Source organism: Centroberyx gerrardi, chromosome 7, assembly GCF_048128805.1.
Source record: "Centroberyx gerrardi isolate f3 chromosome 7, fCenGer3.hap1.cur.20231027, whole genome shotgun sequence".
Classification (NCBI taxonomy): domain Eukaryota; kingdom Metazoa; phylum Chordata; class Actinopteri; order Beryciformes; family Berycidae; genus Centroberyx; species Centroberyx gerrardi.
In genome coordinates this window covers 20,532,356-20,589,136 of record NC_136003.1, presented here as the reverse complement: position 1 = coordinate 20,589,136, position 56,781 = coordinate 20,532,356, and the positions used below count along the sequence as shown (strand labels likewise).

The window sequence follows — 56,781 nt, the reverse complement described above, 5'->3', positions numbered from 1 at the left end:
ATGTTACTGACTCATTCAGTAACATTACACACACCCTTTAACTCTCTCCTCATATCGAAACAGTAAATCTAGCTGGAGAGGAACCATGTCATCATTGTCATGCCATCAAAAATTCACGTTTGAAATGGTCAAATTATAGTATTTCTAGTGGAAGGAGCTGGTTTGAGCTAATCGACCTTATTATATTAGCCTCCTTTACTTCCTATCCTAGGGATAGTGATGAGCTGAATTTATTGAGCAGTGGACTCTCTCCATGGTGCTGATTTCATTCAGAGTTGGTTTATTTTTCGTTCCTCCCACCCAGTTCCCTCTTATAATTTGACGATGAGCTGATCTCATGAAATACTGCAGCAATACACGATTGTGTGGACTAGTAGTGCTCATAATTTGGCATCGCAGCTCGGTCCATTGCCATTCACAATAGCGTGGGCGCTTGTAATTGTGAACAATCTGATGACAGTCAGATATTGGACAACATTTGTTAAGGTCGCTGAGTCAGCGCTACACACAGCTCACCCACCCACATCCTTCTAGTCTGCCCATAAATGGTTGGAGTCCTTGAAGAGGGAGTCAGTTGCTTACGTTTAAAAACATAACAGACACAATGCACAGGTAATAATAAGACATGTTTATTTCTCAAGATAATACAGTACGGTTGTCAATACAAAAAACAAAATATGAATGCACTGGTCCAGCCAGATGCTACAGAGTATAACTCCTTACATGATAAGATATTGCAGCATACTACTGCAATGTGTTTATCGAGAAGCCCCGCAATTCATTGAATCTGACACTTCTCGGGTCTGTTGTGTTTGGTGCTTGATCCAAGCACCAGCCGCAGGTCGCTGGTGAAGCTCGGGCGGCGCGCCAGAGGATCCACTGCGGCACAGGGCGCAGCGAGCCCCGGCGCACGGCTCCCTCTCCTGCCTCGCTGCCCGGTGCACAGCGACTGGTAGGTGAGGATGGATATGGTTTGGTGCTGTGACGGACTGGTCTGGTCGGGCAGCCCGCCCAGTGTGGCGAGGGCTCTGAACATACCCTCCAGTCCGGTGTCCTCCTTGGCCGAGGTTTCGAAGATTGCAGCATCCTCACCGAGGATTTCCCTCATCTCTATGCGGCTGACGACTCTCTGCGCATCCAAGTCCACTTTGTTCCCGCACATCACAATGGGCACTCTCGCCGTGTCTTTTAATTTCAGCAACTTTGTCTTGGCAGCTTTGATCTCGTCCCGCAGCTCGCAGGCCTCCTTGAACGACTCTCCGTCATCCACACTGAACACAAGCAGGAAGATGTCACCTGGAGAAACAAGGAGCGGACACTTAGATTATTGCCAGTTAAATGTTAAAGTCTTATCAATTGTCCTTGCTACGGAAAACAATACTTCTATATTGCCATGATATTCTTTTAGGTAGCCTATTTATCTGTGGTCAATTGTGAGTGTATAGTGACCCTAATCGTATTTAATGATATTTTTAACTGCTATGGAATCACTAATATTCCTATAACATTAATACAGACTTACAGTGTGTCTGATATTCAATAGTGAGTTTACAGTGGCCTTATCGTAATTTTTTTTGTCTCCTAATATTTCTAGGCTAAATGGACATTTCTAGGAACATAGCCTAGTTTTGCTATTATATTTGTAGCCTATATATCCTTTTAAATTTTATTATAGGCCTAGTATACAGTAGTTGTTAATCGTGAGTGCTCACCTGTCAGTATGGATAACCTCCGTTTAGCAGGGAAGTTCCTCTCCGTTGCTGCGTCGAGGAGATCCACCTGGTATGCCTCCCCTCCTATGTGGTACAGCTTTCTGTGGAAGTCCTCGGCTGTGGGTTCATAGCGCTCTTCAAAATCCCTACCCAGGAACCGCCGGAGGATGTTGGTTTTACCCACTTTCGGTGCGCCGAGCACAACTATTCTCTGACAGTTCCTTGGCTTGGTGAGACCCAGCTCCAGCAGGTCCACGGAGCCCTTGAGGATTCGCTCAGGTGATGCGTGCCGACTGCCGGTGCTTGAGGATCGACCCCTCTTATCCTGCTGTCTCCACCGGCCTCTGACCGTTTTGATGATGCCCATGCCTGCCTTGGATATATTTGAGACTTTAATGCTGGGGTTGGACGGGTGCTGGGGGATTGTGGCATGGGCTGTGTTCGGCAGAATTGGGTGCGTAATGCGTAATTGGTGATGCCCGGTGCAGGAGTTGAACGTTTCGGGGATGCCATCAACGGAAAGGTAAAACTTCTCAGTTGCGTTCATCTCCATGTTCTCTAAAGCGTCTCCAGGCACCAAGAGGCTATCTCACCAGCCCGACTGCTTCCCCATGTGTGCACCGAAACAGAGCCGTGTGGCCGCTCTTTATACACCCACATCGAGCGCAGTTGCTGCGTCACCAAGTCTCATCTGGAGAACACACTCCTTTTATAGAAATATGAGAGCCCCCCACCACCAACACAATATTCTCTTCTTTTTGTTAGGTTTGTTTGATAACCATACTGTGCTTTTCCATTGCTATGGCAATCTAAAGGATTGAGCTGCAGACATCTCAAAGCTGGGAACAGTATGTTTCCATTGTCTGTACTATCCAGTATAATACTTTACAAAATCACACGAATCAGACATAAATTATTCTATTCGGTATTTTTTTCTGAGACAAGCCTTCACAAAACAGAATCCATTTTCCCTTACTGATTTGGACAAAACCTCAATCACTCACTATACTGTATCTGTCACTTTTCTGATTTGGTATAATAACCTATTTTCAGAGCCTTTGTTATTTCTATATGTAGATGACAGGGCATCCCTGTTTCCTGTCTCATTAGGGATGGATGGATGGATGAGTTGATGGATAGATGGGTTGAGTGTCCAGACAATTGCCCACATCCCTGTAGTCATGGACACTGGGTTGTGAAATGTATCAGCGCTCATCTAAATGTGCTCGTTCTGTTCTGTTGTGGTGCTGTCATAGAGACTTCAGTGTGGGTTCACTCAGACAGAAATTTATTTTATTATGTATCCAATTATATTTTAAAGTAATTTCTGTGTTCATATTTGCCTCACGTTGCAGGGGGCTCTTCAACCATCACTGGAAACACTTGACACAACTGAGACAACTGTGCATTTGGGATTTTGTTATTCATAAAGCCGTTATGAGTAGTTCTTGCTGCATTACAAACCCCATTGCGCTCCACAGTGATCACGACCGGTGTGCTGTTACGAGTGTCAGTGTAAAGATTGAAGAAACAGCTCACCGTCTGCTCTATGAATCACGAGGCGTGATGATGAGTCCTCTACTGCACCACCAGCTACAAATTCTGATTTTATTTCTGTCTCTCTCCACCACACAACCACTGTACAAAGACATATTCAAAATGATATGTGTGATATGCTCTTATAAGATTTGCTGGGAACATCAGTTGTTCAGGGAATAACTCATAATCTTTATCTTTAGGGTGAAGAGCAATATTGGCATTCACATGCAGTACCAATACGCAGATATTTCATTTCATAAAGTGAACAACAGATCCACAGACATGTGAAGGAGAAGGACATATCTTCCATGAATACAGAAAACATGAAAACTGAATACTGACTCTTCCTTGGATACCAACCAGTAGCAACAAGTACTTTGAGGAGGAGGAACATGCTACATAACTAGGTCCTGCTCTCTATTGAACCATCTCCATTCCTTTTCACATTCCAAGGACACTCTGAATGAAACAGCTCACATAATAGATCCTTTCTGTAAAAAGCCCATAACCTGAAGCACAGGCTGGATTTGCCCTCATATAGAAAGGAAAAGCTTATTGCCATGGAGACAGAATTCTTATTTCAGCATCTACAACTCAGTGCTGCCCAGGAACACAGTTACAGCTAAAACCTCTCCTCACATTTTGTGATGGAAAAGATTTTAGATTAGTCATAGAATATTTGGTGGGTTGCAAAAAATGTTTTCCCCTAAAATTTATGAAAAGCTGTTGATGCGAGAATGACAGTATTTGGCACAAAACTGTGTTAAAAGTATTTTTTGGTATTTTTTATTTGCATTTTTGCAATTTTAATATATGTGCTTTGTAAATATTGGAGCAAAACACACCTGTATTTTTATGCCTTCTATCAATGTGTACCATTTTCAGAACAAATATATGTGTATAAATCCATAATGAAATTGAAAATCTTGTTTTTGAGTATCTATAACTAACTTAAAATAAGGCAGTGATACAAAATATAACCTTTGTGGAACTGTCATAGGCCAGTGCACAAGGAATTGCCCCAGTATTGTTGTTATAGTCAAATAGGAACCCAGGAAACATTTACTGTAGATTTTTGCCCTGTGGTTCACTTTATTTGTGTAGTATATTAACATTGCCTTAGTGTAGTCTAACATAGGGGAATGATTTTGTGCTATATAGAACCTCTGGTCTTTCCATATAGCAACACTACTACACACTACTACTAGATCCAAATGGTTCATTAATGCTGTTAATTGAAAAACATTCAACTATAATTTACAGATTATGGTGGAGATTTAACAGTGTGAGTGCTGGTGAGATAAAGCCAGGTCATCTGCAGCCAACTGGATTCCAGAGGCAGATTCATGCATCACTCCAACACTGTACTGAGGAATTGAGTTTGGTTAGTCGGAATTAAGAACTGCTTCTGAAGAACCCTGTAAGTATTTAGAACCAATCCTGGTTCTTTGTGGAACTATTTCATCACCAGGGAGAATCATTAATGGTTCCATGCAGTAGAATAAGAAGCCATGTGTTGTTCTCTTTAGTGCCACTTATGAACTACAAAACCATTGAACTATCTGGTTCTGTATGGAACTGCAGGGAGTTATATGGATCTTCAAACACTTAGTGATTGTCCTGTGAAGCGCCATTTTTTTTTTTTTTAGAACAAATCTCTGAAAATAAATAAAATAAGCTATTTTAGAGTGTGTGAACTGATTTCAGAGGATAGCTTTTGCCAGGACTTTCAAATCCATTAATAATATGAAGTTGGATGATACCGTTGTCAGTGGGGGAGTCTGGTGATTTCAAGCCACTGCAGTGCTCAGCATCACAGGAGCAGCAGGATGAGATGAGGATGAACGCACAACCTCACCTACCAAACAAAACCACTAGAGGGCAGCACAGAGATACAGATTGTAAACAGTGAAGTAAGAGAGGGGACAGAAAGTGACCAAAGGATTTTACTTATCTACAGATGTTGCATGATACAGCAACATACCTACACTAAAAAGTTGGTGAAAAAAAAAAAACTCTCTCTCTCTCTATCTGTCTGTCAGTCTCTCTCTGTCTTTCCCTCTCTCTCTCTCTCCCTCCCTCTCTCTCTCTCTCTCTCTCTCTCGCCCTCCCAAGGAATCTGATTTCCTCTGCCTGTGATGTCACTGCCATGCAGTAGTAGGCTGGTGTTATTTATCAGCCCTCTCTCTCCTCCCCCTCTGTTTTCCCAGACCTTGCCAGCATGTCCCCCTGCAATGACCTCAGCGGGCCTTTGTTGGGAAACAAAGAACGTTCAGGAGTCTGTTTTCAGGAGAAATAAAGACATAGGGTGGCAAGACAGAGAGGAGGAGGCCTGGAGCAAACCTATGAGATATATGAGGTTAAACTCAACCAACCATATCAGCGAGAGAGTGATAGGAGAGAAAAACAGGGAGTTGCAACAAGCGGACTGTACTCCCACAGACAGGAAAACACATTACAAACTTGTTTAAACTATGCATGAGTTTTTGGAGAGATATTTTTTAAGACTCGCGTCCCTTGTTTCACATTCGCCTGTTGATTTTCTGTGGTTTCTTTACACTTTGCTTGCTCTATTGTTGACTCCAGGAGACATGCCTTTGTTGCTTCAAGGTGGAGCTGGTATTTCCTGAATATCCTGCTCACTCAACCAGGCCAGCCACGAGATCCACTGCTCTCTTAGGCTGAGTCTCTTTGAGCTGGGGAATGCATGCTTTTTCACTCATGATATGACTCTTCGATATTGTCAAAAAGATCAAATGTATCACTCGCCTGCCTACTATACCCTCCCCACATGTGTAGTTGGCTTGAGATTAGGCTACTTTGAGCAAAATACACTTGATTGAATCCAACCCCAGGTAAGACCTAAAAAGATTTAGGTCTTGCATAATGCATAAGGATGTGACATCAGACAACATTCCATTAGTGGTAATGAATAAGTAAAGAGCAAGGCATAGCAGAGACTGAATGATGAAGCATGCTGAAGAGGAAATGTGGTGCTTTGTGGAATCCCTCTGGGATGACAAGCTCTGCCGTGGGCTACATCACTATCTTGTCTCACTCTATTAGCTGCAGTTATTATCAACATGGCCTGTTCAGAACCACTGTAATATTCCTAGAACATCCCTATAGGGAATTATAGTGTGTCTGTGGTAAGCTACTCAGTGAGTTTATTGTGACCTTTTTGTACTTCATAGTATTTTTTTATATCCCATGGGTAAACTATACTCCTATAGGATTATGTATAGTTTTTGTAGGTATTTTTATATAGATATTCTATTGTTTATAGTGATATTTGCATAGTGCCCTTCTAAAATTGAATACAGGATTACTGTTGTTCTTTTGGATGTGAACATAATAAGGTTGATAGTATAGAATTAGTAGATTTATCCCAAATTGTTTCCATGAAATGTAGCACGAACAATGTGGCTCCACCAACACCAAATAACATTTTATGCTGAACAAAAATATAAATGCAACATGTAAAGTTTTGGTCCCATGTCTCATGAGCTAAAATATAATATCCCATATAATTGCATTTTTGTTCAGTATATTTTGTGAGTAAGTGATGGAGGTGTTTGTGTGTGTGTGTGCGTATGTGTGTGTGTGTGAGTGATTGTTGAGTGCCCTCATCACCTGCTCCAGTCAGCACAGATGCTTTCCCACCAGCAGTGAAGGGGTTAAGTCTGACTCTGCATGCACCGAGCAGCCCTCCCTCCTCTCCGTCTCTCCCTCCCTCCCTCGCTCCCTCTGTCTCTCCCTTTCCATCCATTTTCACTGTGTGTGTTTTTAGGGGGCTGTGCCATCTGCAAGCCCAGCGCCTGGCTAATGTTTTCAGATATACACACACAACTAAGTTTGATAACAAAAAAGACGCCGCCGCGCATTCATTTTGGAAACATCTGAAATACATACAGTTTTCGGCGGACGCTTTCCTGTGTGGTTTGAATATCTTTTTCTACACTAGTTTTTCCATCCGAAAGCCACGGGATATGTCGAGAGGGGGAGGCGTTTCTTCTTCTGCCCAAAGACTCCCCAAGTTGGGACCCTATTGACGCGCAATGACATAAAGGTAAGGGGGCAGAAAGTGAAATCAGTGAATCTGGGCGTGCGATTTAGGGTTTCGCTCGTTTTACTGGATCGTGGCGAGGTTTCAACTTTAAAACTTGATAACAGAGCTGAGTCATGGTCACATAGTTCACCCTACCCGATCGTCCCATTTGACGCAATGTGCATGATAATGACCCGCTTCGTCCTAGTTTGGGACAAAAATGACATATCAGAGAAATAAGTTGGATCAAGGTATCAAAGTACTTTCATTCAGTGATTCAGTATTTAGCCCACGCCCTTAATATCTGCGGATGTGTGTGTGTGTGTGTGTGCGTGTGTGTGTGTGTGTGTGTGTGTGTGTGAGGGAGAGTGAGATCATAAAAACCGTACCTAGGCAAGCCTGTAGGCCCACCCTGGGACACCAGTTTCACTTTGCTTACTGTGTACACACACGTAAGTGTTAGTAAATTGTCTGCTCACTTGGAAGTCCCTCCACATTACACACATCTGGATATCTGAACAAGAGGATGTGTTTGACAAATGACTTTAATCCTCTAAAGTAGATAGCGAGCTGCTTTCAGGAGTCAGTCTAATATGTCATCATGTCAAGGTCATGGCTCCCACTCAAACTTAATGAGAACATTGTTTTTTTTTCCTTAGGAGAGAGAGAGAGAGAGAGAGAGAGATAATGTGTGTGTGTGTGTGTGTGTGTGTGTGTGTGTGTGTGCTGTCCATTATCTCTCACCTCTTCACTGTCAGTCTGTGACTTATGTGATACTGACTTGATAGTCCAAGTCAAGATGCCAGATATGTCACAAAACTGTGTAGCTCTATCCTCACACTTAATTATGTATGAGTGTGAGTGCAACAGTAATGGAATTAGAAAGGATTATTAGAAATCTGTCCCGAGGCAGAATTTGGTAGCCACTCTCCCATCTTCCTGTTATGGCACCTCTCTCCGTCATTAGCAACATTAAACTCCCTTATCCACTTTCTCTCCCAGCTCTCGCTCACGTAGTTAGTTGCAAGGGCACATTTTAACTAAGTTTCTAGATGTTTCCTGCATAGTCTCCAGTCGGAGAATCCCAGGAATCTGCCCGTGTCGTAGGAGTGCCAGCAGGAGATAGAGGGAGTGAATGCTGAACTGGGCCTGTATGGGTCACCACTTGAGATTTAGCCTGTGGTCAGCTGAGCCACAAAACACTTTGTCTGTTACTGCCACTTAACAGTCTATTTGCATACCTCTTACATCACAGTATGCCATAAGAGATACAGTAGGCCAACTCAGTGTGGTCACTCTTTATTTATAGCATGACATGCCCATAGTGTGTTGGGTTTTTAAAAGTTAAAAACCGAGGTATATTACTTACTTTATTACACTATCAGTGCTGCTGTATTAAATGATAGCATCATCTTTTTTTATATACAAATAATATTGGTTACATTGGGTGTAAACCTCTCAACATGATATGCTATTTTTACACCCAATGTAACACTAATTCTAGTGTTCTAGAATTCTGTAACAATAATTCTATATTTCAGTGACTCAAGGGATCAATAGCAAAGCATTTAAAAGCAACCAGACTCCCATCTCATGCCGCTTTTTGACCATTTTGGAAATGCTAACTCATGACACAGCACTTACTCCAGAGTGAGGGCATTGATCCTACATGTTCATGCATCTAAACGATTTGTTAAATAGGGAAGACAGCGTTGGGAGTGGAAAGTTACCGGTGCCACTGACTTGCTGCCCTGGCTAGGTAACACAAAGCAGTTCAATGTCCAGAGAAAACTCATAGATATGTGTACTCTCTACTTTAGAATAAATGGGAACATGGAGAAATTGTCTTGAATTATTGAAATAAAAGTTGCCAGTATCATAATGCATTAGTGTATGTGCATCTGTGTAAGAGTTCAGCTGCTTTGTCAGCTGGAGTTTTGTTAGTCTCCAAATGCTTTGAGGCCTTACTTCTGCTGTGGTGATGCAATCAGGTCAGAAAAACAGAGGAGTTGGAGCCCGTCCCCTTTTGTGATAACACTCAAAGGAAAAAACTGACAGATTTCTGGCAAGTTGGGTTGTAGTCCCAAACTGGCTGGGGATTGTTTGCTTAGGCAAAATGCACTGTACACAGCTCCTACAGATCTCATAGTGTCACCGTCAAGTTGTCTCAGGGAAAACTGAGCCCAGGTGTTGTGTTTCACATCACTGAGAGGTGCCGAGTTGGTCCTCGCTCCCTCCACACACAACTCCTGAATGTAAGGAAGAGTGAGAGTTCAGCTGTAGCCACCAGACATGTTTTACTATCGCACACTTACCCTGGAGTGTTTGTTTGTCAGGGTAACTGAGTTCTCTTAGTTACTGTAGTTAGTTATCTCTCTATACATCTAACTGCTGCCTTCCTTTCAGGAACATACTTGTGGACGTCACTGAAGTTGTCAAGAGGAGGACGACTTCATTATATTCCTCCGCTGAACTGATCTGTACCAAGCCACTCGCTTCCCCTATCTAAGACAATACAGTGGGCTGGCCTGCTGTTAGAACATCTTTTCTCCCCCTGTGTGAAACACTACTGTCACCATGCAGACCTCATCACTTCGCCGCCAGATGAAGAACATGGTCAACAACTACTCGGAGGCCGAGATCAAGGTACGGGAGGCCACCTCCAACGACCCCTGGGGTCCGCCCAGCTCGCTCATGTCCGAGATCGCCGACCTGACCTTCAATGTAGTGGCCTTCACCGAGGTTATGGGTATGATCTGGAAGCGGCTCAATGACCACGGTAAGAACTGGCGCCACGTTTATAAGGCACTGACCCTGCTGGACTACCTGATCAAAACGGGCTCAGAGCGCGTGGCCCAGCAGTGCCGGGAGAACATTTACACCATCCAGACCCTGAGGGACTTCCAGTACACAGATCGGGACGGCCGCGACCAAGGCGTCAACGTGCGGGAGAAGGCCAAGCAGCTGGTCGCTCTGGTAAGGGACGAGGAGAAGCTGAAGCAGGAGAGGACCCAGGCACTGAAGACCAAGGAGCGCATGGCGGGGGCTGCCGCTGGCTTAGGCTCTGGATCCATGCCGCCTCCATACCCAGGCCGCCGCACCAGCCAGCCCAGCATGGCAGCTCTCTATGGGGATGAGTTCAGCAGGTCCAGAGGGTCTCCGTCCTCCTTCCACTGTGAGTAGAAACGCCTAACTGGGAACATTCAACACATGTATACACTGCGCCGTAGTTGTATATATGCTTGTTGATAGAAACACAAACTCACTCGCCCATTGGCGGACATACTGCACCAAGTGTAACATTACTTCGGTGTTTCAGAGTATTACAGACCTAGCTGAGTGAAACCAAGATATTTCCTTTGGCATGTGGCCTGTCATTTGTGAGGAATGCAGTGATGACTGACTTTATCAGATGCATTCAAATGTGCTTTTATGTATTTGAGGATTTCTTTGATGCCAGAGACAGAATCTTGGATTTTTTTTTTACCACATCCTTTAAAGTTGTATCCATCTATCTACAGCTGTATACACTGTGCAACATATTTGATTTACCTCAGCTTCCTTACAGGGCCTTGGCTGGGGATTTCTGAAGAGATTATACAAGTAGGAATTTCCTCCTAATCTTGTGACTGTGGCACAGGAGATGCATCTGCAGATGACAGATATGTGCGCCTTAACAACTCAATTTTCTTATCGTAGAATTTTCATTTGACATCAGAAAAGGGGGGAAAGGGTAGATTTAAGAAGAGCTTGTCAGTGCTAGTCTACTCCCTGCCCAGTATTCTGTGTTTTGAGATACAGCCAGCAACAAAAAGCAGCATTTATCAGCCCCGGGCTCCCATTGAGGCAGGTGCTATTGTCATGCCAGCAGCTGGCCGTTAGGGCCTCGATAAAGTCCCAGTGAATTGCTCCTTCTTATTGTCCTCCAGGTTTTTCACAGAAAGTGTTTGTTAGTTTCAGTTCTGCTCTCCCCATGACGGTGGGACATCTGCATTCCTTTCATTCCCCTGCTCACAGTCACGTCAGCTAAACTGGAATGACAAAGGAGGGGAGGCCCTGTTTCTGCTTGTCAAAGCTCACGTGAAACCACAACTGGTTACCATGTTTATTTGTTGGTGGAACTATCTATTATGCTGCTGCAGCGGTGTTGGTTAGAAGGACAGATAATATGAGACCTCCGTCCCCCCTGTGAGTGTCTGGGGGTTAGGGTATTGAATGTCATTAGGCTATGAACTAGTATGATCTGATAACAGCAAGGACTTGAAAGCACACTGTAGAAAAGAGTAGCTGGCAGCTGTAGGAATCATTTGTAAATGTGGTGTAACTGGTGTGTACCATATACTTTGCCATTTGTGTGGTCGGCGTGGGGCATGTGGTATGTGTTGTGTTTATTAAAGAGTGGTAGTCAGTAGTAGAGCTGCGGTTTTAGGAAAGCATCAGTAACTATGTTACTCATGCTATACTTTTGTGTCTGTGGCCTGCTTGAGTTTCCCCCAGTTTTCATGTTGCCCACAGATGATATCTGACTGTCTTTCACCACTAATCCTTTCAAATTCCTGCACTCAGTTGCTGTTTTTCTCCAGTACATTTTCCATTTGATACAAGTTCCTTACATACTTTTTTGGGCCAGAACGTGTGCCAATGCCAACATGTGGCCGGTTACCCCCTCCAAGCTCTGGTTCTGTGGTTCAGTCTTAGCAGTCGCTACAAGAGAAGCCAGTCTCCAATACACCGGAAAAATAAATACACCTGAAAACACTACAAAAAATGCTAACTTTGAAGCCTCATTTTATCAGACAGAGGTTACCTTTTATGCTGGATAACTATTATGTTTTTACAGCTTTTTATATCTTGTAATTATAATCATTTTGTCTTAATCCAGATTTGCAGGTTTACAAAAAGGCCCAGACTACAGAAATGTCTGTACCTCAGTATTTGGCATTGAGTTCTTCAGAAGTGTACTGTAGGTGTTTATACTTGAAACTTTGTGTGTGTGAGTGTGTCTATGTGTGTGCAATGTGTGTGTATCTGTGTACAGGCCAATGCCTCGGTGCCCGCATGTGCGCTGGCCTGTATAAATGCAATAATTTCATTTTTTGCAACACTGCACATTAGTGCACAGTTTCTCACTCTGTTTTGGGTGATTTTAAAGACAGGCAGGGGGGACAGTGCTGTGGTGGTCTCTTGGAGATTCCAGGATGCCAGCCCATGGTTGAGGGTTGGATGTGATGCTGATGGATGGTGTGGGTGGGGGTCAGGAGGTTGGCAGCAGCTAATTGCCAGCCAGCATTCCAGCCCAGGCGGGGGACATTGAGGGGCAGCGCACTGGAAGTGATTGAGTGCTGAGACCTGACTGTGCCATCATGTGGCCTGCTACCCTCTTTTAGCCCCATTAGCCCTGACCCACAGCCTGGCACCCAGACTGGTATATTGCCAGTCACCCTCCCCATCCCCTCCCCCCCAAGCTGGACCTGAGTCCTGGAACCCACCCAGAGGATTCGGGGTAATAAGGTGGGCCCCACTCCACCCCCCCCTTGCCTCTCCCCTTCCACCACTCCAGCTCTGCACACAGGCACACCATTGTTTCCAGTGCAGGCAGAGTTAGACAGACCGTGGCAAGCAATGCCAGCAAAGGCCCCGAAACAACAGCCAATGGAGCAAAGAATTAACATGCAAAACCAGTGCCAGCTCTTTCCTGATCTTAAAAACCAGACTAAAGTGTTTTTTTCTTTGTTTTCCATCTCCTCCCCCCTCTATTTCCATCTGTCAATGTTTCTCTCAACACCCTTCTGCTCTCTACCTCCTTGAACGCCCGCTCCCCATTCCTCTTCCTCTGCCCCTAAGCCTCCTCTTCCTCCCCTCGCCTTGCTCCAGACCTGGAGCAGGCTCGGCCCCAGACCAGCGGAGAAGAGGAGCTGCAGCTGCAGCTGGCCCTGGCTATGAGCCGAGAGGAAAGTGAAAAGGTACCTCTTGCTGTGACACACACGCACACACACAGACACACACACACACACACACACACTCTGACCTTGCACTGAGCACAAACCTCTCGTCCTTACGGCACATGAGCCTGACAGAAACAGGCTCCTTAGTCCTGCTGCTGACAACATACAGAGTAGTAACACTGTGAACATTCACATGCTCAGACAGTATCCCCTATGGAGGTGAGGCATCGCTCTCACCCCTCTCCTCTAAGAGGCCTCCATTTCCCAGAACCCTTAACAGAAAGCGATATCATCAACTCTGTCCGTGATGCGGTCAATAATGGCCTTTTGACCAATCGGTGAGAGCGATGCTGAAGAGTGAGCTGGCTGCTGAATGAGTGAGAAGCCAGACAGGATGTGTGCATTGATCCATTCCTTAGCAGCCCAGACACTGCCAGCCCTGATCTCCATGGCAAGGGCAACCACTGCCCTCTGTGATTTCTGCTTGGGTACTATGGGAATATTATGCATAGCACTTTCCAGTTCTGTAATCAAAGCAAACCAGTTGTGATTTTGACTATGAAATTGAGAACCATAGCTTTGATCTCTGTGATACTCCTCTCGTTTGAATCACTTCAAATCAGTGTGTTTCCTAATGTGTCACTTCAGCTAATCAGACGTTTAAGTCTAGGATTCTTTTACCTTTTGAAGCTTCAATTTCTATTGGTTAGTCCTCCTCCTAACTCCTCCCACTTGACCCTAGCCGCCTCCCCCGGTGGATATTGATGAACAGACCCAGCTCCAGATCGCTATGAGTCTCAGCAAGGAGGAGGCCCAGAAGGTACAAAGATGCTGGGGCCAGGGATAACCCTTGCCTTGCATCCTCTACCCTATAGTACAGTACCTCTCCTGTTACTCTACACTAAAACCAACCTCAGTCGTTGTGTCCGTCAGAAAAACCACTGCATGTACTACTCACTTTCTCTCCTCTCCAGATTTGGTCTATGGCCTCCCTCACCCCTGAACAGCAAAGTGGCATGTAACATTCTCCAACGATTAGAGACTAATTGGATGAGGCTGCATCCTTCTGTTCCACTAACCAGTAGCTCTCTATCTCTCTCTTAGACCAGTAGTTTGAGATACAAACCTCAGACACTCTGACCTCCTCTGGTGTGTTGGCCAAACTCTCTGTCAGGGAAGGGCAAAGGGATTGTCCCCTTTACTCTAATTGGGAAACCTGTAGACTGGCTTGCATGCAATGTATTGTGAGAATACCGAAGCAGATTTTTTACTTTGTTTGTTAACTGTTGACTAATTGCAATTCCCTTCACTGATTGACACCCTCACAGCCAGTCGTCCACCGTCCGCCTGTCGCACCGGATATGGATGAGGAAAGCCAGCTTCAGATGGCCCTGAGCCTGAGCAAGGAGGAGCACCAGCAGGTAGTGCCCCCTGGGGGTCACTGGCAGGGCAAAGGGAGAGCAATCACTCTCCTTTTTGGGTCCTGCTGCAGTCTAACCTCTTTGGTCCTTTATTCTAGTAGGCAATCCTCCTCAATGCTTTCCTCCATTTCTTTTTAATTACTTCTCTGGCTGACTGTCTCCTCCTTTTAATTTTTCCAACTCTCTGCAACACCCCTCTGCTTTTTTTGTTGCACTTATTTTTAAGGCCTGTCCCTGTATCACTCCGTTTCATTATTATCTCTGGCAACCATTTTACTCCACCTCTCTCTTCCTGTCTCACTCTGTCTCTCTCCTCTCCCCTCCCTCTTTTTTCTCTCTCACTCTGCCAATATAGCACAATAGAGCTGCTCAGTAAGTGACCCGAGTGCTTGACTGCTCTGTCCCCTCTTTGGCCAGAGAAATCTCTGGTCCCTGCCCTTTGCGCACATTCATCTCTTGGTCATATGTTGCGTGTGACCATGCAATCCGGCTTTTGTGACTGCGCTGTCCCTGAGTCATAAATATAGTATGTGTATGACCATATGTGAGTTTTGCCCAAAGCTCTGTCATGCCCACTGGCGTCCATGTGTCTGTTTCTGTTGACAGGAGCAACGCAGTCGCCAGGGAGACGAGTCATTGCTCCAGAAAGCTCTCGAGGAGAGCAAACGAGACATGGATTCTAAAGGCGGGGTATGAAATATTGACACCATTCCCTTTCTGTCAGTTTACTTTTGAAGTGCCTGTGATTTTTCCTCAAGTGTGTCCTCATTTATCATGATGGGACGATTACAAACCTGTTTCTTATAAAATTAATATTTAATCATAGTCTAATATGCAGTCATAACTGAGTAGCAAACCAACAATAATACAGAGCAGAAGCTATATATATGTATGTGTTCATCAACTGAAATTGTCTCTTGTTTCTGTGGTCAGAGTGCCTTCATGGACCTGGTAGATGTTTTTGCAGTCCCTTCAGAGCTGCCCCCTAGTGACAGCCGCTGGGGTGGCGTCCAGCCCCAGGCTGCTGCTCGCCTGGCCGGCACTGACCCCTGGGACTCACTGGGTGAGCCATGAGTTAGCTAACCATGTCTACAAAACAGTGACTTCACTCTTAAAGCACTGAGTCATAAATGACTGTAAAATACAGCCCTCTCTACAGATGTGTCTGTGAACACAACTCGTTTGTCAGTACACTGTATGAATTGATTGCACAGTATACAGTTTTCCTGTGTTGGTTATTCATTCACACACAAGCAAACACACACACACACACACACACACACACACACATCCATACCCACGTGTACTGTGAAACTGCACAAAGTGTGCTGTAAATGTGCGCAAAGTGACTCATGTATCTATGTACACAATATACATGGCACTCATTGCGTGATATGGAAAACTCACAGCAGTAGAATAGAAGCCTCTCAGTCTAATTCACCTCTGTTATTGAAGAAGGCTCCAACATCCCGAGAGTAGAGTCTCCCTGGATGGCACCGCCAACCTCCAGCAGCCCTGCCCCATCTTGGGAGAGAAGACAGTCCCCGGCTGACCCCTGGGACGCCCCGCAGAACAATGTCCCCAACCTCAGCTCCACAGGTCAAGCATGGGGCTCCCCCGCTCACACAGGTGTCTGCATGCATGCACTCCTACAGCTCAACTGACAAGACAAATTAGGGGTTTGCGTAGATAATAGAAGCCACATAACACATTAGAAATGTTTCACAATAATGAAACTGGATTGTATCTTGGTATGCTGTTACAGCTCCCCCAGGGGTAGATCCATTCTCTGCCCCAGCAGAAAGAACAGCACCTTTGGGCGCTGTCAAGGCACCTTCTCCGCGAGCCGGGAGCCCCTCAGGTGAAACATACTTTCTTTTACTCTTCTCAGTGCGGTTCCATGTTTCCCAGATCCCTTGACCTTGTTTTCTCTCTCCTTCCCCCTGGTAGATGGGGATCTGTTTGATGAGGCCATGGATGGAGGTCAGGTGAATGTGAATGGGCGAGGTGAGGGCAGTCCGGAGCTCTTTGACCTGTCCCGTCTGGGGGAAAGCCTGGCCGACCCCAGCCCTCGTACATGTCAGACCCCTGAGGCCTTCCTGGGCCCCACAGGAGCCTCCTTGGTTAACCTGGACAGCTTGATCCCGGCAAACCCCCCAGCGAAGAACAAGAACCCCTTTCTATCAGGTATTTATGCATTGGATTTTATTTGTATAACACTTGTCAAAGTTTACAAAGTGCCTCACATTGACGCCAAACATAGAAACAAGGCTACACAAGAAAAGGAGAGGCTGGCAGCAAAAACAAAGAAACAATAGTAGAAAGAGAAACATGATTGCATAAAAGGATATCTGTAGAAATAGGTCTTAAGAAGTGATTTAAAAGGCAAAACTCATACTGCCATCCTGAGCGCTGACAAGGAAGGCCATAACGCTAGATTTAGGAATGACCAGAAGGCCCTTGCCCAGGCTCATGAGGGTTTAAGTGGCCAAAGATGTAATATTCGGCAATGTTCGTGTTTTAGAAGTGATCCGCAACATCTTAAAGTCACTTTCTCAGTAACTTTCTCAAATGTCTGAGATATGATAAATCCCAAACAAGTGTTTAATTGTTTGAAGCAGACCTTGTGATCTCTCACGTCTTTTTCTCTCTCTCTCTCTGCCTAGGTCTGAGCGCTCCTTCACCCACCAATCCATTCCAAACCGATCAGCCCAGACTAACTCTGAATCAGATGTCCTCCAGCTCCAGCTCTCCAGTTCCCCCTGCCACCTCTCTTCCATACAGTGCCTCCTTGCCCCTGCCTATGAGCCACCAGCCCGCCAGCCTCCCCTCCTCCCTGACTCAGCCCACCCAGGCCAGTGTGGACATGCTGGGGAACCTCCCGCAGCCCCTGCTGCCCCTCTCCTCAGCCAGCACTCTGGGATCACAGGCTGAACAGCACAGTCAGAACCCTTTCTTATGAGGACCAATTGAACTGGAGGAAAAAAAAAATAAATCTTAGAAAAAGACGGATGCCATTAGGTTATGCTCTTGAAATGTCACTCTAACCTCAGACTGAACTGGAGCCCCCCTGGAAGTCAAATGAAAACCCTATTCTTAGTTGTTTTTTTATATCGTGGTTATAATACTGTAACCCTTAGATTGATGCAAGCTGGTTCTGCTCTGATCTTCACTGTAACAACCTGTCTGCTTCCTCCTCTGTGATGAAGGCAGAAACAGGGGATAAAAAAAGAGATAATGCTTTTGTATCAGACAAAATTAGTGTCATGTAAAACTTCTTTAAGGCCATAACCTATATGCTAATTGACTTCAGATACAAACCTACACAAAAGCACAGTTGGATGATATTTTGATGCTGCTGCACTTAGCCATAATTCCCGGGCAAGTATATGTTACGGCTTCTCAACTTCCAAGTCACATGCTCACTCAGTTGTTTGTATGACTGGCTTAGCACTATTGCTCTTGATCTAGCGCTGACTGTCCATCAGATATGCCTGCTGCCTGTCTCTCTGATAGCCCACAATGCTCTGGGGTAGACTGCCCACTACTGCTTGCACTGGTCCTGACACATACTGTGGCTCCGGGACAGACAGAGGAAGGAGCTACCAGCCAACCTATCCAGTTAAGGAAACACAGGTTACTGCATCAATAAGGTTCACTGGAACTGAGCCACTGTTGGACCAGAACTGACGAGAAAAAGGGGTATATATTAATTTTATTATAGTGGAATGAATTGCTGGGGTTAACTGAATGACATAAGGATTTTAAAAGGACCATGATTGCTTCAGAATTCACTATGAGCAAGGCGACATTTGAAAACGTATGAATCATGATTTTTGTTGTTCATTGCTTGTGAACCACCGAGCCTCATCAAATATAAGGGTAAAATTAGAACACTTTGTACTCGCTCAGTTGATTTTATTGTTTTCTATTTTCTCAATTCCCTTGATATCACTATGTCTTACATCCATTAACCATGAGACATTCATAGTTTCCATATGACCAAAAAAACACAGAATGTATTCATTATGCACCTTATGCCCCCTGCTGGCCATAACTCATTACTTCTATATTGCACCCTGCACCATTATATCATAATGCAATACAGGTTGTTTGAACATTTATTCCTCATGCTGTACAAGAAGTAAAAAACGGGGCATAAGTAGGCCTACATGTTTTCTAGTTACTATTGATGAATGAGATTTCTATTTTAATACTGAACATTTTTGTAGCTTTCTAGTAAGATGGGCTACTAGCAATTATCCAATGGTTACCAATTATTATTTCTTTTGCTATTCAATTTTATAAATGTACTAGTAAGTACTTAGACACTAGTAACTCATTAAATAGTTACTAGCATGCATTTCAATTTATTCTCGTCACTTTTATGCAAATTAAACATTTTCATTTTAGCCTTTGACACTGCATTTGAGATCAACACAAACTACTGGTTTCTATTTGAATTTTAACTAGTAACTATTCCAGTCGGTCATAAAAAGTGACTAGAAACAGTGGTGAATTACAAGTTACTTCTAGCTCTCACTGCTAAATATAACTTAGTAATATTTCGAGAAGTACTAGTCTCTATTTGAAATGAAAATTACATCTTTTTGACTTGTAATATTTTAAATTGAACTATCCAAATCCATTTGGAGAGTTCAAACTAATATATTGAATTAAATCATTAGTAAAAAGCAAAATTCTCATTCCAAATAGAGACAAGTGCTTACTGAAATGCTACAAGTATAGCAGTAGGTTTCCTCCCACATTCCAAAAAAACATGCAAGTCCTGTGAACTGGAGACTCTACACTGCCCATAGGTATGAATGTGAGTGTGACTGTCTGTCTGTGCTAGTCCTGTGATGGACTGGTGACCTGTCCAGGGGTGTTTCCCTGCCTTCTGCCCCCTGTGACTCTGAAAAGGATTAAACAGGTGCAGAAAATGAATGAATGAACCCTGTAGGTTTCATTGAGACAAATGATTAATAAAAGTAAAAACAGAAGTGACAAGAATAAATCAAAAGTTACTGGTGGTAAGTGTCTATTAAACAAATGATAAAAAGGCCATCCATACAATCATTTCATCCTCCTTTGATTAGTAAAATACATCTACTTCTCCATTCACCCTTATGAACAGTTACCACATTCATATGGTAACAAACATTACTGTATTTCTTGTCAAGTCATCTGTCATTACTGCACTTTCACTGTCAACAGCATGAGATTTGAATTAAGGAGCTGACCCACCTTAAAGACATAAAAATCTCCTATCTGTTAATGGTGTGAAAACAGTCTTTGTGTGCCGAGGATGACGACATCTCTTGCCAACAGGCTTGATGACATCATCAAGTCCTGTGATAGTGTCACTTTATGAAGAACAAAAGGATGGTGGGTCACTTGGTTGTGACTGAGTCCAGCCAGCTCAGCACCTCCTTAAGTCCCTGTCCAGAGCGTGCGCTGAGTTCCAGTGTTGTGATTGGCTGAGTAGCAGATACAATGATGTCATCCATTCTGAACAGCGACTTCATCTCTACCAGACTCATAGTACAAGGGACATCCCTGGAAAGGGGTGGAAAATAGCAAATGGTGGTGGTTCACAGCTTTCTCCAAGAGACAGAAATTGACATTGAATATGCCTTGTGTTAAACCTCTTTACTCTGACATTTTGTATTTATAGTAAGTAATAGGTGAGGAACAATGTGCATGCTTCACCTCTTGTTGAAGAGAACAAGTACTGAGGCAGTGCGCAGAGGCTCAGCGGAGAGGACCGACAGCAGCTGGATACAGGAGGAGGATATCTGCGTGATGTTGGCTGAGTCCACCACGAACTACGGAAAAACACAAAGCAATAACCATTCCATCAATCTACCATTCCAGAAGTGACGATGGAATAAAATCAGTCCCTCCAACAGGCTTCCTAACATATTTGACTGTCAGTCTCCCAGTGTCCCAGAAATATATGAATATGAAGAACATACAATGACAGAGGAGCAGTCAGTGAAGTAACTTGGCCAAATGGGGCCCATGCAGCCTCCCAGCTCTCTCACTGTCACTTTCTTCCTCTTCACTGTCAGGTCTGTCAGGTTGGTTCCCACCTGTGGCAGAGTAGAGATATTAGAAGGTGAGAGAGATGCACTGTCACACCAAAACTCAGCCTCGCACGCTTCGTTTACTGGTGTGAAAGACAAAACAGCAGTCAACCACCTGTCATTATTACTCACTGTAGGCAGAGTAGCAGGAGGTTCTCCCAGTTCAGACGATCCATGTGAAGTGAGCTGTTAAAACACCCTGTTAAGGAAAATGGTCACACAGCAGCCAGAGTTAACGTTATCTACTAGTTAACGTTATCTACTAACCACTACTAGCGTAACAGTTAGCTAAATGACGCCAACGTTAACAAGCAGCTAGCCTAGACAACATCCACTTTTCCAGCTGCACCACTATGTTTGTAGTTTTCAACAGTCAGCAGACCGCACAAAGGATATTTTGTAGGCGTTTTAACAACATCGTTTTTCCAACACCGGTAGCCCCGAGCAGCAAACACATTTCATTGCTGCTCATTCAGAAATGCTATTATAAACTCTTATTTTGAGGTACGCAGACATTAGCCAACGAGCTAGTAGCCTCGTTTGGTACCATGGCGACGCTCACGTGACAGCGTTAAGACGTTGTGATAGGGCGAAATATAAATCAATCATTCAAATCTTGTTTCTAATTGGTCACTGCTGCATTCGTCAAATGAAACGGAAGCAAAACAATACCAACTTCTTCCTCGAGAGTCCTCGTTCACATAACGGGAGCTGTCACAGACAGCCCCAAAACTTCGCACTGCATTAGCACCGAGGTGGGAGTGGTGTCACAGTACAGCAGAAAATACCTGTCAGTTCCTCTGGATTTGGATTTGGAAATCAACCATGGAAGCGAAGTTAAAGAAGGAGTTGGGGACCTCCATGCTAAAGTCAACTGGTCACTCCGGGGGTGGATGCATCAGCGAGGGCCAGAGTTATGATACTGACACCGGGAGAGTGTTCGTGAAGATAAATCACAAGAGTCAGGTTCTTTATTTCATCATGTTTTCTCTGTTAATGTACTGCCGTTTAGCCTTCATGTTAACTTCCATCCACCATCTATGCTAACTTAATTATCGTCCCATTCACTCTCTACAAGGACTTATTGAAATATTCAGTCTTAATGGGAAATCACATCACTGAATGAGAGATGAAACGAATTATTTGATGGTACTACTACAGGGAGAAGTCACCCTCCAAAAGCCACGTTTTAGCTTGTCTGCCAGTGGACTTTGTCCTCACATTGTGAAATAAAGAAAAATCAAATACTACACAACATTTTACCTCCACAAAATGCAAATCACCGTGTACGCCTATGCTACTGTAGTGCTAATCAGCCCACTTGCTTTGTTTTATTCAGGCCAAACGGATGTTTGATGGGGAACTGGCCAGCTTGGATGCCATCTTAAAGACAGAAACTGTAAAAGTCCCCAAGCCTGTGAAGGTGATTGAGCTTGACACAGGAGGAGCTGTATTTGTGATGGAACATCTGGACATGAGAGGTCTTAGCAAGTAAGAGCCATCTCGCATATATGGTATCGTCAATCTATCAATGATAGGGGAGTGACAAGTAGAGTAAATTTGAATACATTTATTCTTTTTTTTCTCTGAAATTCTTTCCCTATCCTCAAACCCTTTCTCATGTATAGGTACTCAAAGCACCTTGGAGAGCAATTGGCAGATCTGCATCTTCACAACAAGAGACAGCTGGATAAACAAAATAAGGAGCAGCAGACAGTGGGTAATTCACCTGAATAATAACCTCACTTAAGTACTGGCAGACCTATGGAAACACACAATAGGAATCTTTCCTTTTCCTGTCATTTCCACATTGACTCACTTCACTGAACAGCAAGGAACTTTATATGTTAACCCGGTGAGACTAATTGAGATGTATAACCTCTGTGAATGTACACAGGAAAAGGAGCTGGGCAGTCTGAGGTGCCTGTTGTTGACAAATTTGGCTTCAGTGTAACTACATGCTGTGGATACCTACCACAGGTAAAACATGGTATCACAGAGAACCCTGTATACAAGACCAAACTGGTCTGTCTTGTGGCCTCTAAAATATACCTGTAGTCTAGTAATATTACTGTATCCTGTAATTGTTTTCCCTTACCTCCCCAGGAAAATGAGTGGCAGGATGACTGGGTGACATTTTACTCCCAGCAGAGACTGCAGCACCAGCTTAACATGGTGGAGAAGTCTCATGGAGACAGGGAGGCCAGGGAACTATGGGCCCAGCTACAGGTACATCCTCCCTCAGCCCTCAGTATAAACAACACATGCATCTCTTTATTAATGGATCAATAGCTTGACAGTGCCACTTACATTATCTTCTCCATCATTGCTGTTTACAGCTGAAGATCCCTCAGTTGTTTGCAGATGTGGAGGTTGTCCCTGCTCTGGTCCATGGAGACTTATGGGGAGGCAACGTGGCGGAGTGCACAGAAGGCCCAGTCATCTTCGACCCCGCTTCCTTCTATGGCCACTCAGAGTTTGAGCTGGGCATTGCAGGCATGTTTGGCGGCTTCAGCAGCTCTTTTTACTCTGCTTACCATGACAAGATTCCCAAGGCACCGGGCTTCGCAAAGAGAAACCAGCTTTACCAACTCTTCCACTATCTGAATCACTGGAACCACTTTGGCGGTGGCTACAGAGGCTCTTCACTCAGGATTATGAAGGACCTAGTGAAATGACTGCACACTCACCCGCTTGTAAAAACCTTCACAGTCTTAAACTCAAGCCAAGTCTTATGAAAATGTTGACAGACACTAATTGACCTATGTCATTGCTGCTAATTGCTTAAGAGACTAAACCTATTCTAATGTCTATTATATTATGAAGATATTCCAGAGTCAACAGGAACATGGACACAGACAGAAGTCATTCCAACCCCTTCCCCTCTCAAAAACAAGAAAAACAAAAGTCACATCTTTCTTTTAACTTAAATTGTATGGTTGAACAAGGGCATGTTCACTATTGGTACTTTTAAAAAATCCATAACAGTGTGTTTAATAGGTTGTAGGTTGCCTACCAACTATGGATAAAAGTCAACATGCATACTGAATAATTTATCTGCGCCTTTGGTCGCCTGAAAATGATATCATGCGTAAAACAACCTGCAAAGTGTTGCTGTGTAGCAATGGATCCCTGCATTGTTAGTTGGCTTACCAATGCCTATCCAAAAATAAAACAAATGATGATCCAATCTGTTTGAGAGATTATTTGGAGCTTAACTGAGATAAAACTTGTGGAATGCTGTCATAGTCATAGTATTCACAGTAGAGAAACAGGCTGTATCGCAGTCTACACTATTGAATGCACTGATTTACAGTGCCCATTACTATTTACTAAAGGCAAGTGTTTGCAAACCATAGTTCTGGTCATCAGTCCTGATTGGTTAAATAATACACGTACACATGTGGTATGGTCTTAGGTTTTAACAGATAATTCAACTATTATTAAGTTATTACAGAAGTGTAGAACGACAAGAGCTTTTGTCCTCTGTTGGCTGTGTTAATTTGTATCTGTACGTCTACAGTTTCTGAGGCGCCATGAATGTGAACCTTCTCGCTTACCGTACCGGCCGGGGCGGGGACCAACAACTACACCACTGATGCCAGTGTTATTGCTCCGGTTTTGCTAAGTTAATTTCGTTGTACTGCACTTACATTCATTTTCACGATAATATGTCATTAACCCCGGTTAACCAAAGCCGCGTTGTATATGTTTTATAAACTCTTGTCGTTTTCCCAAGTTGTTTTCACACCCACACACATTCCGTTCGCTAGACATAACCAGTCGTAGCGCTAATGTTAGCTAGCTAGTTAATAGAACTGCTGCTAGCTGCTGTATGCTACGCTCACAAGCCACCTAAACCGCAAAGTCATCAGAGACATTTTTATAGTTGAAAGTCCAGCAAAATGGCTTTGGCGGAGACAGAAAATGGGTGTAACGGTGGTGATGGAGGAGGCGAACCCGACGTGATTGCCCAAGCTAGTGTCTTGGGGGGCTTCAGTGAGAGTGCCGAAACCCGAGCCTTGATCGCCAGCCTGCCGGAGGTCCATGGAGACATCGTGACAAGGGAGTCTGCTACACAGAGATTCCTGGGTGAGACAGACACCTTGGATGCATACTGTAACACAAAAAAAAAAAATCACGTATAACCTCAAATAGAATACGCCCTTTTTAGTCAGTGTTTTGGATCGTTGGCTTTAGCTTGCTGGCTAGTCACAAAAGTCAATGTTCTTATTTTCACAGTTATCATGAACAGATATCAGGAGCAGCCTCATCTGCTGGATCCACATCTAGGTAAAACACGACACGTTTAATTCACTTAGTAGTAGTAGTGCTGGTTGATCTTTGGAGAATGGACATATGATGAGCACCATTTGTTTATTTTCTCGTAGAATGGATGTTGAACATGATATTGGACTTAGTGAGGAGTGAGAAGTCTCCCCCCTTGCTGGTTCATCTGGGCTTCAAGTTTCTCTACATCATCTCTAAGGTCAGTCAGAAACAGAACTCTTGTTAGCGGGTACCAGCTTGTGCTCTGCTGAATCATTGTTACAGTGAAACCCACCAGACCAGGCTGCCTGTGTTTTTGTCTGACCAGGTGAGAGGCTATAAAGTCTTCATGCAGCTGTTTCCTCATGAGGTGGCCAATGTCCAGCCAGTTCTGGACCTGCTGTCCAGGCAGGATCCCAAAGACACTGAGGTGAGACTGGCATTAAATACTACTCTCCAAGAGAAAAAACAGCCAAGCCTACAGAGCAGTTCCACCTGTGTGGGTTTGTTCCTAAAGCTCGGCTTTTATTTTTATTGTTGTCGACTTTACCAATCATTTACCGATAATATGTCTCACCATCTACTCATCTTAGATTTGGGAAACTCGCTACATGCTGCTGTTGTGGCTGTCTATGACCTGCCTCATACCCTTTGACCTTTCACGTCTGGACGGCCATCTGGAGTCAGACGGTGGCCAGGCCAGAGAGCCCATCATGGACCGCATCCTAGCTATTGCTAAGGTAATAGCAGAATATTACATATTGTTAAGGCTATTTTGCTTTCATTGTGGACTTTATTGTATAACTCTAGGCCTAGCTCCGCATAATGGCAGGACTGTGTTATCAAGACTCGATGCTCCCCAAAAAAGAATCTAAAAGAAACAAATATGTGACAGTTAAGACACAGGGAACTTAATTCCCCATTAAACCTCTTCCTACAAAATCACACTTGGAAGACGATTAATGGCTAATAATTAGGGATGCACCGATCCGACTTTTTCAGTCCAGATACCGATACCGATAACTGGGCTTTGGGTATCGGCCGATACCGAGTACCGATCCGATACCAGTGTTTAATTAATAAACTGTAGGCTATGCCTCACTGTGTGGAAGAGACTGGGATCATTCTTTTATGTGTAAAGCAACATCAGGCTTGACTTTAACATTGCTTTCCTAACTTTGTAAAACAAAATGTAACAAATAAATACATAGATATACAGTAAATGTACTCAATTGTTATTTATTATTAAAATAATAAATAATCGTGCTCCAGCAACTTGGTAAAACATCTTCAAAATTAACAGGAATTACAATTCAAGTGTAAACCTTTTAAATGCAGCAACAAATTGGTCAGGAATTAAAATTCCAGTATAAAACAATACAACTGCATCAAATGAGAACAAAATGTAAACATTAAATCACAATTAAGTCACAAACTAGTGCAAACAAACTTGATAAATTAAATCACAATTCACACAAGTAGTATAAACAAGTAACTTGGTAAAAACAAAACATTAAAAATATGCAGAATAAGCCTAAATTACTGAAATAACTCTGGCTTAACTGGTAATCTTGCTTTATGAAACAGCCCTCAGAAAAAAAATCAAGGTATGTTAGTCTGACTATGTGTCGGCCGAATGGAGCAGCAGTACCTGACGAACACGGAAAACACTTTAAATCGTGTTGTGGCAGGAAACAACGTTGACCTACAGCCGAGTCCCCGTAAACCTTGGATTTATGAATGGAGTCTGGCTGGACGCGCTGATTGTATAATTGGTGGAAAACTACTTTACCTAGCAGGTTAAATGGCAGCCTGCTCGGCCGCGCGGTGACCCGGGAGAGTTTAAACATATAACCGAGACAAAGTATTCATGCAGGTGTGTTTTTAACTACCGAGCATCAGCACCGACCCCCGGTCAGCTCACCCCGACCCCGGCTCTGTTATGAGGGTTGGGCGCCAGGTTAGCTTGTTAACCTGGATGCTAGCTGCGGGAGGCTCGCGCCCCATGAGCGAGAATTCAGTGCGCGAGACGCTGCGCGCGGCAGGCGGGATCCTCCGGAGCTGCTGGACCTAGTTTAATACATCCATGTGCTGGACCGGAGGAGCCACCGGACGGACCGAAGGCAAATGGCCGGGTCTACCGGCGCGCTGCTGACGCATGACATAGTATGCGCACGTAGACATAAACATAGAATTTAATTGAATAGATCGGCCCCATTGTCACCGATACCTGATCCAGCTATTTGAGTCAGTATCGGACCGATATCCGATATCAGTATCGGATCGGTGCATCCCTACTAATAATCACTTCCTAACTGTCTGTAGTTAGAAAGTCAGTGACAGTCCAAGATTAAAGCAATAATTCAAACTCAAACTAAGGAACAAACCAAGGATATCTCTTCCTGACTAACTTTGTTTCACCAAAGAGAAGACTCTAAGAAGAGAGTCCATAAGCAGGTCTAAATGGATTTAACTAAATTTGTTAAGCCTTTGTAGGATTTGTAGCTATGTTTGTAGTTCCAGGGTTCATGTATTCAAAGAATGTTTTTATTATTTATAAATGATGCATAATGCTGATTAAGAGTTTGTGCTCTTACCATTGAATTTCATTAACTGAAATAGCAATCACAGCCTAAGCTGCTGTGACGGCCCACTCCTGGTCATTAATATGTATGAGAATACAAGAGGCACTCCCATGGGTGTATGCGTGTACTTTCTCCCCACCTGACCCCCTTTTTCTTTGGTTTAGTTGGTTGTTTGAGTGTCTCTTTTCTTAGTTCCCCTTTGAGGGAGCTTTGGTTTGGATTTGAAGGTGACACAACAAAATTGGTCAAATCCATTTAGTCCAGCTTGCCAGATGTCACTGGATGAATGAATATGTCTTGCAATGTACAATATGTTATGATGGCCTATAATTATTTCTACAGTCATGTTATTATATGAATAACATGCTTTTTGTTGTTTGCAGTCTTACTTAACTGTCACTGATAGCTCCAGGGATGCTGCATCTGTGTTGGTGTCAAAGTAAGTGTGCGACCACTATGATGCGATATTTTCACTGTACGATTATTGTCTCCAAAAATATCACAGGTTGAGGAGATATCACCACACTACCTTTTTTCCTAAAACTACTTTTTCCTAACTAAACTAAAACTAAATCACAGACTTATTTACCCACCTTTACCATACTTAGTATGTAATATCCATCAAATAGAGTGTGCATAATCAAAATATGGCATTTTCTTATCCTTAAAGATAAACCACACCCATTAACATCAACACCTTGTGTACTGGGTAGCCTACTAACAAAGTCAATGGTGATTGCATAGCTCTGTCTTGAAATCAAGTGGTTGATTGTCCACTTTATGTGTTTCATCTGAAGCCAACCTCAATCATGGACTCAAAAATCAAGTTATCTATGTAATCAAGGACAGCTTATTGTTCAAAAAACCCACAAACTACAAACTAGACAAGTTATTGGGTGTAATTCATTTTCCAACCAGTGGAGGGCAAACTTGTATTTGGGATGGCATCATTGATGTGAACACATATTTAGCCACATCATGTAACCTGTTATTGCTCTCTTGTCTTATTACACTTGACTGTGCAGGTTCATGACACGCCCTGATGTGAAGCAGAAGCGCCTGGGAGACTTCTTGGACTGGAGCCTCACCACTATATCCCAGGCCAATGACCAGTCAATGGGGGACATAGTAGTGCTGGATGGTGCTCTGCAGTCTCTGGTAAACACACAAGCTCACCAAGCACATTCATGTCCACTGTGTGTGTGTGTGTGTGCATGTGCGTGTGGCTGTGTGTGTATGTTTGTTTGTAGCCTGTGCAGTCTGTGCATGCGCACTGCTGTGTGCCTTCTCACTTGCAGAGGGTAGTTTACAAGAGCTGACATGACTGGTATGTTTCACACAATTGCTAATGTGGTTTTGGCAGGTGTGTAATGCACCTGCTGCGTGTGTTGGATCTGCTGCGTCAAGTGACTTGTGTGAAGTTAATCTACCGCTCTAAGCTAAACGGTTCTTCGGCAATTGAGAAAGGGGCCGTAGGACCTTAGTTCTGACGAAATCCCCATTTCCAACCCACCGTCTCTCCTGACGCCTGGAACATTAAGCCTACTCTCATTGCAAATCATTATTAATGATACAGTGTATTTTCAAATCACTTCTTATCAGCTATGCTAATTTAATGCAGCCCTCAAGCAAGAACATGACATTCATATTATTGGCACAGAAACTTGCACTACATGTTTAGAAACCGTCCCTTTTTGCTTCATGTCTGTGAGATGAAACTAGCTACAACCTATGTGGTGCTCGGGGCGTTTAAAACTGGCTCTGTGTATTCAGAGAGCAAGCCTGCGGGTCCCATACTTACTCTTCAGTTATTTTTCTGTGGATATTCAGGGAAAAAATGCTGCAAAGACTTAAGAATGTAAGTGTCCAGGAGGATGAAACTGGCTAATATGAAATGTGGTGCTGAGAGAGATGGGTTATTATTATTTTTGAATCCTTTGTCAGTGAAATATATTGTTTAAAAATGTGTGATGCATTCACAAATGTAAATGCTGTAGGTTTAGCCTATATACCGTAGTATCTTGAATTGATTTGGTCGTCTTGTTTGTGTCCCCTAGGCACAGCTTTTCAAACATGGAAAACGAGATGACTTACTACAGTATGGTAAGTGTCCTTTCAGTGGTTATGCCTACCTGCAGTGAAATAATCAATTAACATAACTAATTTGCTTTTATTCCAAATAAATTGGTCTCATAAGCTTCTCAGCAGGACTAGAGTAGTTGAGTTGGCCACAGCCTGATAGAAATTTCAATCCTATTTGAAAAAAAACAACATGGAAAATGGTTAATATGATTTATGGAAATACTTGATTGTATAACTTCACTCCAGGGGCAAAATTGTTTTTAGATTGTAGATTCTTCTTCATATGATAAAGCTTTTTGTATATCATAAAACATGTAAACACCCTGTGCAATCTGTGCTATAAAGGTAAATTCATCAACTTTCTAGCACTTTTCTAAACTGCCTTGCATAGACATTTGATGTTCTTCTTCAATCTACCGCTCATGTCATTTTGATTATGTTTTTGTATGTATTCTATTGTTGTATTTAGATGAGGAAAGCCTTTCTCACATTTTACATAAGAAGTGTAACAGTGGAAGGGGAACATAACAAAATGCCAGTATTTGGCAGTTTTACTATGCCATGAAACAGCCATTCACTAATACAAATGAAAGAAAAAGTGACTGTTTTATGTATTATACATTTTATGGATGTATGGGCATAATTTACAGTTCCGATCAGTTATCACTGCTGTAATGTGAAAGTCAGTTGGGAGTTAAAGCTCACAGAAGTATTCCATGACCCTGCAAAGTCAGTGTCACATTCATTATAAATGGAGCAACTTTGGTTCTGTGGCTTGATGACATCACAAATTATAGCTGTATAATCTGTAATAGATTTTGGCATAGTGAGTAGGGAAACCACCCCTCAACAGAAGGACTAGGATTTAAGCTCCTGTGACATAAAGCATGCGTCCTGCCGAAGTGTTGGTGAGCAAAATGCTGAATCCATAGCACCTCCGGTGGCGCTGTTCTGTACCCGACTGTGCTCTCTGACCCGCCTGTGGAGGGGACAAGCAAAAACTGAATGTCTCCTCTCAGGGATCAATATAAAGTATCACGTTGTTACGTTATTAGTCTTTGTTCAGTTGTTTTTGCCTGTGGTACAGAGTTGTTCGTGTTCGCAAATCTTTATCGAAATGTTCTAAGCCAGAGGGGTAGTATTTGAATGCCTAGATCAGGTGATGTTTCCCTTTAAAAAATGATAATAACAGAATTGTGATAACAGAGAGCACCTCCATACATAAATATGGTGTGTGATGGTCTGTGATTTTATTGGACATCTGATCCAGTGCAACTTTCTGGCTACTTGCGTCACTTTGTGTAGAGAGAATCCAGTTGCAGCCAGCGTGTAAGCCTAGTCCACACCAGCTATAATGGTTTGTTGTTGGTGTAACTGTAAACTGCAAACATATGTACATTTTTAAATCTGTCAGTAGTCAACATAGCGAGGATTCTTTCTAGCCAAAAGGAACCCTGTAACCGCATGATGAAAAAAATGTGTCTTCAATATTTTTTTATTTGCTGTACTTTTATCTCTGTGCTATTGTTTGCTGCTGCAATGACTTGAATACATTTCGTCTCAGAGATAAATAAACTTTATCTTAAAGGAATGCACAGAGTTTTTAGAAGATTTGCCCACTGGTCAACCTACTCATTAAGTGATGAGAACATGAACACCAAATCATCACTGTGTCCTTGGCAGAGCCCCATGTTAAGATGATATACGGGGACACATGGATGATATCAATGTGTTGTTTGTATTTCAATTACAGTATTACAACAGATAACATTTATCTGCTGGTATATTTGTTCCACAGCTCCTACAGTTCTGCAGTGTCTGGAGCAGAAACGTATATCAGAGAGCAGCCAGGCTACGCTGAGGAAGCTGGGTGTCAAACTGATCCAGAGGCTTGGCCTCACCTTCCTGAAGCCACGTCTGGCCAAGTGGAGGTCAGACACAAGACTTGCCCTTTATATCTAACTGTGAAAACTAGGTCCACTGCCAAAATGAGTCAAGTAAAACTTTATTTGTATAGCACTTTTTATACACAAGGAAATTTACTGTGCTTTTGCACAGCATAAAACTTAGACTATATTAAGTCCAGAGACATTGTTACTGTCAATGTAAAGACACTTGTTGATATTAAACCAGCAGTGATTCCCACCTCCCCATACACAAATTGGACACTGCTTAATGACAGGTCTCTTGCCAGCTAGACTTTTAATGGTCAGTGATGTCATATATGTATATCACAACAAACCTAATTTTATTTTACTTATGGAGATCTGGCTGGACCAAATGGGAAACGGAGCTGATCAAAACTTAACCCCTGAAATTTGTGTGTCAAAAGCGTGTGTGTGTGTGTGTTTGTGTTTTTTTTCAGGTACCAGAGAGGAAACCGCTCCCTAGCAGCCAACCTCTCCGTGTCCCAGTCTACATCAACCGTTGCCGCTGTGACTCCTGATATTGAGATGCAGGACCAGGAGGAGGACTACGACATTCCTGAAGAAGTGGAGAACGTTATTGGTCCGTCTCTGCCTCCGCTCAGTTGTTTATAAACCTTGTCAGTACTGTGTTATTGCATCACCTCTGCTCAGGCAATGACATGTTTGTATGTGTGTTATTTCACAGAGCAACTGCTGGTGGGACTGAAAGACAAGGAAACAATTGTGCGCTGGTCTGCAGCTAAGGGGTAAAATCTGCGCATGTGTCACTGATATAATATATAATGTGAAGACATCATTATTGCTCATTATTCTCTGTGTTAGTCTTTACATCAAAGGTACCTCTTTTGAAAAACTGTTGATGTGTTACAGCAATTGTCTGTTTTCTATCTGTCAGCATTGGGAGGGTGACTGGGAGGCTTCCCAAGGAGCTGGCAGATGAGGTGGTTGGATCAGTGCTGGACTGCTTCAGGTAAGATCACACTGGAGGCATATTGGCTCGCTCCATCTGTCACGCTATGCAACTTTAATCTCAGTTTGTCATTCATCATTTATTATGTCTTTTAGTGTTTTTTTTTTTTGTCCCTGTGTGACCTAGTGTGTTGACCTGTGTTGTGTGCTTTTTTTTAGCTTCCAGGAAACAGACAACGCTTGGCATGGAGGTTGTCTGGCACTGGCAGAGCTGGGCAGGAGAGGCCTGCTGCTGCCTTCCAGACTGCCAGACGGTAGGTGTCGACAAAATTCACATTATAATAGTCATCATAAGACACATGGATTATTGTTTCAAGTCAGTTTTTATGTTTGTTTGTTTTTTTCTATTCAACACATCAGCAATATTTACATAACCACAACCCCTGTAGTCAACTTTATACATTACAAAAAAAAACCATTTGTTCAGATTTAAATATTAAAACCCCTTATAAACAGTGTCTTTCACCTTTTCCAATGAAGTGTGAGACATAATATACACATTTAGCTACCTGTGACATCAAGTCTCTGCATATAAGCAGATTTGTTTTGCAGTTGACCTTGTGGACGTACCACAGAAATGTCACATGCTGCTCCTGTTATAATTCTCTAATTTTTCAGTGCTTGGTAAACATTTGAACGTTTGACATTCTAGAAGTTGATCTTTTCATGTGTAGGCTTGCAGTTGTGAAAGTTAGAGATAGTCTGTCCAAATATTATACCGTTCAGAGTTTACATAGTCTATAGTTGTTAGCAACAACGAGGCCTCCTCCTCACAGCCCGCCCTGACTCTTTCCCCTTTGCTCTCTTGTTTGGTTTCTGGCAGTTGTGCACAGCCTGGCCACTGCTTGCTCTTTTCAGCCCCCTTGGCTTAGTGTTCTGCCCAGCCTTGGTTGGGTAGTTGGTCTTCTCCATAAGGGCCAGAGCTGGAGGAGAGACGGAGTCTGGGCCAACCTCTGTGGACTCCTCTGAGGGGCTGTCTGTAGCGCTGATGCCGCACGAAGAGGCGGCAGAGCTTGCGCTGGCTAGCTGACAGAGTGCCAGTGCCGCAGTTTGCCTCTGGTCACAAGGTTCCTCATCCAGCTGGCTATCCGGCCTCTGCTGAAGACCTTCCGAAGGGCTGATGGTGGAGCAGCGGTCTGGGCTGCCGTGTGGGGCTCTGAGGCTGAGGTTCAGAGGCAGTTCCTCGCCTTGCATTTTCTCTGTATCAGGGCAGGTCGCTCTGTGGTCAGATGGGCCGGTTTCTTTGTCCTGGTCCCTTGTTGAGAGATTGAGGGGAGCCAGATCTTCCTCTGTATTGTCTTCATCATCTTGTTCTGACAAAGAGTCAGGACATTCCTCAGAAACAGACATGGAGATATACCTGCTGTTCTCAGCTGACCTGAGAAAGAGAGAGAGACAGAGAGAGAGAATGCAATTATAACATAGTTCAATTAAGCTAAGTTTAATTTTCATTGATTTGCAATTTGTTTCTTGATAGATAATGAATATGGTGATTTTACTTACCCTCCATTCACATGCAGAGTTCTTAGCTGCAGCAGGGTTTGTGCGGAGTCCTCTTGTCTTAGATCTGTTCGAATGGGTTGCGAGGCTGGAGCTGTGTGTCTTAGTTGGGCGGTGGACTGGGGCTCACCCAGGACAGTGTAGTGTGGGGCCTCTGTGTCCCTCTGGATGATGTGTGAATGGCTGGGTCTGTCAGGGGACCCCGAGGCCGAACAGCCCGCCTTAGGGCTCAGCCTGGTTTCCTTGTCTCCACTTTGCCCCTGGTTGCTCTCCTCCTCTGCGGGTCTGTTGTGGGGTTCATGACTGGGACGCGGGTGCATGTATAAGTTGTAATCCTTAGGCCCAAAGGCTGGGCCATACAAATCCAAAAGATACCTGGATCCTGGGATGGGCATGGAGAGCTCATGGGGTCTGTACAGGCTGTAATGCAGAGGGGGCCCCACGTGAAGGGAGTGGCAGTATGGGTACTGGGGGAAGAGGGAAGTGTGAGCTGGGCCAATGGGTTGTGGTACCACTGGCCTCTGGGGGTCCAGAAACTCTGGTCGGAAGGAAGAAGGGTTTGACTCGTTCACATGGTGGTTTCCTGGGAGGTAGTAGGGCGGGTACAGGGGGCGGTCAGGCAGATAAGGAGAGTATTCAGGAACCATGGGAGGGGGGAAAGGTTTTAAGGGAATGGACGATGAAAGCGTGCCCCATGGGAAGGCAGGGTGGCTGAAAGTTGGGACAGGGGGTTGCGGATCTTCTGACTTCTGCACGGGTGACTTGAAGGCCTCTGCTCCGTCACGGTTGGGTGTGACAGGAGAGAAGGCAGATGGGCGTGGCAGAGACTTGGCTTCTTTGTTCTCCCTGTTCTCTCTCTCTGTAGCTGGATTTGGTTTCGCCACACTCTGACTATCCTTCCTGACTGGACTGTCACAGCCGACATCCACTTCTTCCATCTCATCCCCACTCCTACCGTCTTCGGATTTGTTCTCCACCACACCTCCCTGTTTCTCGGGACTAATGGTCTGAATTGCAGGAGGGGGACCTGAGCTATCCTTTAGTTTGACAGGAGAAGGGATTCCCTTTGCTAAGGGCTTGACCTGTCTGGCTGTTTGCCCACCTTTCTGCGACACCAGGGAGATGGAGTTTTTACACAGGTTGTATTTCATGTGGTTGAAGAGATGGGACTTCTCGTTGCAGGTGAAAGGACACTGGAAACACTGGTACTTGAAGGGCTTGCCTGGTGGTCGGGGAATGTAGTGGGGCCTCTTTGGCTTGCGTTCCTGAACCATGTCCATCTTGACTCTTGTGTACTTTCACTGAAAAAACACAGAGTAGACATGGCAGTTGAAGAATTAGTTGTGTTGACATTTCTACCAGCTCCTCTTTTCAGATATAGCTCTTGGAGAAAATCAGGTTTAAGCATAAAAGAGGCACTCATTGTGAATCATTGTAGGTGTAGTGCCACATTCTCACTGAATTGACTCAGGAGTATTAGGCTAATAGAGTTGCTTGACTGGTTCAGGTGCAGAGCGGCTCACAGTGGAAGGTTTTTCTTTCCATGTTTCCTCAGCTGCTCAGGCAGAAAAATCCCTAGCTGCACAAAACACTGCACCCTCAGGCTAATCTATTCCTGCAGCTGCTACTTCACGTTGGACACCAAACATTGGGAAATAGTCAAATATGAAAACGTACAGTATATACTGTATGCAAAATACCCACACGTTTGCATAGGTGCACTCGTGTTCCAGTGTGGTTTTGGTTGATTGGCGGCAACCTACAAACGCCTCTACTTGGCGTGCATCTGTCCGTCTGTCTATCTGTTCTCTTAATCATTTCACTCATCTATTCCATAATTCCATTCCCGCTAAGATGCTAGGTAGGCAGGAGTTTGGCAGACTAGGCACTCACTAAGGCAGACCTGGAGGGCATGTCGAGACTTGCTTTCTCTCTCTACCCTACTAAACTCTATGCTGTCGGCGTGGGAACCACTAGCCACCTGCTTCCCATGACTACACCTGCGGGATGCACTCGGCTCCCATTCATCACCTAATGAGCTCACCAAGTCTGGAGAGACAGAGAGTATGAGTGGGAGCTCTTCAAGGAATGCCCATGATGCAACAGGCCAGCATGAGTAGCAGCAGTTGAAACCAGCCATTCGAATGAAAGCCTGAACAGACACCTAAAGCTGCGAGTTAGGCGTTGCTGGCTGCTGCTTGGAGGAACCTGCTTGTCATGCACTGTCGCAAGAAGTTGTCACTCAAGTTTCTGTCCAGGTGTAGTAGCACGCAAAGCCACTCCCTTCTTAAGAACAAATTGATTTGGAAATCCTTTTGTTAATGTGTCCCCTCACCGTGAATGTAATCCAGTCAAAACTAAAGAAAGAGTTATTTGTTTTATATGAGCTCATATGATGCCTTACTAATATTAGGCTACGTACAGAACAGTCTGCCGATAGTTGTTCAAAATGTTCAAAAGGCAATATTCTAGTTCTAAGTATCTTCTTGAACTGTTTTTTGTGGAGCTCTTTACCAGGTGCATTCAGCACTGTCTGTGCGTTGTTCCAGGCAGTGCAGGCAGCAGATAATTAAAATCCACAGGTAACAGGTGCATAGCTTATTACTACCCCAAATACACCTGTACCCTCTCAAAGCAGTAACAGTCATTGCCAACAGCACACGGGCCCTCTGATGGAGTACCATAAATAAGTAACTGGTCTCTCTAAGTCCCGATATTGTTAACTTAATGCTTAAAATTGTCTTACCTGTTCTGGTTGTGGCAACAATGTCTCCGGAGTATTTGGTCTGCAACAGAGAGCCTCTCCACGATGCACAGCCAGTGTTGATGTCTGGACGGGATATTCTCTACAATATGCGTTTAAGTCCGGAGTGTGTTTGTGAGTGTGTGATCGTGTGTGTGATCGTGTGTGTGATCGTGTGTGTGATCGTGTATGTGTGCGCTCCACTTAGTGATGTTTAGTTGTGTGGTGAGTTCCTCTCTCTGAGCTGTTGTCTCACTGGGAGGTGTGGCCTCAGCCCAAACAGCAGGGCCCTCAGGCAACATTGATGTACCTGATATTAGTCAAGCCTCAAGCGATGATTTACATGATGGAGGGGGCTCTCCCTCCCTCTTCCTCTTTCCTGTTATATCTCTCTCTTCTCTTTTGTAGAAATGACCACATAGGCATCATCAGGTTGGGTAGAGCAAGCATTATTTTGCTTTTACTGTAAATAACTTGTTGATTGAAATCAAAGCGTCAAGTTTCGAGTTAACTTGAACAGCAACCTGAAAAGATGGTGAACACGACATTTGCATACTGGCAGATAAAGTTGGTGCTGACACTGTTTAGTTTTACCTGACTTTTTATGTTAACAAAAGGAGTGTTCAGGAATGCAATGCTACAGAATCTGACTAAAGTTAGAGCATTTACTTAAGGAACGGCGAATATAGTATATTGCTAACCACTTAACTTCTAAAATATAACCATCCTAACCATGTTGTGCTTCCTCTCCCTGCTATTACATATGTATTTGTATAGAAGTAATAATTAGGAAATTATTATGTATGAGAACACTGATATAATTGATGTTGTTCTCAAAGAGGAAAGGGACCACAAAGTAATGTTTAGCATGCATTCAGATCGTCTTACCTTAGACATTGATAATTAGCCGTGTGATTTCACTGCACACTCACCTGCCACTCATGTTGTTCGTACAGATTATAATGTCAATCAGTTACAAGTCTAGCAGACTGTTTTGGCTGGTGCTTACAGTAGCCTCTTGTGCCAACAGTAAACAATATGTTTATGTAATTGATTCTGTCATCAAGAGATGTGGCATGGTTTTGAGCTGGTGTCTCTACAAGGAGGGTTGTATGGTTTTGTCGGGTAGTGTGTGATCTATGAAGTGTGTGTGTGCCTCTATGACGCAAGACAAAACAAATCTGAATATCAGTCCAATCTTTTCATAGTCTGTTAAGTTGTGTATTGTGTCCTCAGCCTTATGTAGCTTCTTTTGTGTGTTTCGCTTTGCCCAAATTCTATGTTCTATATCTTGAGGCAAGAGAAACTCATCCCTTTTCGGTTGTCTGTGCTTGCAGTTGTCCCACTCATTCTGAAGTCCCTGACCTATGAGGAGAAGAGGGGTGCGTGCAGTGTGGGTTCCAACGTGCGTGATGCCGCCTGCTACGTGTGCTGGTCCTTCGCCAGGGCCTATGAACCTACAGAGCTCGAGCCTTTTGTCACTCAGATTGCCAGGTAACCCTTCCTCTTCCTTGCGTTACCATAAAACCATCACACACATACATACATGCCTGCAAAACCTCACCCGGAACACATTGTTATCATCTGTCCGACTGAATAAACTGGATCCTGTGTTGATAAATTCCCTTCATGATTTTCTGTAAGTGAAGAGAAAATGTAGTGTAACATAGTGCTTGGTTTCTAACAGCTCACATTACACATCAGAGTAGGCTGATCACCGACATTTAGAGGGAGCCTGCCCTCTAAGTAATAATAATAATTATGTGATACTTCACTTATCTCCATAGGGAATATATTAGCCCCTTTCCTGATTGGTTGTTTTTTGATTGACTGTATCTATTGATCCCAAAGTTGCATTGATATGAGAGATACCTCATACAGGAGAGTTTCTGTCTAATCACTAATCACTAATCTGTTGATTAGTGATGTCATTTAATGCCCTCCCTCTTTCCCAGTTGGCTCCATCGGCCCGTCCCAGAAATATGAACAAAATTTGTGCTGCTTTTCATCATCTACAGTACTGTGCAAAAGTCTTAGGCACCCTAGATTTTTTTATATTATATTATATTTTTTATATTTTTTGTCTTAGATGTTTATTTATTTGTTGTCTGCATTAGTGTGTCAGTAGACTGCTCTTTATAATAATAATTATAATAATTTTTTTATATTTAGAAACTTAATTTAATTATTTTTGAAATATTTTCAAAAATATATTTTATGGATTTTTTTTTACATGTGCCTAAGACTTTACTGTACTGTATATATATTGATCCCAAAGTCACATGGACATGAGTGATGGTTCGTCAGCCCCTCCCCCTCTCCTGATTGGCTTTATCATCTATATCTATTGATCCCCCATTCGCAATGAGATGTTTAATAATTTATATCTGTTGATCCCAAAGATGCATTGGCATGAATGAATGAATGAATGAATGAATGAATGCATGAATCAATGAGAGTTGTGTTAATTAGATGTCATTGATGCCCCTGTGGTCTTCCTAATTGGCTGTTTTTGATCATCTATATCCATTTATCCCAAAGTTGCATTGAGATCAGTGATGGTTCGTCAGAATCAGGAAAGTTGCATTAATGATAACTATGATGAGCCCAGTATGCAGGACTTCACTTCTAAATGTATCCTCATGCTGTATGAAAAAACTAAGAGCTAACAATTAAGTGATGGGAGCAGGATGTGTTGTTTTAAGTTACCAATATGCTGTATTAGGCTCACAAATAAGTCGCAGCTTATCCTGAATTGTGTGCTTGTTCTAATTTGCATAGACGCCGTATGGCTTGCCTCTAAGCAGTTATTTACTGCCTCAAACCAGTTTTTCTATGGCACATCAGTTCTGCGTGTCATTGCATTCCCCAGCAGACATAGGCTACTTGTGTGGTGCTTTTGTGCACCACACAGGTACGAACAATGAAGCAGGCCGCAGTGCAGTCTACAGCTGAAGCACACAAACAGTTGTCAATCTAAGTGACTACAGTATCAAAAGTTGATAATCAAATGTTTTCTGACCACAATTATAGAGTAATAAATCATAAATGATCCCTTAGCTGCAGGTCCCTGCCTGCTCTGTGTTGTCTTTCTATGAAACCTTCCCCGCTGCCAAGTAATTCACATCAAACTTGTTCTCACCCTTGATTGATCTTTTTTCACTGACATTTATGTAAGTTAAGCATAAAACACCAGGGTCTTAAAACGTTTTTGGCTCAAAGGTGAAATGGAGAAAATGTTGTCTCAGCAGAGGCCCATGTTCATTTAAACTTACTAATACTACTGTACTTTTGAATTCTTGTACAACCCATTTTGTAGCCTGACCCATAACTAAAGATACACAGGTCTAAAAAGCCAAAACAGGCCGATAAAGAGCTTTAGGAGGGTCTCTTTAACTGTGTTGTTTATATACTGTTGCACCTGCAGGCCGGGCTTGACTCCTCACTCCTCACTAACTGTAGCAGTAGTTGTAGTAGTAGCAGCAAACTATTAGCACAGGAAACAGTGTTAAAAAGTGCTTTACGGACAAGTAAATACAGTCAATGAGATAAACAATAAAAATGGCAGATATGAAAAACAGTTCATATGAATAAAACAGGCAAATAAAATGGAAATAAAATAGGCAAAATATATTATTTAAAAATCTGGCAGTACATATGTCTCAAAAAGAGATTTAAAGGTTTATTACTTCATCTATGACTTTTATTAAGCTCTGTCATCGTTCAGTCATTGGTATCGATCAACACCCTTGTAAAATCTCCACAGATATATTATGGTCATTTTGTCCTATGGGTCAGTAAAAGTTTTACTTATTGCACCTTTAAAAGATGACACTGGTTTTTGCCAGCTTCAGCATGGTCCAAAGCCTAAGGACCTAGACAACAAACGTCTAGTCCCTTTTGGTCTGGACTTGAAAATGGCCAAGAAGGCCTTGCTTGAGGCTCTCTAGGGGAGGTCTGACATGTCACTAAAAGCCAGAACTACCTGTGAACATAATCAGTAAAATCTTAAAATCCCTTGGAAATGTAATCGTCAACCAGTGTAATATGATCCTGTGATACGTTCAGTCTTTGTCAATAGTAACGGTTTACCTCCTCCTTGCTCCCTTTGCTCTCTGCCTGCATGTATGGACCTGCGGCCTGTGACTGTGCAGACCAGCTCTGCAGAGTCAGTTTGAACCCCTGCGAATGCCATTATCATCGACAGTCGCAACAACACCCTCCCTTTCCCTAGCCTACAGCACTGCCAGGTTTCGCCTGTTGCTGTAGGTTTCGGTCGCCGTTTGGCAGCGAGGCTAAGACAAGCTGGGTCCTGCTCCTTACTCATCACGGCTTGACGACATATTCACTCACTTTTGTAACTGTGGCATTTCACACAAAGTGATGGACACTTGCTTGCACGCACACACACAGACAATCATACCTATGCTAAGGTACATATGATGGTGCAACAGGCACACAGATGCACTGTCTATTGTTGCAACTGCGGCAGCCTCAAACAGGATTCAGAATATCCTCCAGGGCTTTATCGAAAGTACAATCAGGACTGTCTTTGTTTCCAAGCCTGCAGGGCAAGGGCAGTTAGTAAAGCTAAGGTGTCCAGCTCCAGACCTGGATCCTACTGTTAGGAGACAGGGAACTTGGGAGGAGAGCAAACAAAGCCAACAGCAGTTTGTGTCAGGCTGTCACTATGATGAATGAATGGGCTGCAGACGACCCCGTAACAACTAACGTTCACACACACACACACACGCCCCTCCTGAGACATTAAGAGGTAATAGAGGATGGAGGGATGTTAAGGCCAAAGCATCAGCGACAGAGACAACTTTCAGTACTGGAGGGTCAGGGTTAAGTCATACTTAATCATATAGTAGCTGCGTCAAGTTATTGGCACCAGAACAACTTAACCTGCTGTTCTGGGAACCTGCGCACCACAAGCACAGTCAGTTTCCTGGTGATGATTTAACCTAGACCAAGACATGAAATCTGAAATCTGACATGAAAGCTGTTGATTCACAGTTGGTGTACTGTAGCAGTACAGAAACAAAGACAGGGTTAGCACCACAATGAAGGAAATAATATGAAAACGTATGTCAGTTTGTCAAAGCTGCAGAGTGTTCTAACGAAGACGCATGCTCAAGCAAAATAAAATGGACTTAAATGTGAATTACAGTCGTGCACTGTATCTAGCAACAGTGATATTGAAGTGGTTATTGATAAACAGCAACAAAAGCACAAAGTAGCACATCAAACAAACACGGCCATTCAAATTTATAACAGTATAGTGTAATAATTGACAAATGCTAATGTATATTTAGTAAAGATTACAGAAAGTTGCCTAACCACAAAGCTTCCATTTTCCTACATTCTATGGCTGTTGGGTAAAAAAGCTCTACTGCCCTCTTCATTGTATTCATTTGGCATTTCTCAGGGTCAATTCTCGACAGCGGTTTTCTAGATCGTTCGTATTTTCCAATCCATCCCTGTCTGTGTTTCTCTCTGCAGTGCTTTGCTGATCACAGCTGTGTTCGATCGAAATGTCAACTGCCGAAGAGCTGCCTCGGTACGCAATCAGGTCAACGTCCTAAATTTGCCAAACTTAAGATATACAGTTACATGACAGAAGTTCATTTTTATCTCTCATTTTGTTCCAGGCTGCTTTCCAGGAGAATGTCGGCAGACAGGTTTGTGACCGCAGTACTGACTACTATTCCTTTATGACTAACAGAATTACTGTGATTTGAAGTTTATTTCCTGCCAAATATCCAGGTCTTGCTCAAACTTGTCTTGTTAGTGAAAGCTTTTGAAATAAATTAATGGCCTCCAAATAGGGACAATCAACCGATACCTGCGCTTGGCTACAGGGCACTGGCAAACACACTTCATTTGCCAACAGTTTTCAGAGCAGTAACGCTTTCACTCTTAAAATCTGAAGATCATTACTTAATCCTGGCATCAAATCAATCATTTCCCATGTCACCATCATCTGTTTGAAGTCGAGCAATATAAGCCACTCTGACACTCTCACTTCTCAGCTATTTGTTGTCTGTTTGGTTTAATACCTTGTGTCTCACAGGGCACATTTCCTCATGGGATCGACATCGTAACTGCAGCAGACTACTTTGCTGTTGGGAATCTCAACAACTGCTATCTGACCATTAGGTAAGAGACAATTGCACACATTGGCTTCTCCTTCACAGCCCTCTTTTTTGGTCACACAATACTCAATTAAACCACACTGCAGTTGGAAAAGTTTTTATGTAAAAATACACCTGTCAGCCTAAATCATGAAGTGCGGCTGCAACACAGAAGAGCGTCCCATCCTGTGAGACCCTGTAGATTTGCTCTGTTTGCCTAAAATCAGTTTTGGTGTCCAATATGGTCACTGGCGGCAAATCTTCTCTGCGCACAGGAAGTGACAAATCGAAACTTTAGAGCGAATTCCAAATTACATAACCAAACAGCAGTGAGCGAGCACTGCGTCAAGAGAAAGCTGGACTCACCAACAAAGGCTGAACCTACTGCCAAAAGATTTTCTCACCACTTCCGCTCCCACCAGCCATTTAAAAAAAGAAATCTAGGTCCCAGTAGTGCACAGTTTACTGACGTCATGATTACATGACTTCTGGGTTTTGAAGTCATCAAAATTGCAGGGAGTGGCAACTGCCTAGTGCAGCTTTAAGGCATTTGCAACTAAAAGATGCAAATTGTAGGATTTAAGAAATGAAATGCCTTACCAGAGTATGATTAGTAGGTAGTTATGACAGCAACAATGTCAGAAGCAACATACCCAGACACATGTCGAGTAGTGCTTTCCCAAAATGTAGTATGTATTTATGTAGTATGTGTGTTACAGTCGTTCTTTGTACTCAAGGACTGTGATATCTTTCTCTGAGCATTACACATATCTAACAGATGAACTGTGTACTTTGAAATGTCAGTAAATCAACATAGTGATGCTCCACCCTTTCAAGAATTGTCACTGTTGGCAGAAATGTGTCACCGCCGCCAGAGCAAATATTCTACCTCTAAAAATGGAGAAAGATGCTAGCCCCAGGGTATGACTGACTAGAGAATTATACAGAACAGGGAAAATACAATCGAGATGAGGAATCTTATCTGATGAGGGTTTGCCTGAAATTCCAGTCATTTTGTGGCTCCAGTATTCTTTGGATCTCAGCAGCTGTGTAGCTAAAGATTTCTTTTTCCATTCTCACAGTGTCTACATAGCTAGTTTCCCAGAGTACACCAACGCCATGATAGACCATTTGGTCGCCATGAAGATCAACCACTGGGATGGGTAAGAACTTATATCGCCCTATTCCTTATAAATTACGCCAAATATGAAGGAGTAGGTGTAGCAGAGGTACTTAATTTAACGTAAGCGACCTTGTCTTTATGTTGTTTGAAGGGTGATCCGAGAGCTTGCCACCAAAGCACTCCACAACCTGACGCCTCAAGCGCCTGATTATATGGCAACAACAGGTAAGCAATGTCACCTTACCTGTTCCCAAGCAATGGAGAGCATCTAAAGAAAGTCACTTGCTTGTAAGGAATACATTTCGGCAATTGACTAAAGCCTGTAATTATTGGACATGAGTAGGTATTTCAGGCTCTGTTTTCCTTGTCTGTTTCAGTTTTGCCCCAGCTGTTGCCTATGGCGATGGGTATTGACCTCCACGGTCGCCATGGAGCCATCCTGGCATGTGCAGAGGTCACACACGCTCTGTACAAACTGGGCACTCAGACCGACAGGTAGTGTTTCAGTATCCAGTCAAGTAACTACCGAGCTGGCCGAGGGAAGCCAAGTCCTTACGTATTTTTCCAACATTTCCTTACCTGAAGAGTGGTAACACACGCTGCAGGTTTAAACGCTTGGCATGGTGGGAAAGTTCACCTCACAACTAGAAACAGAAGTGGAGACTTGGGAAGTGTCTTTGTGGCTCAGCAGACAAAGGCACGATCCATATATTGATGACGCTGTGGTCATCCCCTCTTTCTCCTATCTTTGTTACATTCTTCCATATATTAACTACGAAAGCGGAAATATAATAGAAGAAAAACTAAGCTAAATAATGAAATTAATTATAAAATAATTGTAAAAAAGAAGTGGAGACTTTTCATAATGGCACTTCTTCTTACACCTGAATTTTCCCAAGGGGATTAATAAAGTTCTATCTTATCTTATCTTATCTTATCTTATGAAGTGAATAGTTCAGCCTACCTACTCCAACCTATGAATTACCACTGTAGTCTCATGTGTTGTCTCCCTGTGTTTGTTGCCTGTAGGCCCGTGTTGGACTTCATCTCTTCAGAATGTGTGGACGCGTTAAAAAATATTCACCAGACGGTTAGTGAGCTAACAAAAGATGTTGCTTCAAGTTATATAAACTGCTGTAAATCTGTCCTCTGTCTCTAACTTTGTTTGTTGACATACTTCCAGCTCCTTGACAGAAAGCAGTACAGGTAGGCAGAAGGAATCAATTTACCTCTTTTTCTGGAATACCTTATGTGGTTATATTTCCTGATGGAGAAGAATCTGTAATAGAAACTGTTTGGGCTTTGTATAATAGTTCTGCTGTGTTTGTTTTTTTGTACAGGGGTTTTGGTGGTGAGCTGATGAGGCCAGCAAGTAAGTCCAAAATCAAACAAGAGAAATACTTCCATAAAGCAATCAATGAGTTTTAGTTATTTGTTGCCAAAAACGAATTTCTGTCCAACCATGTCACCACACAGCAGATAAGATTCGTTTTTATCTGTTCCACAGTGTGTACTCTCATAGAAAAGATGTCCGTGTCCAAAATGCCTTTCAAGGACGACCCCATTATCAGTAAGTTTATTCTTTTAAACAATTAAATGTCTGAACTAGGTTTTATTTAATTAGGTGTCTGAGGTGTTGTGTCAGTGCCGGCCCGGCAGAAGGGAATCTAACATTGTAACTCTGTGTTTCAGCTGGCTGGCAGTGGCTAATTGATGACTCTCTAAAGACTCTTCATCTCATGTCTAGTGGAGTGAGGGATGGCATCAAGGTAACGTTAATTTAAGCTGGTTTTATTGGTTGGATTTTTTATTTTACGCCTACCGGTGCAGCAAGAGGTCACCATTAAAGATTCAATGTTTTCCAGGAAGTAACAGTAATGGGAGTTCATTTCATGGGGACTTTAAATATTATTCTTCCTCCAAGAAATACAGTTCTTGAGTCATTGCTCTTTAATATTTAAATGAACAGTTATGCGGTCACGGTATGCATTTATCGGGTATTTTGCAACAGCTTCAAACGTGACTCGGTCGATCAGAACTGAAAACCGCAACAGTTTGTTCATAAAATACTGGCCTTCGTTCGGACTAACTATTGCCTTTGTCTTTTACTGCTTGGTGGTCCAGATCACTGTTGTTTGTGTTTTTGACAATGGTCCTCCTGTCTCTGTAGGATGCGGCAGTTTCGGCCTTGGCTGCCTTGTGTGAGGAGTACTACCAGACGCAGCCAGGCCAGGCCGACTCTCAAATGCAGGGTGAGCTGGAATATAATTTCCTCACTGCACTATTTACACTGTTAATTGAGTTTGAAAACAACCTGTGCGTGGTGTGTGTTTGTTTGTGTGTGTGTGTGTGTGTGTTTGCGTGCACACGTGCAGACGTCCTGGTATCCCAGTACATTGCAGGGCTGAAGAGTCCAGAGATGCTGACTCGTTGTGGATCTGCCCTTGCCCTGGGCTGTCTGCCAAGGTTTATGATCCATAGCAAACTGCAGCAGGTGTGTTTACAGTAGTATGTGTATTTTTTCCAGCCATTCGAGCACACACGTCTCACACATGCCTCAGTATGTAGGTATAAGGTGGTGTGTGTGTGTGTGTGTGTGTGTGTGTGTGTGTGTGTGTGTGTGTTTGTCTGTGTTAGATCCTACAGGGCCTCCAGCAGGCACGCATTGTCAGCCAGAAGGACGTGAGTTTTGCAGAAGCCAGGAGAGATGCAGTCAGGGCCTTGGCTCAGTGAGTTTCACATTTTCACAGACTTTTCATCTTCCATCTCCAAGTTGTTTTTTTTCTCTGCTCATATTTTATTTTGTTCTCTTATTGTTCTCTTCTGGCATGTGTCTTGTATGTACCTCCCCACCCTCTTGCTTCCCCCTTCAGTTCCCATGCCTCTGCCCAGTTGTCTTGCCTGTCTTCTAGCTTAACCATGTAGTTAATGCGTAGGCTGTAAGGCTAAAATAAACAACTGACTGCCTATACCTGCAGGACCTGAATGACATGTCTGTCCTTAGCTTACCTCCACTATTTCTCCATTTTTACTTTTCTGAGTCCGTCTGATATCTCCTCTCGCGGGCCTTTCAATCTGTTTTCGGCAATGTGAACATATTTCTCTCTTTCCCCCTCATCAGAGTGTGTGTGAAGGCAGGTGTGTGTGCCCACGGCTCCCCAGACTCAGTTCTGTGCTCGGAGAACGCGGCAGAGGTGTACGGCGCCCTGCTCGACAGCATGAATGACTATACCACAGACAGCAGAGGGGATGTAGGGTCCTGGTGAGTTAATTCCCACAACAACACACAAACACAAACACCAAAAACACACGCAGACACATACACACAGCTCACAAAATGCGCACTCTCTCCGCGCTCTCTGTTAACTTGCCTCGGGGACCAGGAATGTTCCCCTGCCTCTGTTGATTCTCTGTCCCTCCACCTCGGGACATGAAGACATGTCACGCCTGTCTCACTGGTAGCCCCGGGCCATGCTTACCTGCTCCCAGGAATGCCACCTGGCTTGTCACCTGTCCCCACAGTGTGGGATGGGCTGCTTCTCTCACTGTCTTCCTTCTTCTCTCTCTCTCTCTCTAGCCTGTTGTCTGTTCTCTTTTCTTTTTTTTTTCCTTCTTGTACCTCTCTTTTCTTCCTTACTTGAACCCACATAGGGACACATTTCACTTATTTTCCCCTAGGTGCCCTCTATTTGTGTTCGCTCAACATGTTTGCCAATAAGCGGATAATCCAGTGTTCCACCGGTCCTCTGTGCACCTGTTTCCACCTGCTTCCACTCGCGAGTGTTGCTCAACTGTTGCACCTATTCCAGGGTGTAACTTTGGAACAAATGCCCTGATTAACATTTCAAACAAACAAATTGTGCCCCGCAGCCATGAAGCTGATTTGACTATTAAACTCCCAGTTCCAATGACATTGAAAGACAATCTCAAGATGGGAGCGTGCACACGTGTCTCTGCGTGTGTGCATTCTTGGGTGTGTGTGTGTGTCATTTATCATGTATATTGTGAAACATTATTTTTATGGTATTTCAGAATTACAGAGATATAGCATTGAGAAATAGAGGTGGGGGGGGGGTAACCTGGATCAAATGGTGTGCAGTAGATTCAAACTCACACCCACACATTATCTGCTGAACAATCTCTCTCTCTGTCTGCATGCCCAGGGTGAGAGAGGCAGCGATGACCAGTCTGGTGGATGTGACTATGGTGGTGGTCAGCAGCGCTCCAGAGCTCCTGTCCCCAGACCTGTGAGTAGGAATCTAAATCAATCTGACACTAATTCTGAAAATTCCTGGCTCTTTATAAACCGTGTCATACAGCTACAGAAACTCTCAGCTGTGAGTATCACTGCACAAGCGGTTGACCATAAAACTACTATTGTCAAACAATCAGTCTCTGACTTGTACTCTGTTCATTGCCTTAAGGAATCTTTGGCCTCAATTGGATATGTGAAAGTGTGGGCACCTTAGCCTAAGTCAATCCAAATTTGATCATGTGGTTCTTATCATTATAATGGAGGACCAGGATCAAGAAAAGTAGTCAGAAATCTATTTGGAAGCGATATCTTAAAAACAAAAACATCCCGTCAGGGGAGAATTCATGGCCAATTGTACCTCTGAGCTGATAGTTTGGTGTCCTGCATCTAATAATTTATCATCGACCAAATAATAATATCTTGTTAGTCGTTAGTCATTTCTCCACTTTTCACCAGACATTTAGTAAGTATAAGCAGCTAAGTTGCTAAGTTTTGGTGGTAAATGGTATTAGATGCAGGGACTTTGCCATACTTCAAGGTTTAGCGAAGTTACACCCCTGTAGGGAATTCTGATTATGTGAAATAGGATAATAGCACCTAGCGTCTTTATGGTTCCTCCTGACACCTTCTCTGTCTCTGTGTGTGCAGGGTGAAGTGTATGATGCGCTGCCTGGCCCAGCAGGCAGCAGAGAAGATCGACCGCTACAGAGCCCACGCTGGCAACGTCTTCCTGCGCCTCCTCCACAGCACAGAGCCCGCAGTGCCTCACATCCCCCACCGACAGGAGCTGCTGAGCATTTTCCCTGAGTGAGTCACTCCTGCCCTTAACCTGCAGCTCCTTTGGCAGCATGAAAAGCTGCAACAGTTGCAACGAATTGCAGCTTTACACGGCACGGTCATGAAGCATCAGCCATTTATGGTGTTCTAAGTCAGTTTACATGAATGAGAAAGCTTCAGCTGGAGCAGTAACTTGTAATATTTGTTGACCTCTGACTTTGCCGCTCTGTCCGCTGTGTCTTTCAGCGAGACGACGACCAGTCTGAACTGGAATGCTCCGTCCCAAGCCTTCCCCTATATCACCCAGCTGCTGAGACTGCCTCAGTACCAGTACCACACCCTGCTGGGCCTCACTGTGTCTGTGGGAGGGATCACCGAGTCCACAGTAGGTCAACACCATAGAATCTGGGGTGTGACTCGTAGGACAGTGTCCAATCAAAGCAGTATATGTATTATATGACGCTTTACTTTCACCAGCAGTATTGAAGCATTTGTGGATGCCAAGTGTCAGCAGTTTTACTTGCATTTCAAGGCCATAAACAAAAGTTCTCATAAAAATTAAAAATGGCACTTGAATGAGCACCTCAAAGGGTACCAGGCCTTGAATTTCATATGCTGCAGTAATTAATTTGTGTTTTTTAGTCTGAAGTATAATTTATTTTTGCATTTTATTGCCCCTAAGGATATTATTTCAGCTTTTTACAGCAATTAAATTTATGAAAAACAGAAGACTAAATGGTGCTGTATTGCAGTGCAGAATAGACACACTAAATGCCCATTCACATCTAGAATGATAACTATAAAGATAATTGTAGCTATAAAAAGATTTAAATCGTTCTAAGTAAATAGAAGTTCTGTGTTCCCACTACAACTACAACTATAAAAACATCCAAAACAGAAAAATCTGTTATTAATTGCCAATGGACAAAGAATGTGATACCATAACTAGTGCAAGTGTTCAGCCCAGATTTAATACAACTACTCAAAAAAGAGTGAGGCAGCACATCTAAAATTGGGGGAAAAAATGGCTGGAAACAATACATATCACATTTCACTTATTTATTGGGGCACACAAGAATTCCACTTCTCTGCCTCACGCAATGAGGCCTGGTTATTTGCAGGGGGACCATGTGTTGTTTATGTTTTCTGGTGTCCCAGCGGCAAATTCTGCTGTCAGTACTGAGTTAACAAAGACAACACTTGGTTCTTATTATTTAGAAGGAACTTTAGGCCAACAGGGGGAGCCATAGCTTCTCGTGTAGTCTACTCAAACCTCTGCACAATACCTTTACTCTCTCTAAGACTCCTGACTTTCACAGAATTCTTGAGATCACACAAATATCAGGTTGTGTTACTTTGGCTCATCTCCACTTTGGCCTTGCTGGCATTGTGCTGGCAACAGCCTCAACTTCAAACAATGATCCGGACTCGTCCAGAACAAATTGATCTGACAGTTCCCTCGTGGTGTCGGCAGGCGAAAAGTTCCCATCAGAAGCATCTCTGCATTGCGGTGCTGAACGAGAGATAAAAAGCGTGTCTGCTACTTCCCACTCCTGACCCCCACTCCCATCACCCCCATCGCTCCAGAAGGCTCAGCCAGGGGCCCCCGAACTGGGATTGACCCGGTCCGCTCTCCTCCTCCAGTGTGACTCAACCTGTGAAAGCCTATCCTCCTAAAGGGATCCTGCCCATTTCATAATGATTTGTGATAGTTAGGTTATTTTTAACCGTCACTGTTTGTGGATATAATAAAGAAAAATACGGTTGAAGCCTTTAATAGGAGCAGTGAGGTTATTAAAGCTGAACTCATCTGCCAACGGAGGCTGTAAACATATTCCCTAGGAGGCGATCTGGCTCTCTTTTTGCTTTTACGTCCTGCTCTTTCTCTCCCAGCCTTTCTCTGCCACAGATAGATTCTCAGAGCCTGGAAGGACTGATATGTTTGTACAGGATTATGTGAGCCAAGCCTGTATCCATCCATGGGCCAAACTGACCATTCTCACACCACATGCACATATTCACACAGGCCAGAGAGAAAAAGCATGTTGTTGTATCCTCTGTCCTGCCTTCCACTGCAATTGCCTTAGAGGCCAACTTTAATGTAGAGGCTGCACTGCCCCTCAAAGCCAAACAGCAGTAACTGTGTGAGTCCCGAGATTGAAAAAAAAGATTTGTTTATATCCTGTACTGAAGTATTTAGTATGTTGTTTAATAGTATTTATGGGCAAAATTTGGTGATATAATTTCTAAACCCAACCTTTGACACTTAAAACACACAAATGTAGTTACTTCTGTTTGCCTTTGTAGGGCAGTGTCGATGAGAAAATCAGCCAGGCACAGAGGTAGCCGTCTAGATATGTGTTGCAACGTACCCAAGTGTGAGAGTTACATGTTTCGTTCATTATGCAAGGTTACAGTCTGCTGAGCTCATAAATTTCACTGTTTTTCTTTCCAAGGCTCCTCCTGTTCAGACTCATTCAGTACTACGTAATAAGCACAGATAACATCTAATTTTGTTATTACAGTCAAACACTGTTAAACAGTGTAAACAACATTTATATGGCCTGTGCTATTTTTTATCAATTCAGTCAACGTGAGCACGTCAGGATTGCATTAGGTTTTTTTCTGTTTTTTGATTTTTTTTTTGCTGACAAAGTACAAAATCGAAATTTTGCTTGCTAGTTATGAGTATATTTCTCTATATGGCAGATTTTTTTGTACAGGAAATTGTGAAAAATAAAGCAAATCTATAAGTAAGTAAGTTAAAGTAATCTGTAAATACTGTACTATACTGTGTAAATAGTATCCTCTTATCTTATTTTGTAATGAGAGTGATAGTGGTAGATAAGCGTCTTGGTATCTGCAGCCTGTCATTGATACCAGCAGATACCCAACACTGAGACAGTATGTGTGTTTCTGTGTTTCTGTGCCCACTTTTCTAACCTCCAGGCTGCTGCTGCTCCTCAGTAACTGTTGCACTCTGCTGTTCCTCTTCAGGTACATTTTTCTTCCCAGTCGCTGTTCAGCCATCTGAAAGGGATCCAGCACAACAGTGCTGCCCTGGGACAGTTTGGAGACACACTGCTGAGCATCTTCAAAGACCATCTCCGCAATGACAGGTACACACACACACACACACACACACACACACGCATTTTGTATTTTATGTTGGCCTGTTTACAGTGTTTACACAAGCATACTTGCTTTCCACCACAGAATGCTTACAGCAAAGTATTAAGAATTTGTAATTTATGATTGTTAACAGTAGCTTTGAAAAACTGGTATCTTTCCTGGCCTTGTCAGATGTATTAACTCCTTTTCCATCGGGGCTCCTAGACTTTGGAGTGACCTGTTTGAGGATCCTAGGCTGGATAGTCACTATCATCTTTTAAATCACTTCTTAAAACTCATTTATGGACTTGCTTTTGTGTAATGATCTTTTTTTAACTGTTCTTTACCTCCCTTTTACGTGTTAGTTTAATGTTTTGCTCTGCTTTTGTTTCTTGCTTTGCTTACATCTTGCTCTACTCTTTAGTTATATACTCTTTAGTTTTACTGTCGATGCTATCTTTTTGTTTTATTGAGTGTTTTGTGAAGCAGTGTAACTGTGTTTGACAAGTGCTATACAAACAAAGGTTATTATTATTATTATATGATTTATTCTTTCTCTTTTGCTGTCAGTATTTGGAGGGGAGAGTCAAATATGCTTGCGCTGACTTTCCAAACGCACTGACAAGCCAGCAGAAACACGCTGTACATACTGTATTCATAACAGAAGACATCCTCTCTATGACTTAAGTGGCATTGCAATGTTTTCCTCCTCTTCTCTTTAGGGTGTCTGTTCCTTTCCTCAAGATGCTGGATCAGTTGCTCGCCAACAGCTGCTTTGAAATCTTCACCACACAAGAGAAGTGAGTGTAACAGAATATGGTTATGCTGCGCTGGCTTTGTTTCTACCAAAAAAAACACAAAAAAAAACAGGAAAATATCTCATAGAGCTTAATTTTTTTCTGTCTTTGTACTCGAAGTCACCAGTTCTGCGTGGACCTGTTGGCTCTTTGCAAAGAGATCAGGAAGTCCAAGGATATTTCGAAGCTGCGGTCCTGTATAGCTGTGTGAGTCTCACTGCCATTGACAAACACACACATTAACATACAGGATGGAGGCACAAAGGGACACACATGTTGTCCCTGCTCTTTGCTGTTCCCCAGGTTCTGTGGGCTGATCCAGTTTCAGGGCGAGGTGAGGAAGAAAGTTCTGTCCCAGCTGCTGATGCTGCTCTGCCATTCCTTCCCCGTGGTAAGTCTGACATCTTAAGACAAGAAACACTCGTCCGTCCTCCCTCCCTCAACAATTCCACTGTCAAACTGTCACATTGACATTTTTGAGGAAAATTCAGGTAAAATTTGTCTTTGACAGATCAATCAAGGCTCACCTGCCACACTGGCCAATAACTTTTTGAGACGATAACATTTGAACAGTTTTTGGTCTTTGCCTGCTTTCAAACTTCCACTGTACCACTCCACTGTACCACTCTCTGACCGTGAGCCAATCAAATCACAACAAAACAGTAGTTCTGTCTCAAACTGCCTCCTGATTGGCTGCCTGTTACTGTGGAGAACATTTCGGGGAAAAGGCTCTGGAGGCCCTTCCTGTGAATCAGACAACTCTTTAACTTTTATCTACTCGTCCTTCCCGTCATCTGCAGATCAGGAAGACCACAGCCAGCCAGATGTACGAGATGCTGCTGACCTACGATGACGTCATTGATCCGGAGGTGTTGGATGATGTCATGACCCTGCTAAGTGATACTAATTGGTCAGTGGTCACATTGGTGTTTGCTTTGTCTATTATTATCTGTCTATTATTAAATGTTTTTTGGACGTATGTAAGATGTCCCCCTCACATTGTCATGCTGGGTTTTCGCTCCAGGGAGAGTGACATTGCCACGGTACGGACCCACAGGAATCAGCTTTGTGATTGGTTGGGAGTTCCCAGGCCTCAGGTGGTTGCCAAGGTAATTGTTTAACCAAAATGCTTTATTCGTGAGCTATAAATGACATGAGTGTATTGAGGTTATATGAGGCCCTAAGCTAGTTGTGGTGCATTCAAGTACACAGGTTTGTGATGTCTCTTATTTCTTATTGGACGCAGGCAGTTGCCTCCCTTTGCCAAATCCTGAGTCCTGATTCACTTTTCCAGAGAATTAGTGCTTAATGAGGGCTTTGCAGAGAACAGGTTTCTTCGAGCGATATGGTCTCTAAGCTATTTCAAGAGGAAGAGCTTGATTGGATTTATGTATACAAATATAAATAGCAAATGTTGTATGTTACTTTAATCTTGTCACATTCAGTTAACCTCAATCGTTCTGTTTAATCAATAGAGCCCTGTCCAGTAAGCATGCGGTTCCTGATCAACTGGGGCTGTAAAATCCAGCAGCAGATGATCCAGCAGGATGACATCCTGAGAGACACAGGAATGGACTGTGAGCGCACCTCTTCTGAAGCTGTCCTGTATCAGTTGGTCTGTCCATCTGTCTGACTACAACACATAGAACACTGAAATGTTGAATCAAATCGCAATTAAATCATTTTTCATGACAATAAATGGACAAAAACATGTTATTTCCCGTTTTATTATTGCAACTTCTGAACACTTCATCTTTTAGACAACTGTAAAAAATTATTTCATTGCATTGTCCTGTGCCAGACATTTTTCTCAAGTGTCCCATTCGGGTCACAGTCTTATGAAACAGTGGAAGTGGTATCGGTAGAGCTGTTTACCCCTGTAGCTGGATGTAACCAGCACCTGGAACAACACAGATAGGTGAAACTGAAACTATAGTCTGCATACACTCCAGGGAAACAGTTGCCATTTAGCTGTTTTGGCACACCTATGGAATGTCACTGGGGCCCTGCTTCCCCTTGGGTCCCATGCAGACCTACTTTTTCTGCATCAGTGGAGGTGCCAGAGGCTGGAGGAGTCCCAGGGCTGATAGCGGAGCCTCCCTGGTAGCCTGCAGAACAGGGGCTGTTGTGTCACCGTCGGTCCAGGCTTTCTCATTAGAGCCTGATAGGGGCCACATTGTCTCAGCCAGCTCCCTGTCTGACGCTAACAAAGATGCAATTGTTGCATGATTTTAGACCTAGGTGGGGTTGGGTTGTTAACCATACATTGCAGAAACCCCTCAGGCTAAGTCATATTCGTCGTTGATATATTGCATTACATTTTTCTATAATGCGATTAATCCAACAACGTTTTGCTTTTCCCATGGAAACTGAGGTATATTTGGGGGACTTTCCAGTGTAGATGTCCCACACTTGGGACTTAAATGCACACACGTAGAAAAGAACGTATTTTTATCATGCGGGTTTGGCTTTTGTATATTTTATCAGCTCTTGTAACTGCATGTGCTGCCAGGACATTGATAGCATCTGGCCATTATCGTCACAGTTTCTTATTTTTCCCAGTTAAGATTCTATGAAGTCCTTTTATCATGACGCCATTACAGATTTTTATCGCAAAACCATTTCAAATATCTAATCAGCCATTCTAAAATTCATCAGTATCATATGGCACCTCTGCACCACGTTGTCGCACAATCCTACAGGGATCCTAAACTTGACTGCCTAATTTCCCCGTGGGGATCAATAAAGTTTAATCTTACCTTAACGTGACAATGTAATTGGGAGAGCAGGGTCAGGAAGGGGGACACCGCCCTTGGGACCTTCAATATGAAAACCACCACAGCAGCCAGCTACCCTCTGGATCAGCTGTTCACAGTATCTTTATTGCATCCGTTGCACATGTTCTTGCATCACCAAATAGCTTTGGTATTAAGTTGACTGATGAGGCATTGAAGTTAGTGTGACCATTATGGAGGTTACGATGTTGGGTGAAGCCCTTAAATTCAAGGATTCATTGTAACCAGGATGAATGGATACGTCAATGATCACATTGTTCCTTGTCAATTCGCTGGTCATGCTCCTATCTTGCCCAGTAACTGCGGAGCTAGCGCCTCTGTCCACCCTTCAGGGAAGTGAAGTGGGTTCACTTGCCTCCTACCACACTCATTCACCAGGCCACATTCACTTCATCCTCCACGGCTGCTGTTCAGTTTGTCCGGGTTGTTCAATACTGCTGCAGCCTATAATTCGACTTTAATTAATTCCCAGCTAGATGGAAATTCCTGTTGTTGTTAATGAAAGAAATGGTGTGTTTCCCTCAAGGCGGATTGATGGTAAAGCGAGCAGCTTTGCTACAGTGCTCAGGGTAGAGAGGAATGCTAATAATTCTAAAAGGCTTACAGTTCGCCGGCAGTAGCCATGGCAATGCCTCACATACAATGGTGGCCTTTTAGAGGAGTGGAGCGGGGAGGGGGCTTCTCCCTCATTGACTCAGTTTGGTGTGATATTAGGAAAGACCTTGCACTTTCCACTGTTCTGGTTATTATGGGATTAAGTGGTACCCATAGCAATTTGCCCGACTTAACCATTATGGAGTGGACAGAGTAATAGTGTTTTGATGAAGTCAAACCTGTTCATTACAGAACATGAATGGAAAACAAAATGGTTGTGGGCATTTCGATAGTTCCCTCAAAGACACTCCGTATGCCTGCATCAGGTCAGGTAGTCTGGTAATGTGTTTGCTGCATGAATA

The 56,781-nt window shown here is 43.4% G+C and overlaps 6 protein-coding genes across 10 annotated transcripts; 3 read left to right on the top strand and 3 right to left on the bottom strand.

Moving 5' to 3' along the window:
• Window positions 1-778: 778 nt before the first annotated feature.
• rasd2a (RASD family member 2a) lies at window positions 779-2,262 on the bottom strand. Its single transcript, XM_071922888.1, has 2 exons — window positions 1,713-2,262; window positions 779-1,296 (listed from the first exon to the last, which is right to left on the bottom strand). The coding sequence occupies exons 1-2, from the start codon at window positions 2,257-2,259 to the stop codon at window positions 779-781; spliced, it is 1,065 nt and encodes a 354-aa protein (XP_071778989.1). The 5' UTR covers window positions 2,260-2,262.
• A 4,777-nt stretch (window positions 2,263-7,039) lies between these two features.
• epn3a (epsin 3a) lies at window positions 7,040-18,566 on the top strand. Of its 4 annotated transcripts, none has more exons than XM_078284605.1 (11): window positions 7,040-7,320; window positions 9,706-10,474; window positions 13,174-13,262; window positions 13,987-14,064; window positions 14,573-14,665; window positions 15,272-15,355; window positions 15,599-15,728; window positions 16,121-16,294; window positions 16,431-16,526; window positions 16,616-16,852; window positions 17,332-18,566. In XM_078284605.1, the coding sequence occupies exons 2-11, from the start codon at window positions 9,877-9,879 to the stop codon at window positions 17,625-17,627; spliced, it is 1,875 nt and encodes a 624-aa protein (XP_078140731.1). In that variant the 5' UTR covers window positions 7,040-7,320; window positions 9,706-9,876; the 3' UTR covers window positions 17,628-18,566. The 4 variants fall into 4 exon arrangements, with proteins under 4 accessions (XP_078140731.1, XP_071778993.2, XP_071778991.2 ...); XM_071922892.2 differs by having other exon boundaries at window positions 13,144-13,262; window positions 16,124-16,294; XM_071922890.2 differs by having other exon boundaries at window positions 13,144-13,262.
• Window positions 18,567-18,741: 175 nt separating this feature from the next.
• Window positions 18,742-21,257, bottom strand: arl16 (ADP-ribosylation factor-like 16). The gene is made up of 5 exons (XM_071922895.2): window positions 21,151-21,257; window positions 20,887-20,942; window positions 20,644-20,760; window positions 20,378-20,493; window positions 18,742-20,224 (listed from the first exon to the last, which is right to left on the bottom strand). The coding sequence occupies exons 1-5, from the start codon at window positions 21,224-21,226 to the stop codon at window positions 20,059-20,061; spliced, it is 531 nt and encodes a 176-aa protein (XP_071778996.2). The 5' UTR covers window positions 21,227-21,257; the 3' UTR covers window positions 18,742-20,058.
• Window positions 21,258-21,454: 197 nt separating this feature from the next.
• Window positions 21,455-23,936, top strand: fn3krp (fructosamine 3 kinase related protein). Of its 2 annotated transcripts, none has more exons than XM_071922882.1 (6): window positions 21,455-21,720; window positions 22,094-22,245; window positions 22,383-22,474; window positions 22,652-22,734; window positions 22,861-22,983; window positions 23,094-23,936. In XM_071922882.1, exons 1-6 carry the CDS (start codon window positions 21,580-21,582, stop codon window positions 23,430-23,432), a joined length of 930 nt encoding a protein of 309 aa, XP_071778983.1. In that variant the 5' UTR covers window positions 21,455-21,579; the 3' UTR covers window positions 23,433-23,936. The 2 variants fall into 2 exon arrangements, with proteins under 2 accessions (XP_071778983.1, XP_071778984.1); XM_071922883.1 differs by having other exon boundaries at window positions 21,619-21,715.
• A 404-nt stretch (window positions 23,937-24,340) lies between these two features.
• On the top strand, window positions 24,341-54,741 carry tbcd (tubulin folding cofactor D). The gene is made up of 39 exons (XM_078284487.1): window positions 24,341-24,846; window positions 24,997-25,047; window positions 25,146-25,243; window positions 25,352-25,453; window positions 25,617-25,763; window positions 27,992-28,047; window positions 28,634-28,766; window positions 29,666-29,711; window positions 31,489-31,621; window positions 32,056-32,198; window positions 32,304-32,364; window positions 32,514-32,588; window positions 32,747-32,841; window positions 38,168-38,324; window positions 42,336-42,393; window positions 42,485-42,514; window positions 42,907-42,992; window positions 44,050-44,130; window positions 44,242-44,315; window positions 44,468-44,585; window positions 45,120-45,180; window positions 45,274-45,296; window positions 45,431-45,462; window positions 45,598-45,660; window positions 45,783-45,859; window positions 46,261-46,342; window positions 46,466-46,584; window positions 46,728-46,819; window positions 47,212-47,352; window positions 48,254-48,337; window positions 48,994-49,152; window positions 49,369-49,507; window positions 52,120-52,241; window positions 52,956-53,033; window positions 53,151-53,237; window positions 53,334-53,421; window positions 53,831-53,940; window positions 54,055-54,139; window positions 54,506-54,741. The coding sequence occupies exons 1-39, from the start codon at window positions 24,660-24,662 to the stop codon at window positions 54,518-54,520; spliced, it is 3,588 nt and encodes a 1,195-aa protein (XP_078140613.1). The 5' UTR covers window positions 24,341-24,659; the 3' UTR covers window positions 54,521-54,741.
• znf750 (zinc finger protein 750) lies at window positions 32,869-37,034 on the bottom strand. The gene is made up of 3 exons (XM_071922889.2): window positions 36,834-37,034; window positions 34,091-35,388; window positions 32,869-33,965 (listed from the first exon to the last, which is right to left on the bottom strand). Exons 2-3 carry the CDS (start codon window positions 35,365-35,367, stop codon window positions 33,335-33,337), a joined length of 1,908 nt encoding a protein of 635 aa, XP_071778990.1. The 5' UTR covers window positions 35,368-35,388; window positions 36,834-37,034; the 3' UTR covers window positions 32,869-33,334.
• Window positions 54,742-56,781: the final 2,040 nt, after the last annotated feature.

Excerpts from the sequence above, each read along its gene's own strand:
- rasd2a (XM_071922888.1), bottom strand. The coding sequence starts at position 2,259 with ATGAACGCAACTGAGAAGTTTTACCTTTCCGTTGATGGCATCCCCGAA. Across the intron at positions 1,297-1,712 it reads GAGGTTATCCATACTGACAG|GTGACATCTTCCTGCTTGTG; the intron begins GTGAGCACTCAC and ends TTGTTTCTCCAG.
- epn3a (XM_071922890.2), top strand. The coding sequence starts at position 9,877 with ATGCAGACCTCATCACTTCGCCGCCAGATGAAGAACATGGTCAACAAC. Across the intron at positions 14,065-14,572 it reads GCAAGGAGGAGGCCCAGAAG|CCAGTCGTCCACCGTCCGCC; the intron begins GTACAAAGATGC and ends ACACCCTCACAG. Across the intron at positions 14,666-15,271 it reads GCAAGGAGGAGCACCAGCAG|GAGCAACGCAGTCGCCAGGG; the intron begins GTAGTGCCCCCT and ends TTCTGTTGACAG.
- arl16 (XM_071922895.2), bottom strand. The coding sequence starts at position 21,226 with ATGAGCAGCAATGAAATGTGTTTGCTGCTCGGGGCTACCGGTGTTGGA. Across the intron at positions 20,494-20,643 it reads CTGACTGCTCCTCTGTCATT|TTCGTGGTGGACTCAGCCAA; the intron begins GTATGTTCTTCA and ends GTTTTTCCGTAG. Across the intron at positions 20,225-20,377 it reads CTTGTTCTCTTCAACAAGAG|GGATGTCCCTTGTACTATGA; the intron begins GTGAAGCATGCA and ends ACCCCTTTCCAG.
- fn3krp (XM_071922882.1), top strand. The coding sequence starts at position 21,580 with ATGGAAGCGAAGTTAAAGAAGGAGTTGGGGACCTCCATGCTAAAGTCA. Across the intron at positions 22,246-22,382 it reads GACATGAGAGGTCTTAGCAA|GTACTCAAAGCACCTTGGAG; the intron begins GTAAGAGCCATC and ends TCTCATGTATAG. Across the intron at positions 22,475-22,651 it reads TAAGGAGCAGCAGACAGTGG|GAAAAGGAGCTGGGCAGTCT; the intron begins GTAATTCACCTG and ends GAATGTACACAG.
- tbcd (XM_078284487.1), top strand. The coding sequence starts at position 24,660 with ATGGCTTTGGCGGAGACAGAAAATGGGTGTAACGGTGGTGATGGAGGA. Across the intron at positions 25,244-25,351 it reads TTCTCTACATCATCTCTAAG|GTGAGAGGCTATAAAGTCTT; the intron begins GTCAGTCAGAAA and ends TTGTCTGACCAG. Across the intron at positions 29,712-31,488 it reads AGATGACTTACTACAGTATG|CTCCTACAGTTCTGCAGTGT; the intron begins GTAAGTGTCCTT and ends TTTGTTCCACAG.
- znf750 (XM_071922889.2), bottom strand. The coding sequence starts at position 35,367 with ATGGACATGGTTCAGGAACGCAAGCCAAAGAGGCCCCACTACATTCCC. Across the intron at positions 33,966-34,090 it reads ACTCTGCATGTGAATGGAGG|GTCAGCTGAGAACAGCAGGT; the intron begins GTAAGTAAAATC and ends TCTCTTTCTCAG.